At 37.6% G+C, this 72089-nt stretch overlaps 1 protein-coding gene across 3 annotated transcripts; it reads left to right on the forward strand.

Annotated features, from left to right (window-relative positions):
- Positions 1–9172: 9172 nt before the first annotated feature.
- Positions 9173–39346, forward strand: ZBTB10 (zinc finger and BTB domain containing 10). 3 transcript variants are annotated; one of them, XM_065895519.1, is made up of 6 exons: positions 9173–9268; positions 21468–22356; positions 33325–33423; positions 38222–38398; positions 38594–38766; positions 39041–39346. In XM_065895519.1, the coding sequence occupies exons 1-6, from the start codon at positions 9173–9175 to the stop codon at positions 39344–39346; spliced, it is 1740 nt and encodes a 579-aa protein (XP_065751591.1). The 3 variants fall into 3 exon arrangements, with proteins under 3 accessions (XP_065751591.1, XP_065751589.1, XP_065751590.1); XM_065895517.1 differs by lacking the exon at positions 9173–9268 and adding an exon at positions 10220–11203; XM_065895518.1 differs by lacking the exon at positions 9173–9268 and adding an exon at positions 10220–11203 and having other exon boundaries at positions 38294–38398.
- Positions 39347–72089: the final 32743 nt, after the last annotated feature.

Below are 72089 nucleotides of genomic sequence, written 5' to 3' on the forward strand. Positions count from 1 at the left end.
TGACATTTACTTCCTCTATTTGTCTCTGGTGCTCTTTTTCCATCCTTGGGCAATGTAAAACAGGAAGATCAGTGATGGGCGGACCTCTTGCCTCTTTTGGTGAAGTGGAAGAAAGGTGATTGTGAAAAGGGAGGTGGGAAAGGAAAACCAGCTTGAGAGGAACATTCTCCAGCAGTTCAGTTTTGGAAAACGAATGCGTATGGAAGTTGAAAGCCTGACAGCTTATTATCTTAAAAAACCATCTATGTGCTCACATATCCCTTGGAAATTCTGTGTATACCTCCAGGGCTAAGCACACCCCAGTTTGAAGGGCACTGGACTAGACCTGAAAGTATTAAGTGTTTTCTTTGAAGCAGTTACATTCCAATCCTGGGATGTACCCTCAATCTTGAACACATGGAAGATACCCTAATCACCGCTTTGGGATGGTATGTTTCTTCTGTAAAGACCGATCTCATGATTGATATTGATTCTCTCAGCTTTAGTTTCAAAGTGTGGTATTTTCTGACCTTGACATGACCTTCAAATTCTGGGAGAAAGGAGTTACGTTATCTAGAATGTAAGCCTCCTATGAAGTTATTGCCTGAAGTTATGTAGAAAGTCCTGCTTTAGGGTATTTCTTCATGACATTGTACCTTTACAGCCTGGCCATCTTTCTGTCTTCCGTGTTTTCTCACCTGGTCCTTCTGAAGGTAATTGGTTTGCATTTGCAAATTTATGAAAAAGGTGGTTTAGTGTGTAATCTATGGCTACTGAATAGAGCCTAGTTAATCAGTCTAGCAGGAACATGAATCTGTGAATCAAACAGTATCTGTAAACCAAATATTTGGGTTGGAACGCCTACAAAAATCAGTATTCTATATGTGGTTTTAATAATTCAGTTTTCAATAAAAATAAATATCGACCTCCTCCCCTACTCCATAGTTCTCATCCTTTGAAGCCTATATAAAAATTCATATTGTAAAAAGAATCTATTTTTGTGCAACTCATATATACAAAGGAGGCATTTTACTTTTTACTTCCTCTCTCTGAGAATAGAGTGAACTAACTCGTTTTTGTGATTAATTAGAGTATAGACACTGCAATCACAAAAGGGTTACCTATCATTAAATTTAGAATTTAAAAGCATAACTTCAGGGGCTTCCCTGGTGGCACAGTGATTAAGAATCCACCGGCAAACGCAGGGGACACAGGTTCAAGCCCTGGTCTGCAAAGATCCCACACGCCGCGGAGCAACTAAGCCTGTGCGCCACAACCACTGAGCCTGCGCTCTAGAGCCCGTGAGCCACAACTACCGAGCCTGCGCTCTACAGCCCGTGCTCCGCAACAAGAGAAGCCCGCGCACCGCAACGAAGAGTAGCCGCCGCTCTCTGCAACTAGAGAAAGCCCATGCACAGCAACGAAGACTCCATGCAGCCAAAAAAAAAAAAAAAAAAAAAAAAAAAGCATAGCTTCACAGATAAAGCGGTTTTGTGTGAATTTTTAATGACATAGTAGTTGAAATTGGAATTTTTATGCACTAGCTTTAATTTAAAAATATTTCAAAACAACCTTTCTACAACTACATATTTTATGGAAATGCCTTACATTGTATAACATGCAAATATTATCAACACTTAAAACCTACCATAACATATTTCTGTTCTACTAGTTTATTCAGTAAAAATCTGTTTTAGTCTTTTGTTGAAAGTTCAAGGTTGTGTGTACCTAGTGCCTGCCAATCTGCACATTCATATATTGATTCATTTAACAAATCCTTCCTGATTGTATGCTATGTCGTAGTCACTGTTTCTAGATGCTGAAAATACAATATTGAGCAAACCCAGAAATGGTCCTTGCTTGCATGGAGCTATCAGTCTGTTGGCAGAGTATGCAATAATCAAATAATTATACACATTTAAAAACTGCAATTTTGGACTTCCCTGGCAGTCCAGTGGTTAAGACTCTGCACTCCCAATGCAGAGGGCACGGGTTTGATCTCTGGCTGGGGAACTAAGACCCCGCAAGCCGCAGGGTGTGGCAAAAAAAAAAAAAAAATATATATATATATATATAAACTGCAATTTTGACATGTTTAAAAACGGCTGTTGCCACAAGTGCTGGAAGGAGAGGAAAAAGTGCTGGGAGAATCTGCAACAGGATATTTGAATGTTGGGAAGTGTGGGTGGTCAGAGAAAGCTGCCCTGAGGAAGTGATGTAAGAATGAATGTGGGGGGACTTCCCTGGCGGCACAGTGGTTTAAGAATCCACCTGCCAATGCAGGGGATACGGGTTCCAGCCCTGGTCTGGGAAAATCCCACATGCCACGGAGCAACTAAGTGCGTGCGCCACAACTACTGAGCCTGTGTTCTAGAGCCCGCGAGCCACAACTACTGAGCCCGCGTGCTGCAACTACTGAAGCCCGCGCGCCTAGAGCCCGTGCTGCGCAACAAGAGAAGCCACAGCAATAAGAAGCCCATGCACTGCAATGAAGAGTAGCCCCTGCTCGCCACAACTAGAGTAAGCCCACATGCAGCAACAAAGACCCAATGCAGCCAGAAAAATCAATCAATCAATTTATAAAAAAAAAAAAGAATGAATGTGAGTTCATTAGAAGAAGGGAAGGAAGAGCGTTATAGACAGGGAACAGTTCAAAGGCCAGACAGGGCTCAAAGCAAACCTGAAGGACAGAAGGAGGCTAGCTTCTGGAGGAGAGGGTTAGAGGAAGAAGGAGAGGCTGGAGAGGTGGAAGGCAGCCAGACTTGCTGGGCTCTGCAGGGCTTTAAAGTGTTTTGATATGTAGACCAACAGAAAATAATTAAAACTTTTGTAGGGTTTTAATGTGGGTGGGGTGATAAAATCAGATTGGCATTTTAAAAAGATTACTGGCTTCACAGTAAGAATGGATTAGAGGGCAGGGCTAGAATGTATGGTTTAGTGAGATAGATGCTACCCTGAACATATGCATGTAAACACAAGCTTTTGAAATATAAATCATGTTTTAAAGGGATTTAGAATTTTCTAAGAAAAGAATCACTGGTTTTTATCTTTTAAATCTTTGTGTTTATTTTTGGGGGCCAGGGCAAAGTTGGTTCACGATACATGGAGAAAAAGAAGAAAGAACAGTATTTTCCAGAAGACCTGGGGAAAAACATATCATCAAAGTTAACTTTTTCCCCAAAACCAAAAACAGCTGTATTTTTTGGATTATATACTCAATATAAATTATAATATCAGTATAAGACAGTATGGAAAGTACATCCTTTTAAACTACTTTTTATGCTTGTAGTCACATACAAACTTATATATACGCTCTTGGGAGCATGGCTGTTTTGTTCAGTAACGAATATATGCCCAGTACTTAACAAAGTAGGTGCTCAGTAGCTATTAACTGCATTAATTATTGCTGTTATATCTGTTAATATACATATTGCTTTTTTCACTCAATAATAAGCCCTGGACTTACATAATACCACATCAACCTTTTTAATGGCTCAATAATTCATTATAGGCATGTGACATAAGGTATGTAAACAACCCCACACTGACGGAAGCTCAAGATTTTTAGGCTTATAAACACATCCTTGTGATTCAATGAGCATCCTTGCACAGACATTTTAATACTTGTCTAGGATAAATTCCTAGAACTGAAGTTGCTGGGTAAAAAGATATATACACATTTTATATTTTGATACCTATAGCCAAATAGCCTACCAGAAAAGTTGTTCCTATCCCCATTCTCAATTGTATTCATTTTCCTATACCTCTGATGGGTTAAAAAATTTCACCTCCTGGTGTTTTTAATGCACATTTCTCTGATTATTGGCCAGATCTGCACGTCTTTTCATAAGTTTACTAGCCACTTGTATTTTCTCTTCTGTGATTTTCTAATACATGTCCTTTGCACATTTCTTTTTCTTCTACTAGATATGTGTTTATCTTATTGATTTATGAGAGCCCTTTGGATATTAGTGATATTAAGCCTCTTTCTGTCATATATATCCTTATTTCTTTTTCCTAGTTCACTCTAAAAAATCTTTATTACATCTTTGGAAAACAAAAGTTTTATAATTTATATAGTCAGTTCTGACAATCTTTTCCTTTAAGGTTTCTGGCCATTGTATTCTGCTTCGAACTAGGTCTTTCACTCCCCAGTATTATAAAAATACCTCCCTAATAACATTTTCTTTTGGTACTTTTTACACCTTTGAGAACATTTCTGGAGGGCAATTAGGTGATACTAATAGGACTTTATAAAATGTTCATTCCCTTTGCCAGAAATTCCCCTTTTAGAATTTATCCTAAAGGAATAAGATACAAAGTTTTAGTTTCAAGGATACTCGCTAAAGAGTTATTTATAATGGCAAAAAACCCAAAACGGTAAACAATGAAATGTTCCCCGATGCAAGACTGGTTAAATCAATTACGGTATATCTATATCCATTAAAATACAAAAAATATTTAATCATATTAAAACATATTAAAAACTAAAAGCAGAAATATGCTAAGTCCAATTCACAAACACCAAAAAAAACTTTTTGGCTAGGCACAAAAAAAGAAGACTGTATTTGCACAATAGTGGTTAGTTCTGGGCACTGATGACCTTTTTTCTTTTTCTTTTCTTCTATGAGAGTATTTGAACAATAAAAATATTTAAAATTTAGTGTAGCTTACAATTATGCAGATAAAACATCATTAAGTGTATTAGTTGTTTTAGTAGCCAAGGGTGCCTTAGACTAGAGAGCATTATCCTTGTCTTCAACTTGCAAAGGCAAATTTTGCCTCATCCAATAACTTAAGCAATAACAATAAATTAAGCAAGTCAATTAACCTTTTCGTACTTGGGTATCCTCAACTGTTGAATGAAGATAATAATACCTACCCCGATTTAACTCACGAGGAAGTTGTGTAAATTGTAATTCACTGCAAGCAACATACAAAATGGTGCTAATATTATTTATATTCAACTCCATGATTATCATTGTTTTTGCTTAAGCCTCTTTATTGAGGTATGATTGACATATGAAAAGCAGTACATATTTAATGTACACAATTTGATGAGTTTGGAGATAAGTATACACTTATGAAACCGTTACCACTACCTATGCCATAAATGTATCCATCATCTCCCAAAGTTTCCTACAGCCCGGTCTGTTTACTGATTATTTTTGTGATAAGGACACTTAAGATCTATCCTCTTCCCAAAATTTGAAGTGTACAGTACAGTATGGTTAACTATAGGCACTATGCTATACGGTAGATCTCTAAGACTATTCATCTTGTATAAGTGAAACTGTACCCTTTGACCAATACCTCTTATTTCCCTCTCCTCCCAGCCCTGGCAACCACCATTCCATCTTCTGCTTCTATGAGTTTGACTAGATTCCTCACATAGGTGGCATCCCGTAGTATTTTTCCCTTTGTGTCTGGCTTATTTCACTTAGCATAATGTCCTCAAGGTCCATCCATGTTGCTGCAAATGGCAGGATTTCCTTCTTTTTAAGGAAAAAAAAGGTGGAACCCACCGTGTGTTATACGATTATTGCTGCTTTTAATGTAAATGCAATGGAAATGGTAGGTCAATATCTTTAAAAAGAGTATTTTTAATTATCTAAGGGAAAGAAGAAACAAAAGAAAAAAGTGGCCTACCAAAACAGACTGTAAGGGAAGACGATTATCCAGTAAACATTTATTAATTGTCTACTTTGTGCTGGGTTGGTGCAGAGGTAGGGGAGAATAAGAGTGAATAATACAGAGTCTCTATTCTCAGGTACTTTATTCCGGTGGATGACTCATGTCAGTGCCACAGACAGAATCACAGACCATTGTCCCTAGAACCTAAAGAGGCAAAGTGCTGACAGAGGCAAAGTGCCTCTACCAAGGCAATAAAGGACAGTCAAGTTCGACTGTCAGAAATCAGCTGAACCAGGTCTAGGAGCTCAGCCTCATCACAGAGTTACAGTGGAAGAGTTATCAAGGTAACCTGCAGCAGTTCCACACAGCCTAAAGTGAAATTAGGGGACAAATTGGTTGGGGGTGCCCCATTCTGAAGGGGTTCCCCTGGTAAGCATACGGGGGAATCCCCTTAAATATGGTAGAACCCCTACTGTAAATATAGGGGCTAGAGGGGAGAACAGATCCTGGCTTGCTGCTAGGAGGCTGGAAGGGGTGGGGGAATTCTTAAAAACTCCATTTACAGAACAGGAGATCCCCTTCTGTTACTCAAAGTTCCCTTGTACAGGGTATTCGTAGCCATTTGTGGATTACTATCCTCTTGAACTTTGTTTCTGATTCAATCTTCCTTCAGGGTTTAGAAGAAGACACCTGAGTATATATTTATACATATAAAATGATAAAAATATAAATACATACACACACATACACCACACACTCCCACTGTTTGGCTGTTAGGCGGTCAGTGGCCCTAGAATTTAAGTCATTTATTTGTACCACTTGAATCTAGTGTTGTTCATTCCTCATCGGTGCATGTTTAAACATAATTCCAGACAGAAGATGATGTGAATTTTACAAAATACAAGGTAAGATATATGTCTGAGAAAAATACAGTTCGGACACAATTAACAACTTTATGGATTCAAGCATTTCTGGTGATTCTGGTGCTATAGGAATCAGCAAAAATAATAATACTATCATAAACTTATATATTGCCTACTATGTACTAAGCATATACGATGAAAAGAAGCAAAGATATGAATTTAACAGTATGGGGATGAAAATAATCTTTAAAGTTGAAATTTTAAAATTCTTAAGTACATTTTACTTCCCATCACCTTAACCCTAGATAAGCAATTAACTTCAGTAATTGTTCCCTCCTTTTATGGAGGAGGAAGTGGTGGTTAAAATTGAATAAATATGTCTATATATTTATTTGCAAAGTGCCTGGAATTTAAAAAATGCATTAAGGACAAAGCACAGTATTATTATAACATTCTTCCACATATTACATGGAAGCACATAATACATACAGCCAAGCAGGCAGAATCCTCTCATTTCTCCAACGTACAAATTAGGTCATCATAGATTCCACTGTCCTAAACTTTCCAACTAAAACAAAGCTGGACAAAATTTTTTAAAAACCCACAAACTGGGGCGCCCCTGGTGGCGCAGTGGTTGAGAGTCGGCCTGCCGATGCAGGGGACACGGGTTCGTGAACAGGTCCGGGAAGATCCCACATGCCACGGAGCGGCTGGGCCCGTGAGCCATGTCCGCTGAGCCTGCGCGTCCGGAGCCTGTGCTCGGCAACGGGAGAGGCCACAACAGTGAGAGGCCCGCGTACGGTAAAAAAACAACAACAACAAAAACCCCACAAACTGTACCAACCTGAGGACCTATATTGGAATTTCAAGCTGTTGATCACTGGTGGCCAGGTGACAATATGGACAGGTGGCAATATGATCATTACTGAAAAAAAAAAAACTCAAAGCCAAAATCTTTTTGTGGCAAGTTAGTATCATCATTCCTTACATTAAAATTACATTTCATCTATAAGGCAGAAGTCATATTTTTTGTTTGATATACAACACTGTTCATTTTCACAGATACCAAAATTACAGTGAATCAAGTGAAAGTTGTTTTGACTAAATCTATATAATCAATAACATATGAGTCTGGTTGTGCATGCATGTGTTTAGTCCATTTAAAAATATTAAGACAGGGCTTCCCTGGTGGCGCAGTGGTTGAGAGTCCGCCTTCCGATAGAGGGGACACTGGTTCGTACCCCGGTCCGGGAAGATCCCACATGCCGCGGAGCGGCTGCGCCCGTGAGCCATGGCCGCTGAGCCTGCGCGTCCGGAGCCTGTGCTCCGCAATGGGAGAGGCCACAACAGTGAGAGGCCCGTGTACCACAAAAAAAAAAAAATATATATATATATATATATATATATAAAGACAAATGGTATTTTATAATATGTCTGGGAAAATCTGGCTTTTTTATTAAAGTTAATCTTGAAAAACACCATATTCCATATTCCACATGGTATATTCAAAGCTTTAAATATTATTTTAAAAGAAGAAATTTCTGAATCACAAGACTAGAGAACCTAAAAATTGTAACACATGCCCTTTATTAAACATACACAATTTTCATTAATATATAATGTAGAAGATTAAAATCTCTAACACAGGATAATCTAAAACTGTAGAGTTTGTATTTTTTTTCCCCATGCACGTCCTGACATATATTAATGTAAGAAGTAACATATCATTTTTTCCCACTCAATAATTATCTTGAACATATTTTACATTAGTTTGTGATTAAACTTTTAATATATTTTTTTAATTTTTAATTTACTGAGTTATTTTTAAGGTTACATACACTGTTTCATTTAGTCCTCTTATTATATTTCTTAAAAGAGTAAAAAGCGCCTCCATAGCTTGAAAATCTTTTTTTAACCTGAAATAGGTTTGAATAAAAATAATTTAAGATTTCACACTTCTTGTTTTCTTTGCTTTTCCTTTTATTTTTTCTTCTTGTGTTTTTACAAGTTTGTTTCACATTTCAAAATAGTAAAATGAATCTAAGCACTTTAGATTTTGCTAAATTTAGCATATTAAAATTTTTTAAATAGGAGTATAAGGGCTCTAAGATGGAAAATCTTCTGAAAAACTTGACTACGATTATTATTGTAAGAGTTTCATTTCCAGCTCCATCTGTTCTTCTAATCATTCTAAATTCCAAATGCAGTGTAAACAGTTAAAAAAAACAAGTCTTACAAATCAATTCTTGCCTTTACACACACGATCTTCGGAGTCGCACGCAGCGTCTGTATAAGCAGACTCCTCCCCACTCTTGGGGAAAACCCTGCCTAATATTTATAACGTTATGACATACTGTAATACTCACAAGGTGGTTGTAGAAGTATAAACACGACTGGAGTTATCTGATTGGCTGCTGGTGATGTAACACCCATGTCAATACTTCCCACTGAACGCACGTGTTCGACCTTTTATTTAAATTTCCATTTCATCACAGCAATAAGACACTCGGGGCGGTGCATTTTCTGTGAAATGATTATTGCCTTGGGCCTGAGGTGCTGCCTCGCACACACAATACATCAGACGAGGAGGTGTCCGTGGTTGCAACCTCCTCGCGTGAAAGGCACAGCCTGGTCCAGTCTTTGTGAAGGAACAAAATAAGTTCACTTCCTTGGGCACCGCCACCCACCCCCAGCAAATGACAAGGCTGGAGCGCAGCTCCCACCGCACAGTTATTTCCAAAGTCCCAGGTGAACTCGTGGCGAGAGAAGGAAAATGTGCTTCCCGGGCGCGGGTAGGTGCGTGCGGGCAGCGGGGAGACGGCCAGACCCTGACACTCGCCAGCTGTTAGTCCTCCGCGGAGCCCGGCCCCGGCCGCACACGCCCGCCCCCTCCCCGAGACCCCCAGCCTGCCGCCCGGCCTTTTGTCCCCCGCTCCTCGGCCGACTTCCTTCCCCGCGGCCGCACCCCCGCCCCCAGGCCGGAGGCGCGGCCCGGCCCCTTTCCCGGTCCCCTGGCGCCCCCACCCCACCCCACCCCAGCCCAGCCCCAAGCCCAGCCCCCCTCCCCCAGCTCGGCCCCCACCCTTTCCCCCTCCAGCGGTTACTGCTACCCCGGTGCATTGTGGGCGCACGGTCCGTTGTTCATTTGCCATTCGACCTCCGCCGGGGCCTGGTCGGACGGAAACGCTCCGCCGGCTTTATTGTCGGTTCGTTATGTGGCGGAGCCCGGCAGTTTAACGTGCTTCTCGCTCTCAGCGCCTCGGAAGCCGGCAGCGGGTTGGGACTCCTCGGCGCGCCGGAGGAAGGATATCTGTTTGGAGGGTCGGTGTGTGCGCGCGGCTTTAAAGAGGGGGCAGCGGAGGGTCTCCCCGCACTCCGCCTCTCAACTTCGAAGGCCCCACGCGCCCCGGCTCGCTGCTCACCTCTCCGCCGCCCGCCCCCTTCTCCGCGCGGGACGCTGCCCGGAGCGCAGCGGGGCGGGGGTGGAGGATTAGGAGGCGGCCGGAGGCGGCGGCCCGGCGGGCGGCGGCGGCGGCGGCGGTGGCGGACGCGTGAGGCAGCCCCGGGGAGCGAGCGCGAGCCGGCCGGGAGGGCGAGGCCGAGCCCCGCGAGACCGGAACGCCCGGGGTGGGGGCGGGGGCGAAGCGGAGGGGGAGCGCGCGGGACGCGGCCCGAGGCCGGGCGCGAGCCGGGGCACGGCGGCGGCGGCGGCGGCGGCGGCGGCGGCGGCGGCGGCGCGCGCCATGTCGTTCAGTGAAATGAACCGCAGGACGCTGGCGTTCCGAGGAGGCGGGTTGGTCACCGCCGGCGGCGGCGGCGGCGGCGGCGGCTCCGCGAACAATAACGTTGGCGGGGAGGCCTCGGCTTGGCCCCAGCACCCCCAGCCAAGACAGCCCCAGCCGCCAGCGCCGCAGCAGCTCAATGGGCGGGGGGCCGACGAGGAAGTGGAATTGGAGGGCCTGGAGCCCCAAGACCTGGAGGCCTCTGCCGGGGTGGCCGCCGCCGCCGAGGAAACCAAGGAGTTGCTGCTCCCCCAAGACGCGGGCGGCCCCACCTCGCTGGGCGGCGGTGGCGCAGGGGGCCCCCTGCTAGCGGAAAGGAACCGTCGGACTCTGGCCTTCCGAGGCGGCGGCGGCGGCGGCGGCGGGGGGCTCGGCAACAATGGCAGTAGCCGCGGCCGCCCCGAGACCTCGGCGTGGCCCCTGAGGCATTTCAATGGGCGAGGGCCCGCGGCCGTGGAGTTGGAGCTGGACGCGCTGGAGGGGAAGGAGTTGATGCCAGACGGCGCGTCCCTGAGCGACAGCACCGAGGACGAAGAGGAGGGGGCGAGCCTGGGCGACGGCAGCGGGGCGGAAGGCGGCAGCTGCAGCAGCAGCAGGCGGTCGGGCGGCGATGGCGGGGACGAAGCGGAGGGCAGCGGAGTGGGAGCTGGCGAAGGAGAGACTGTCCAGCACTTCCCGCTCGCGCGGCCCAAGTCCCTAATGCAGAAGCTCCAGTGCTCCTTTCAGACCTCCTGGCTCAAAGATTTTCCCTGGCTGCGCTATTCCAAGGATACTGGCCTTATGTCTTGCGGCTGGTGCCAGAAGACCCCCGAGGACGGGGTAAGCGGTGACCTGCCTCCTGTGGGGCACGACGAGCTTTCGCGAGGGACCCGCAACTACAAGAAAACCCTCCTTCTGAGGCACCACGTCTCTACCGAGCACAAACTCCACGAAGCCAACGCCCAGGTACGGTGTATTCTGCTTCTGCTTCGGGGGAAAGGTTTATCAGCTGAAAACCCCGTTTTCCTGGGTGAAGACATCTTTCCTGTTGGGAGAGAGGTGTCGGGAGCTTACGCGTGGGGGGGTTAGAAAACCTGGGGACAAGTTTTCAGAAGTTACCGGGGGAGGGGGAGGGGGGAATAACAATTTTCTAATCGTAGCGCTGAATTTGTTTTAATTTTTTCATGACGCAGATTTCTTTGCCCATCAGGTTGAATCAAAAGGAAAGTTTAATTCGCGAGGTGGAAGGGTTTAACCCTGTAGGGTTAGCTTTGTGGGGTCAAAATGTTATTAGCTGTGGTTTTAGGAAAGCTGCTTTATGTTGGTAGTCTTTCAGCTTGCCGGTGGAAGTCAAATCTGGTAACTCTTTGAAGAATGAATTAAACAATTTCCTTAATCTTTAACGCAACCCCTTTTAGGAGAACAACCAACGGAGAAAAATATTTTTTATCATATCAGGATAATGTGAAATATGAGAGCAGTATGTAAATGTAGGGGAAGCTATGTGCATAACTCCTTTTTCGTGGATTATTTTACTAAATTCATCTCCATTAAACTTGTTGAACTTCTCTTTCCAAAGGCATACTTTTGGTAAATTGTGGTAGTTTTTGTTTCCTTCTACCCAGATTTTTGTGCTGAGATTTTCTGTAATCCCCCCTTTTCAAAAAGTTTCTTATAAATGCAGTTTACTTTAAACTTAGCATATTTGAAATGTTTAATGTAAAGTTACTTATACCAAGTAGTTGATTTGGACTGGTAGAGCATGTATTTACCGGATTCCTTAAAATCGTTAAGTTCTTAGTTATAAAACAAGCTATACTTTAGTTGTTCTTAGCTCTTGTTTTAATATTTCTAGTCTAAAGATAATAGTCTTGCCATTTTGATAATCCTTTTTCAAGCCAGACAGATGTTGATCAGTGCTTCGAAGACTTTTAGACAACCTGTGGTGGTGGATGGAATTTATTCTTTTGTATTGCTAGCCATTGATTTTAGAAAGTCACCTTTCGGATATTAGTCCCTTTGTGTTTTTATTGGAGTGATCTTGCTCTTCGGAACACTTATACTGGAGTTAGTTAGGCGCTATCCAATAACCCTGTAGCTCAGAAGTTTCTCAGAAGTTGAGGCTTTAACGTTAAAGCATAGGGTTGTTTTTCTCAGAGGGCGATGGCAACAGTTTTTGCACAAGTCTTAGTTGCCTAAGCCCTAGAAGGAAGGTCACTTAAAGATATAAGGCCCAGAAAGGTTAAGTAAATTGTCCCAAGTCTTACAGTTCTTCGTGATAAATGAGACTGAAGTCTATAAGGAATGTTGCAATGGAAAAAAAAAGTTTTGGAGTAAATCTAGGTTCAGATCTCAGCTTTCTGCAATTACTAGCTTTGTGAGCTCGGGCACAGGAGTGCCAAACTTGTCTTCTGTATGCCAAATACAGATGGCCCTTATTCTGCCAAGTAATTATTCTGTTCCCATTTTTCAGAAGAGGAGTCTAGAGGCTTTAAAGAGTTATATATTCCTGAAGTTATTTAGTAGTATGATGGAGAGGTGGAAGGCTTGTGAAAATGAAAGTGTGCTTTTTCTAAATGGTAAGTTGGTTATTTAGAAACATTTAAAAAGACAATCAATGAATTTTCCTAATCCAGTGGACCAGTTGCTCTTATCTTCTTCAGCGTAGTCTTCGTGTAGGCAGATCTGAATGGGAGTACAAATTATAATTAGCTGCTTAGTGAACCTGAAATCAGAGGAAGGGGAATTAGTTGGATAACTTTATGATAGACTTAGTGTGGTGTATCCTTCTCCCCTAGGCATATGTCTGGATTAGGGAATTCATTCCTTAGGTAAAACCTTTTCTAAACTTAATCCGTGAGTTATCCTTCCCTTACCCTTTGCCCCCTTAAACTCCCTTTTTACAGATACAATCTTTAGACCACCTTTTTTCTCTTAGGACATTATTTCATTAGACTGAGAGTAATAAAGTTTAGTAGTCATGTTTGTCTAACATGACTATTTATTGGTTCCCTGGTTTGGATTTTATTTGTTTTCATTCTGACTAACCTTAGTTTGGGGTGTTACCTTGTGATTGACCCCAGGTACCACCTATAGAATCCTTTTGTCTTGTTATTACATGAGTGTCAGGTTCAAGAACTGACTTATTTTTTCCTATGGGCAGAGTTAATCACTTTTTTCCATTCCATGTAGCCTTTGATTACCTGTAGGAGGCAGTATAACACAATCTGTAAGAGCATTCTTGAGCTTAAAGAAGGGGGACCTGAGTCCTAATCTTTCTTGGCAGGAAAATGAGTTAACTTCTAGTTTCTTCATGTAAGCAAAGTATATATGCCAGCATGTAATCACTCAGTAAATGATAACGGTTATTGTCATCATTACTTATTTTCATTGTAGGTAACTATAACAACACTTTTTGGGGGGACTTGGTACCTCATGTCTCAGTGTTACCAGTTTTCTCAGTTTGGGAGCCACTTTATCTCATGGAATCACTCTTGATTCTAGAGAGCAAACCAGTTCTCTTCTTCATACTTCTAGAGCCTCTGGCCATTCAGTTCTTTGAACATTGAGACTTTCTCATCATACATGCAGTTTTTCTTACCTTCGTAAGAAATATCTTGCATTAGCCTTGTCCTGTCTTAAAAATGCTGAAATAAGAGTTTTGGAGTTCCTCCAGCAAGAATTAAGTTTGAGGCTAGGGTGTAGTTCACTCCCTTTATCCTCCCCTCCCTTTTTTTTTTTTTAAACCTAGAGGACTAGCAAGATAGTTTTATTATTATGAAAATAATACATGCTCATTTTCAAAAATTGGAAAAGTATAGAAGGATAAATAATAGATGAGTCTCCCTCTTACCTAGTTCCCCCTCACCTCCCAATAACAATTTCTTCTATCTACTTCCACAGTCTTTGCACGTAGACGCATCTGTGTGTTTATCCTCTCTTATTTAAACGTAATCAGGAGCACATGGAGGCCTGTTTTTTTGAGAAGAGTTTGGCCAAATCTTAGTATGTGAATAAGGGTTACTTTACTTTTTGTTTCTTACGCCTTCTGTAAGAGAAAAGTTATTTTCCATTAATTCCATGGTGGTGGCCAAAAAACTGTGGCACATTCTTTTTTTTTTTTGGCTGTACCTTATGCCTGTGGGATCCCTAACCAGGGATCGAACCTGTGCCCCCTACATTGGAAGTGTGGAGTCCTAACCATTGAACCGCCAGGGAATTCCCTGTGGTACATTCTTAAAGCCTTTGATATTCTTCTGTTATTTGGATGTTGGTTAAGGATTGCTCATGGGAGAGTCCATAAATATGCTTTCAGAATCTGTTCTGGAGCCTTCTATTTCAGAAATACCCTTGTATTTATAAGGATGTAAGGGACAACATGTAGTTTCTGTTTTGAGTAACAACTGCCTATATCTTTAAGAGTCAGGTTCAGTGATTAGCTCATGTAGGAGTTGACCATTCGGCCCAGAGGACTTTAAAATTGCTTTAATAACAGTGATTACCACTGTATCTTGGTTCAGATCACTTTCTACCCAGTTGTGAAATTTTCGTAGCCTAAATCACACATTCTGTCAACTCTTTCCAGTTTAGTAAGCTTAAAACATGCACTCAAATGTGTTATTGTTATAAATTTAGTTAACCTTCCCAGAAAGTAAATATTTAATTCAGATCAGTGATCTGCTTAAAATTACTAATTAGAATATGTTGGTGAGCAACAAAAGCAAAGGTAAGACAGATCTACCAGCCTTCTTTGCATTTGGCAAAAATAAGTTGTTTGTTTGTTTTAAAGATTTTGGAAGAAAGACTGAAAAAACCTTTCACTAGGAAGGAGAAATAGGTATTAGGACTACGGAGCCTATGGCCCATTAAGTAATCAGTTTGTATAATACTTACATAGGTTCTAACAGTCATTCATTGTGTTTGATTTGGTAAAAGCTGGTTCCTTTCCCTTGTGGTTTTTACTATATGTTACAGTGTATCTAGAATTGGCTTGTTTCTCCCTCTTAAACTTACGTACACGTATTAGGTAGATGCAAGGGACTGAAGATAAACCTATATAAATAAGACATTTTTCTGCCCTCAAGAAACTTGTACTCTAGTAAGGAGAGACAGACATAAAATGATAGCTACCATGTTAGAAGTATATTCAAGTTACAGTTAAGACACTAAGGAAGGTCATCAATTCTATTTGTGAAGGTTGGGAGAAGCTTGTAGAATTGGCTCCTAACTTAATTGTGTTAAGTGAATAAGTGTTGAAGAGGGGAGGGCATTCCAGGCACTGCAGTTGGAAGCAGCTTGAGCATAGTGGAAATTGATGTCTTGATGTGTCTGAGAAGTTAGATGATTTGGTTGTTGAGCAGGATGAAAAATCAAGGTTGAATGGGTAGACAGACTCCAGGTTATGGATGATCTTTTTATGTTGAAATGATTATATTGATATTTTATTCTGCTAACAATGGGCAAACTATTTAGCAGTTTTAAACAGGGGAGAACCACGATGAAATATGTGTAAGTTGCTGTTTAGAAGCACCTGTGTAGTGTGTATGTGTGGGTTTTGAGGAGAGCTCGTAATAAAGCATATTTTTGGCATCTAAAATTGGTTGGAAGTTGTAATCACCTGAAGGCTAATACCCCAGCCCTATAGATTTAGAATTTCTAGGGATAGTACTTAAATTGCAAGGAAAGATGCCATCTCTCAAGGAGATCAGAGAAGTGATAGAAGATTGCAAAGGAGATCTTCCTTTCTTTCTCTACTGACTTACATAATTTGTCAGTACTACTAGCAGGCATCTATTTGGCATCATGTTCGCTGTGGCCTTGTTTGTCCTTATTACTAGAAATTGAATTTGGGTTTGTAAGTGGACATTGATGTTTGAAATCTTTCAGTATACTGTTCCAGTGGGTTGCTGCAGCAAAAGTAGTAAAGATTTTTGGTTTTAATGCTTTTAGCTTACACTTTGATGTTTGTGTTGGAAATTGTGTTTTCTACTAATCCATTTATCAAAAGAGGACTATAATTCTGGGTATGGAGGTAAATACTAATTACTTGATTTTTTAAGCCAAATAGCATTTTTTAATTTATGGATTGAGTACAGATGAGCTCACTGCAACTGAAGTTCCTTCTCCCATTGTACCCCTCAGAAGGGTGGGGAGACTGGGTAGTGTGGTCTTGGATTCTCTACAGGTTGGTGGCATTATCTAGCGCCCCCAGCTAGAATGCTGTGAAGACCCTTTGATCTCCCTCCCCACCCCTACCTTGAAATCTAGTTAATCACTCAAGTACGGATTTTACTTTCCAAACTTTTTTCCAGGCTCTGCCTCTCTACCTCTCCACCTCTCCCCCCATTATTATCTCTCTTACCTAATTAAGGTCCTTGTTTCTTGGCAAGTGCAGTGTGTTGCACTATTAACAATAGATTCCCCTGGTCACAGTATCTCTAGTCTTCATCCCTGATAATTATCCTCCACTTTGCTGCCACAGTCATCTCTATCTGTGAATTCAGTCAGATCGCTACTTCTAAAGCTCTGTAGGCACCTATAGCAGTGGTTAATCTTGTGCAGGATTCAAATCTCTTGATAATCTGATGCACCTTATAGACGCTTAGCTCCAAAAACATTCATAAGAGCATATTTGCATTTCTTGGGCTTTTTTGGGATCACCGTGAAGGTCTTTCATAAATCTAGAATTGTGAGGATCTGTAGACCATCTTGGTTCTTTTTCTCATGCCATCTCATTTGCTTAGAGTGCTCATCCTGCCATTCCACTCTTGCATCCTTTAAGGTTCAGCTCAGATCTTTCTTTCAAAAAGCATCTCCTCCCCCACCTCCAAAAAAACTGGATTAGATGCACTTCCTCTCTGCTCTCATAACATGCTTGTTATACTCTTCAGTACCTTAAGAATCTTGCTCAGTAGTGATAACTGCAGGTTGGGAACTAATTCATTTTGGGTCTGCAGTGTACAACCTGTCTAAAGAAGGCATTCACTTCATGCTTATTAAATAAGTGAGTAAAGTCAGGATTTTTCAAGATTTTAGCAGCTTTTTCTCTGAGTAAAATATTTACTATTTTTTGGCCTCTCTGGAAATAAATTTGAAGATAATAAGCTGTGAGGATTTTAACCAAATGTATATTTTTCTATATTTTCTTAATTTTGGAAAAGTTAATTAAGGTGTCTTCCAGATCTAAAATTATAATTTTACGTATGAGCAGCTTCACAAATAAAATAACGGAAGACTTTTCATATTTATAGATTCTCTGGTATAGCAAATTATCTGATTTTTGAAGTCTGAGTGTCCATTTCCTTAAAATCTCCTTGTTTATCTAGTTTAGACTAATGTCTGGGCTAAGTCGTGTTTTCCTTTTTGGGAAAGGGAATAGAAAATGTTAAAAAGACTAGTTTTGGAAATATTTAAACCTTTTTATCAGTATATTTTTACTTATCAGTGATATCTCATGTTTATCAATATACTGAGAATGGACATAGAATGTTAAAGAACTAGAGAGATAGATGACTTCTTAGGGATCTATTATGATTTTTGTCTTTAGTACTAGGAATTTATTTGGTTCAGCAAATAATATTGGCAGTTTATTTTAGTGCATATTTTGCTCTGTTTTACCCATATCCCATACCCATAATACTCCCGCTTGTTGAATACATATACTCTTGACTTGTAAACCCTTCATTGTGAAGAGCATGTTTAATAGGTGCTACAGAAACATGGCATAGTGCTCTGATCGATACTGAAGGAGAAACAGCTAGTGTTGCTTGTAAAAACAGGTAACATTACTGTTCTTGCACAATAGTAATGAGAAAAAATAGTGGTTGAATAGCGTGTTCGGTTTTGTATAGTTTGTGTCAAAAATGGAATGGGCAAATATTTTGATGGATAGGCTTTTGTCTAAGTTATTTTTAAAAATTAGGACATTTGGTCTGATAGTGGCAGAGAATTACAGAAATTAGGACTGGCCCAGAAAATTCAGAACAGTCACCGTGGCCTAAAATAACTGCTATGACGTAGCCACCTCCTTTTTAAAGTGTTTTGAACTGCTTAGTGTATAAACTTCAGGTACTTCTTGACTTGTAAATGCTAATTCACTGCTTCCACAGACTCTTCATGATGTGCTGCTAAATTTTGGTTAGTGCTTAAAATTTTTGCTTCTTCCAAGTATTCATACTGTTACTACAATACCTGTTAGAACTTCGAACCGAATGAGCTTTGCTGGACAGGTATGGCATGCATAGCAAAGCTTAGTTTTAGGTTTGCATCAAAGAAAGATGCAGTTTGGAAATTTGCTGTAGTGAATAGAGAGCATAAGCAAATTAGTAAAAAGTCTTTTAGTAAAAATAAACAGTATGATGCTTCTGTAGAAAATTATACTACAGCAGTAACTATTTTAGATATTTTTAGTATTGGTTTAGTTCTTTGTATATTCATACAAGTCCTAAACATTTCCCATCCCCTTTGCTAAATAGTTTGAAACTTCACAACATACTGGTTTATGTACAAGATCTAAAAGTTAAAATGTTACCTCACTTCCTTTCCTCCAGCCCCTCAAAGCAAACATTTGGGACTTAATCATGGATAACTTGATTACTTTACTCCAACTGTGGCTGTTAGCAGGTTTTGCTTAGGATTGGGTGTTCCAGTAGGAGAGTATAGCCAATTTAGAATATTTTGGTCTGACAGAGCAAGAATGTGGGGGTGGGGTTAGAGTATAAGTATGCAGTATAAGTGCAGTGTGAAAGTGTGAAGTATAAGTATGCAGTATAAGTATGCAGTGTAGGTATGAGGTATAAGTATGAAGTATGAGTATGAAGTATAAGTATGCAGTAAGTATAAGTATGAAGTATAAATATGCAGTATAAGTATGCAGTATGAGTATGCAGTATAAGTATGCAGTATAAGTATGCAGTATAAGTATGAAGTATGAATATGAAGTATGAGTATGCAGTATAAGTATGCAGTAAGTATAAGTATGCAGTATGAGTATGCAGTAAGTATAAGTATGAAGTATAAATATGCAGTATAAGTATGCAGTAAGTATAAGTATGAAGTATAAATATGCAGTATAAGTATGCAGTATAAAAGTATGCAGTATAAGTATGCAGTATGAGTATGCAGTATAAGTATGCAGTAAGTATAAGTATGAAGTATAAATATGCAGTATAAGTATGTAGTATAAAAGTATGCAGTATAAGTATGCAGTATGAGTATGCAGTAAGTATAAGTATGAAGTATAAATATGCAGTATAAGTATGCAATATGAGTATGCAGTATGAGTATGCAGTGTAAGTATGCAGTAAGTATAAGTATGAAGTATAAGTATGCAGTTGAGGCTCTGGGAAGTGATAGGGATGCTGCCAAGGGTCAGTTGGAAATGCAATGGAAATTCTCCACTTTCTGTGCTTCATTCTGTAGTGATCTTGTACTCCAGATTTGCAGTTATCTGTAATGTTTCACTATTGGTGAAATACTGAAGTGTCCCGGAATTCTAGTGTTTTGGTTCTTTCAGTTGACTTCTCATACCTGGAAGCAGCACGAAAATTCTTAGATAGATTATGTGATCTGGTTTAGTTTCAGAGAATTGGGATTGTTATATGCATGACCCCATGTGTTCAGGACTCAGAATGAAACCTGTTATTTTTGTAATTTAGCCCTACCCATTGTGGGGTTAAATGGAGATGTAGGATTGCTTCAGGAATCTCACCACCATTTAAAATATTCAATGAGAAATATTTTGCATTCCTAACAGCTTTGTTCCCTACACCCTTTTTCCCCCTAATTCCTCCTTCTCTCTTTTCCTCTCCAAGTATATCAGTCCTCCCAGCATGTATCTTTTCCATGTTTTTCCCAGGCTCATATATTCATGGATCTGTATATATGTATCTCATTATTTTATAGTAATGACTTGTATTTAATATTTTGTGCCAAAGAAAGTAATGAATCTTTAACACTTAAATAAGGTCAGCATTGTCAGTTATCTTTTCTACTAGAAATGTCTAAGCACGTTTTTTTGCTGGAAAACAATTGTTACTTCAGTTATCTACGAAAGTTACTGAGCAAGGTGCTGAGAGAATAGACACCTAGTCACTCTGTGAGTAAAGTCCTGAAGTTCTTAATTAGAAACATTCGTAGTACTTACTGCTTTCTGGTTTAAGAAGGCATGGTGACTTGCCCAAGGACACACGCTTAATAACTAGCATAGGCAGCATTCCAAATCTAGATCACACTCCTTTATTTTTTCTGTTGATATCCCATGTTATTTTATAGGAAATTACCATAGCTTTAGTGATGCTAAAATGAACTGTAATGAGTACTTATAAGATTGCTAAGAGGGAAGATTATAAACATTTAAGAATTTTGAGTTCAGGAATTTTACCTGATGGATAGTATTTATGATCCTAAAGAGATAAGTCATTTTGAAAATTGATTGGGAAATTATATACTTGGTTATTCCTGTAGTTTGAAGCACATTTTTTATTAGGGTCCTAACTTTATCATTAGTTAGATTTAATTAACTTTGTTGACCTAAACTATTTGACTCAATGTTTGCCAAGAGTTTTACATATTTATTATTTTATTTATTTTTATTTTTGACTGCGTTGGGTCTTCGTTTCTGTGTGTGGGCTTTCTCTAGTTGCGTCGAGCAGGGGCTTCTCTTCTTTGTGGTGCGCTGGCTTCTCATTGCAGTGGCTTCTCGTGGTGGGAGCACAGGCTTTAGGTGCGCTGGCTTCAGTAGTTGTGGCACGTGGGCTTCAGTAGTTGTGTCTCATGAGTTCAGTAGTTGCGCACATGCTTTGTTGCTCCGTGGCATGTGGGATCTTCCCAGACCAGGGCTCAAACCTGCACTGGCAGGCGAATTCTTAACCACTGAGCCACCAGGGGAGTCTCTTAAATAATTCTTAATCCATGTCTTCAGCTATATTTGAAAAAAGATAACATGATATGTGATACATATTCTTTAAATGAAATTCTTCTGATCCTCAGGATGTTTCTTCCTTTTTTTGTGTGATAACAGTGGCTTGCAGCAAGCTAAGCTGTTCACTCACTCCTTTCCTCTCAATATTTGGGATTGTGAACACTTCAGTCTCAATATGTAATAATTACTAACAAATTAGTGTATTTGATAGTGCTTTTTAAAAAGTTACTGATAATGATTTGTTGTCTTTGGTCTGATGACTTTAAAAAGTAAATAGAATTTAATATTAATGTTTTCCATCTATTACAGGAGTCAGAAATACCATCAGAGGAGGGATACTGTGACTTTAATAGTAGGCCAAATGAGAACTCTTATTGCTATCAACTTCTTCGACAACTAAATGAACAGAGGAAGAAGGGTATTCTTTGTGATGTCAGCATTGTGGTGAGCGGAAAAATCTTTAAAGCTCATAAGAACATCCTGGTTGCAGGCAGCCGTTTCTTTAAGACTTTATATTGCTTTTCAAACAAAGAAAGCCCTAACCAAAACAATACTACCCATTTAGATATTGCTGCAGTTCAAGGTTTTTCAGTCATCTTGGACTTCTTGTATTCTGGTAACCTGGTGCTCACAAGCCAAAATGCCATTGAAGTAATGACAGTGGCCAGCTATCTTCAAATGAGTGAAGTTGTTCAAACTTGCCGAAATTTCATTAAAGATGCCTTAAATATAAGCATTAAATCAGAAGCTCCAGAGTCTGTAGTTGTGGACTATAATAATAGAAAACCAGTTAACAGAGATGGCCTGTCTTCATCACGGGATCAAAAAGTTGCCAGTTTTTGGGCAACACGGAATCTTACCAATTTGGCAAGTAATGTAAAAATTGAAAATGATGGTTGTAACGTCGACGAGGGCCAAATAGAAAACTACCAAATGAATGACAGTAGTTGGGTCCAGGATGGTTCACCTGAATTAACAGAAAATGAGTCTCAAGGTCAAACAAAAGTGTTTATTTGGAATAATATGGGCTCCCAGGGAATTCAAGAGACTGGCAAAACAAGGAGGAAAACCCAAGCTACGAAGAGATTTATTTATAATATACCACCTAATAATGAAACAAATTTAGAAGATTGCTCAGTGATGCAGCCACCTGTTGCCTATCCAGAAGAAGATTTGTCATTCATCAAGGAAGAACCAGGTAAATATTGTATATACAGAGGTATTTCAGTTTTCATTCTTATTCTGGTTGGATATAATCTTGTGTGTATTCTTAAAGTATTTTTTTCATTATAAAAAGAATACACATAAGTAATACTAAAATTTGAGTCTTTATAATAGAAGGGAGAAAATCACTCAAACAAGCACATATTATATCTTACATCATCTTATACTAAATGTAAGATTTGGCATGTCTTAGTTTTTTCTCTAAGCATGTAGATGTGAGTTTCTCAAAGGTTGTGTTAAATACAGGAATTTGCCCATATTTTATGGAATGTGGACTCCATGTATAGTTCTTTGACTTTCCTGATCTTTAGCCTCTGATCACTTTTTGTACCCAGTACTGGAAAAGGTAAAATCTTCTGGTTGTAATGTGTGATCCGTTTGTCATTTCAGGACATTTTTGAGATCTAGTTAACATTCTTTACTCTCAGTTTTGTTCGTAAACATATAATTGTTTTATAGAAGTTTGCAAATGTTAATGGGATTATTCTACTTTGTTTAGAGCTGCTGTTCTGTGCTCCGCATAAATCTTTCAGAAGCTGGAATGTTTTAAGTTTGTCCCACTATTACCTCATTTTCATTCTCATTTACATTAGTTAAGTAAGAGAGAGGCCTCTGAGACCTTTCTCTTCAATATATTCCCAAAGGAATATATATATATATAAGAACCTCAGCATATCACATTTGTAGTGTGGGTTTTTAAAAAAATGGAGTGAATGGGGGACCATTGTTGAAGAGTGAAAATAGATTTGAAACTTTTCTTTACGTTTAATTTGATTGTCTGTGTTTAACTTATTTGAAGAAGTAGCCCAGTGGGTTTGAGATTTTCCTGTGTGGACCCCAGACTTGTCTACCACTGTCGTATTTAGTGCTTGTGTTGCTTCAGAGCTCTATAACTGTTCAGTGTCTGAGTTACATGATGGTGATCATCTGGGGATGGAGTACTTTCTGTTAAAGAGAATCATTGTTGTTAGTTCCCAAAGGGCAAAATGCCATAATCCTGTGAAATGGTTCCTCTGGCTGTTTAGGTTTGGGTTTAATTTTCATTGGTAGAAATTTTTAATCATGTGAAAATCAGTATGCATGTGTAACGAATACTATTTGCTGATCTTTCCCCTCCTACTTATCAAGTCTTTAGCAATAAAACCCCAGAGGTAGTTTCTTTAAAGTATTAATGGTAAGTAGACTTTCTTAGCAGCACTTTATGTTTTGTCTTAATTTTTAATGTAGAAGACCTTGAAGCAGTTCTCAGAATTAGAGCTACGTTGTCTTTTTCTGCATGAATTAATCATTTAGTAGTATGGTGGGAAACCTGTAGTGTTTTTTTTTTAGTTTATGTAGATAACACGCAATATAAGGAGTTAGCAGATTTTTTTGTATAGTAGTTGATTGACAAAACTAATTAGCGCTAACCCCATTCTTAAAATTAATGCCACACATAATTGGAGTGATTCAAAGAGAAGAAAAGCAGTAATTTGAACCACAGTGCATACTTTCAAAAATAACATTGCTAGTGATTATCTTAGCAAGCACCCCTAGCTGTATCAATGGACTAGGTCTATCATAAATTAATTTTTGGTAGTCTAGTATGCTTTTAACTTACCTCTAATATCTTATAAATGAAAATTCTGTTATGTCATTGATATCACATTAGTATCTGATGAGCCTTGCTTAACTCACAAGTTTGGTTGTATCAGTGATGTGCTACATTCCAGCTGCTAAAACTTTTCACAACTTTTTAGTGCCTCTGAATCCACCTTCATTCAGTGGCAGAAAATGGGTCCTGTAAGAGCTAGAACATAATATGATACAGAGCCAGAGGCTGGCAAATTTTTACTGTAAAGGGCCAAGCAGTAAATATTTTTGGGTTCGTTGGTCATAAAGTCAGTTACTTTAGTCTGTCATTGTAGCATGAAAGCAGTCACAGACAGTATGTAAACAAATGAACATGGGTGTGTTCTAGTGTTGCCAACTTTTGGTATAGAGCGGTGGGTCTTAATCATGGCTGCATGTTGGCATTAATTGGGAACTTTACAGGCCACCATGATTCTTGGATCTCTCTGCTAGGGATATAGATTTAATTGGTCTGGGATGTGGCCTGGTTGTTGAAACTTTTATAAATTCTGCAGGTGATTCTGTTGTGAACCAAGGTTGAAATCTGCTGATGGTAGAGGAAAGCCCAAATTGAATCAGGATTGGGAAGTGAGCTCTGCCACTTATATGTTACCATAATCAAATTAAGCTAAACTCTGTGCCCTCAGTTTCCTCTTCTTTAGAATATGCTATTTATTTTAGAGGGTTATTATGAAAAATGACAAATATAAAAACATAGCTCGCGTGGTCATCTTAGTCCCCCTTACAGACTATTGAGATTATTTAAAATCAGTTTTCCAGTGCAGTGTACTTTCTACCCAATTCTAGATAGGTGGTCTTATTATAGCCTCAGCCTGACCTTTTGTTTTAATACTTAGAATACTTTTTGAAGCAGCCTGTTCCAGGGTTAAAATGAATATCATTATTAGGAAGTTACTTTATATTGAGCTAAAATTTGCTTCTCTTTAACTTCCTAATTCTGCCATTTTTAGTAGTATAATCTGAGCCTAACCTCTAATCTCTCTAATCAACCTGATAACCCTTCAGATATTAACATTTGAAAAATTCCCCTGAAGTCCCCTTCTTCTAGGCTAAGTGCTGTGCCTCCCACCTTGTGAATGCCAAACCCTTTTACACCCTTCTTAACAGCCATAGACAGTTTGTTTCACCCTGAAATTTTGATGCACAGAATTGACTAGAACTCTCCAGGCAAATTCTGACCAGTAAAGAACACAGTGGGTCTGTATTTACCAAGGTTAAGGCCTTTCTCAAGGTCATTCAGTTAGTAAAAATAGAGGCAGGTTCCATGTTTAGGACTGTCTGGCATTAAAAGCTTGGCAGTTAATAAACTAGTGACCCAGTCTTAAAAAATGAGGCCCATTTTAAAACTTGTAACATTTTAATGAATTCCACATTAATGGTTATACTTTTTTCATTTTCACTTACTGAAAAAATAGTGAAATTTTTTCAGTGAAATAAATGCTTTTAAACGTACTTAAAATTCTATACCTAAACATGTGGTGAATTATCCATTTATAAGCAGTGCTTATCTTATCTATAAGCAGTGCTTGGCATATTTGGATTTGTGGGTCTCTTGTAGGAACTGTGACTTACCAGATTCTTAAGCCTACTATTTGTAAATCACAGCCCTAAATACTGTTTTCTTCTTGTCATATAATGTTGAAGGTGGTGTTTGGATGCCTCATAAAGAAATAATTGAGATACTGAGATAGGAAGGTTTATCAGGGATTGTATTCAGATGGTATTTTTTTTTAATCTTAAAGAAGCTAGTATACCTATTATTTGACTCACTGCTGGGATTCCCTTCAAATCATTTTTGATAATATGAAGATATTTGGAAGTGGAACTCTGGAAAAGTTAGAAACTTCTGTCTTTTTTACTGTCTTATTGGGGTTTATTGGATAATTAAAACTGTTAGGAAAAACAGTACTGGGTAATAAAATAGGAAAAAAAGGAGTCATTTAGTGAGTTCCTTTGATAATGTAAAAATTTCAAAACCTCATCTTCCTGATTTACAGCCAGAAAACAAGTTTCAGCCAAATAAATAAAGTACATGTAAATCTAAGATTAGAAATTAAATCGTAGGGGCAAAAATAATGCCTACATTATTTTACACAGTGTGTTCATCTGTACTGTTGGAACAAGTCAGGTATGTTAATCCCATCTTTGATCTACTCTGGACTCATGGAACATTGGGTTTTCTGAATCTGTATTTTTGTATTATTTGTGCCAGTCACACTGGCAAGTCGCCCCATTGTAAATAACTGTACTCTGTATGTAATACATTTTATATCTGCATGCAATACATACCTCATTTTGAACAAAGATTTTGAATGACTGACAAGAAACAAATTATCAAAATACAAATAAAATATAGCAATAAAGACGTGTGCTAGCCAAGAGTGTTAATATGGTTAGCCTAATTAAAATTGCTTTTTGTTGGTTCTAAGATGATAAGAAACCCTTCAAAGTGAGGAAATGTACCAGTTCTGTGGGATGACAAACTTTTCTGGTACTGAATTCTGAAAGGAATTTCTCCAGTGGGGGTTTGGATAGTTGACACCACGTAGTATAATTGGCAATTTCCTCAAAAGCATTTTCTAGTAAATGCAACAGTAGATTATACAATTAATTTTTATCTAATAAAAGCTGGTAAAATTTCATTTAGATAATTGAATTTTTCATGATGCCATACAAATACTCAGACGCAAGGTGGTTTTAGTTGATCAAAGGATATAATTTAGGGTTCTTTTAAAACAATCTAAAAGTTCCTTTCTCTCATCTGTACTTTGGATAGGAAAACAGCTTTGTGGCATTTGTGAATTTTTATTAATTCCTATGAGTTGAATTCAGGTTTAAGCTTTAACATCTTTAATTTGTGTAATTGTCTATTGGTTAAAAAGCATTTAATTCGAGTATTTAGAAAACAACTTTAAGAAAACAATGCTCAAATTATATATCTTTAAGATATCCTAATGAGTTATACTTGAAGTAGTGAATTACCAGCACTTATGCCCTTCTATATTTGGGGTGATAATTTATACGTGGCATCACTTTCAGATGTTGCAGAATCTTGAAATGCTTTCTTAAATGATCTTTTTTTTTAAAATTTAAACATTTTTACAACTTTGAAAATTGGCCATCTGATTTGAGATTTTCCAATATTTTGGCCATGCCATATAAAGTTACTGTATGAACTACTTAAAATGTTTCCACTTAACTTGGCTTGAGTTTATCACACATAATGTCTCTAATTAGAAGGAAAGAAAATTGCATAATTATGAAATCTTGGAGGCTATAAATCAAAGCTTTTAAAAATCATTTTGGCAGCAAAACCTGATAATCAGTTGACAGCAAAATCACCTATTTATATTTTTTACTTATTTCCTAAAATGTGAATATCCATATGTTTTGTTGCAGAAATACCGTTTTGATTACAGGTTGCTACCCTACATCCACTGGGGGTGTTGTAGTTATTACTTGCCTAAAATCTGAAAATTTATGCATTGTACATCTTAACCCAAGTGTTTCACATAACAGGTTTATGGACCTGGATTAGTTCTTTCTTCTTAAGGGATTCCAGATGTACTGCTGTACGTTACAGGCATCCTTTTGGTTGAGTATGTTACAAAGGATGAACTACAAGTGATTTAAAGTCATTTTTCTCTACAAACTGTTACATTTGGGTATTAAATGGTAGTTTGAAGGCCTGAGGCTCATTTTAAAAAATGAATGTCCACCACTAGCTAATGGACTGCAAAATATACTAATATATGACTCCTCAATATTTAATCTTAAAAGGATGATAATAGGTAACTATATGGTAATAGGAGTATTCTGCCATCTTTTTTTTCCTTCTCCTTTACTTTCCTCTGCCTAGTGTTCCTTTCCCTTCCCTGTCTGCTGTATCTGATCCAAGAGATGGCTACACTAATGATCAGTCTCTTCAAGTTATAAGCCTTAAAGAAATAGAATTTGTGTGGCCAGACTAAAGCTGTGTGTTGAAGAAGCCGTGTGTGGATCAGTTATAAAAGCATTTTTGTGACTTCTATCTGTTGATGGTATTAAGTTGTCTAAACCCTGTAAGTGTCAACCCCTGAAAATTTTTGTAAGACTAAATTTTTTATTTCTGATAATATTTTGGGGTGACCAAAATATTATATTCTGGGGTTTAATATTCTGGGGTGACCAGAAATTTTATCTTATAACCACATATTATTACTTTTCTGGGACTCCAAAATAGCTTTCCACATCATAAGAGGAAATTTGGTAATAAAATTTTTATTTAAATCCACAAGAAACTGAGCAACAGGTCAGGTCATATTGCTGTCAAGATTGAGAACTTGTTCACAGTAGGATGGCTGTGGGGTAGAAACATACCAGTGCAGTGTGATAAATGTTAAAATCAGAAATATGGGAGAGGGTGCAATGGGGGAGGTTCCTGACTGCTCATAAGAGTTGGAGAAAGCTTCATAGAGTTGGATCTTGTATAGGAGTTTGCCAGGAGAGGGTGCAAGGTGGCAAGAAATTGGAGTAAGTGGGTGAAAGACTAGAAAGAGGAGTGTCGTAGGGGTAGATGAGGTTGGGTCAAACGTTAGGGCCAGATTGTAATTCTCTGTTTGACATGGTAATAAATTGTGAATTTTATTTTACAGACTCTGAGGCAGTGAGAGGTTTTAAATTAGAGATCCGAGCTGTATATATTTGCCTTTAACACAAAGGCATTTGGAGGGTGTTGTTCATGAATTGGAGTGGGGAGTGTCCCAGGGAGACCTGTTAAGGCCCAGTCATGGGAGAAATAACAGCCTTGTTTGAATAGAAGCAAAGAAGAAACAGTAGAGCCTAGTCTGTCATTTGAATCATCGAGTTTGGGGGTAAAGGGAAACTGCTATTTGTTGAGTCTCTAGGCTGCTATAGAACTGTCAAGGGTGCTTTGTATAATTCATTTGCAACTGAATTTACTCTCCACTGAAAGGGAAAAAAAACTCGAACACAGTGAATGAAGAGAAAAAAATCTATAACTTTATGGAAAAAAATCAAATTTAGTTCTCTGAAACCGTCTTCAGAGAAGAGAAATTTGTTGCTAGTATATATTTACATGAAAACAAAAGTTGAATAGACCTTACTGAGTTTTTGTAGGATGGAGTTGTAGTTATTTCTAGAACCTTGATTTCTGATGTCCTCTCTCATATTTCATTCTTTTAAAGAATATTTGTGTTTTAAGAAAATCTGGATTAGTCTGCACCTGCCTTATGTTTGGAATTGTGAGAACCAAAAGCAAACGGTTAGGGAGACCTCCTTCCCAACCTAGCTTTGTTTAGCACTTACAGGCAGGTGCTGTACTAAGCACCAGATGCTTTGGAAGTGATGCTAGCCCAGTGTGGTCCAAGAGAAACCTATACCCACATGCACCAAGATTAAACTCATTTAAGGACATCATGATTTATGTTGCACTTTATAATTTATGCAGTATTTTTGTTTACTAATGTTATTTTTCATAGCAACTTTGTGAAGTGGGTAAATATTGCTACTCTTGTGAAGAAAATCAAGTTAACGATTGTTATAAATTTGGGAGAAGGTAGAGACTGAGATTTACACCATTCTTTTTTCATCTCATTCTCTTTGCATTGCTTGGTAATCAGGTTTTTAAAAAACCCATGAATAAGATGTCATTTTTTTAAAGAATGCAATACATGGTTAATCAGAGAAGTATAAAAAAGTGCATTCTAAGGAGGAAGTTGCTTTGAAGATAGACAAAATGTATTAAAGAACAATGACAGCTAATAACTAGGGACAATTAAAAGTTTGGAGGTGCTTTTATTAAAGAGGTTAATAAAGTGAAGGCTGGTTTGGCACAGAGCGTAGGTAGGTTTGTTTTTGCGCATTTAGCAGTAGATATCAAGTATCACTAGGAAAGTAAGTTTAGGATGTTTATACTTCTGCACTCTCATTTCCAGCATTGCAGATTGTACTTTTTTTTTTTTAATTGCCTGGTTAGTGCCAGGTTTGGTGCTCCTGTTGTCAGGAGGTAGTGTAATACGGTTAACAAACAGTGCAGCACTCTGCACTAGCTTTAGTTTCCTCTTAAAGGTTGAGCATAAGAATATTCGTAACTATATAAATATGTAGTGAAATTTAAATGAGATTGCATGTACAAAAGGACTTTATGTATAAAACCTGGTGTTTTTTTTCTCTTAGGGAAGGGGTCAGCTATTATCTCTGTTCACTGAAGAAAATACGTTTGTAAAAATAGAAGAAATTGCACGTGGCTTAGCATTTAGCTCTGATTATTTGAATGGTATTTACATAGTGTACATTTATTTCCTGTTATCTTATAAAACTAATGTTTTAATAGCTCTTCAAAAAAGGTCTTTTGTTGTTTGCAAAGAGGTCTCAGCCCTTTTTGCTAAGTTTACATTAAGAGAAAGATTTCCATAGGAAGGTTATGAATGTCACAAAAGCAAAGTATGTTAGAGTTTATTTTTTAATCCTATATTTTTTTGAGAAAAAGATGATGACCAAGAGTTCCTGGTGAAGCAGAATATATATTTTTTAAAATTTATTTATTTATGGCTGCATTGGGTCTTCATTGCAGCATGTGAGTTTCTCATTGCGGTGGCTTCTCTTGTTGCAGAGCACAGGCTCTAGGCCCGCGGGCTTCAGTAGTTGTGGCTCACGGGCTCTAGAGCACAGGCTCGGTAGTTGTGGTGCATGGGCTTAGTTGCTCCACGACATGTGGGATCTTCCCGGACCAGGGCTCGAACCCGTGTCCCCTGCATTGGCAGGTGGAGTCTTAACCACTGCGCCATCAGGGAAGTCCCAGAATATATTCTTGTATCAAGTGATTGGTTGGTTTCCTGGCTTCTATCTTACTCACATCAACTCAGCTGATTAAAAATAAGTTGCTAGGTGGGTTGGCTGATTTCAAATAAGGTACAGCAGTGATATGATGTACTGATTCCTAAGTTAAGCGTGGTTTTTGAAAGCTGTTGTCAACCTGGACAAGCTCATCTATTTTAAGATTTATTTTTGGTATCAAGAACCAAGTAGTTGGTACCTTTCAAATGGGTTTTAACATGTGTAGTATGGATATGATTTTGTTATTGTTCACAGAAAGAATACATTTGCCATCTATTAAGGTTTTAGGTTGACGTATTCTCTATTAGTGTCCATGTAGCATTAAAGATCACAAATTAAATCCTAATACTTGAAAGTCTTGAACAAATCACTATAGAATATTACATAAATAGAAACACCCTGTATTTACAAATCTGCTTGGCAGAATTTAAGAAGTGCCCTCAGAACACTTTAGAATAATGACTTTTTTCAAAAGATGCTGGGAAAAGGAACATTTTTTAAATAATGATTTAAATTTTACTTTTTGATTATTGAAATACATTTAACTTTTCTTAGGAAAGCAAAGCCACTAAATTTCAATTAATTAATTTTCAGTTATTCAATGTTTTAGTGTTATTATATACCAGAAAACTGAGAATTTTTTTTTTTTTTTTTGCTGTGCCACGTGGCTTTCAGGATCTTAGTTCACTGACCAGAGATTAAACCCAAGCCATGGCAGTGAAATTGCTGGATCCTAACTATTGGACTGCCAGGGAACTCCGGAGAAATTATTCTTCATAAGTCTAAATTAGTAACACAGGTTGCAGAGGGCAGACTACTCAAGCCAACATTTAACAACATTTGTTGAAAAGCCTTTTATTTGTCATGCATTATGATAAATACTGGGAAAATAAAATCTAGATAGTATCCCTGCTCTCAAGGAACAGGAAAGGAGTTTGTGTCTATTTACTGTTCCTTCTGACTTCCAACCCATTTACTGTAGGCAGTAACCTCACGTTCTACTATTCTAAGTTACAGAGAAAATAAAAGCCAGTAGACATTTAGTCTTTAAGTGCCTGTCTTCAAACTTCTCTCTGTATATACTGATTGTCTTAATGCTTCTGGATCCCAGGCTCCTTAGGAATCTTAGAAAATTGATAATTCCTTCTTTTTGCAGTATTTCTTCAGTGTCTTCTCCCTTTCTTGGTGACTTATTCCTTTTAGTATTTAAACATGTTTGTTTATTCCATCTTAAAAAAAAACCCGAACTCTTACCCTATATCTCACTCTTGCCCTTTAACAGCCACATTTCTCAGATTGTCTGTACTGTATCTCTAATTCGTCTTCCATTCACTCTCACTCTTTCTACTTGCCAGCTGATCCACCAGTACCACTCTAAGATCACCAGGTGACCTCCAAGGTACTCAGTATTTATTGAATGAAGTGAAAGTAACGCATACTTCAGTCTCCATCTTGAATTCTTGGTAGTATAGGATGGTGACACCAAAGATGAGTCTTGAATGGGAGGTAGAGGAGAGATTGCCTATTAAAAGTGGCATTTGAAAAATGTCTTCTGAGACTTCAATTTGAGGAGTAGATAGTACCAGTGGGATGATGCTAGATTCATAAATAGAAACCTGAATATTAGGACCTTGTATTCTAAATTAAAGAGTTTGAAGATTATCCTAAAAACTGGTGAATTGATTTTACGTAAAGGAGCAACATGTTTTATGTTGTCAAAAGATCTTTCTGGCAATGTTGTGGGAAATGAAGAGTGAGCACTGACTGTATTTTTGCAGCAAGGAGACCAAGAAACTGTTGAAGTAATTCTCTAACTAATCCAGGAGAATAATGATGAGTGCCTGGATTAAGGCAGCGGTAGAGAAAAAGAAGAGATGGAACAGATTCAAGGGAAATAACAGATTGGAACCAAAAGTACTCTCATTAGTATGCCCTTTATGCTGCTTTTCCATATTTCAAGATTAACTCTTAGGAATTACCTCTTCTCTGAAGTCTTCCTTTACTAATCTAGTATTAATTGGTCTTTTCCACTTCTGAACCAGTACAGAAACAATGTCTTATACATCTAGTGCTTAATACTAGCAGTAGCAGCTATCTTTTGGGTATCAGACACCATAATTGTAACACTTGGCTTGCATTAACTAATTAAATTTCTTTATCAAATCTATGATACAGGTAGATGCATATGAGGAAACTGAGGCACATGCTTGTACAAATGGAGCCAGGCTCTAAAGCTCATTCTTAATCCAGTGTGCTGGTGTTCCTGTGGAGTGTGCACTTGTTCCTGTGGTTGAAAAGCATGTCTTATGTATGCTTTTGTGCCTTGTAGCGTTAAGCACATAGTAGCTATTCAGTACTTGAAGATATCCTCTGTTTAGTCTGCGTAGGAAACAATTCCAAGAAGAGAGTGGTGTTCTGGGTGATGGCTATTGTGTGGTTGTAAATAACGGATTATTCTGTATCTCCTTTTCAGATCTGGATGGTGCTCTACTCTCAGGGCCAGATTGTGATAGGAATGTGAATACAAATTTATTGGCTGAAGCCGGCTCCAGTCAAGATGGAGGTGATGCTGGTAGGTACAATAGAATTTTAGCAGGAGTACCTTTAAGAGGATTTGAAGATTGGGAGGTATTCGTGTATGTGTTTATTAAGGACCTACTGCAGTTTCTTTTCCTTAAAGGAAAGTATTAGGTATAAACACTTTCAGTCTTCTGCAGCTATGTTGATTGTAGAATTTAGAAGCCTGGTAAATACAAATGGATACATATTTCTTGTTTGTTTGAGGGAGTCATTTATTTAGAGTTGTTAAAACTTGTGGCTTGTGGCTTTCTGTTAGTGTATAGATGGAATAAGAATGGTAACTATCAGAATGGTTGACTAATGTATTTTAATTAGCTTTGATGTAAAATAATAGTGTGGTTGTTGATGACTATAGAAAATGTTAATTCTAAATAGTGATATTTATAACAACTACTTTGGGGGAAGTGCACATGAATACAAAGAATCCATGAATATTCCAAAGAATAATATAGGTAAATTAAAAAGGGAGAAAGCTTTCTTAACAGAAGAATTCCAAGCTAATAAACATAGAAGAATGACAGAATTGGAAAAACACCTATTTTTCAATGTCCATGGGAAATAATTCAACGTCATCATTGGATAGTAAGCCACCATTGATGGGCTTATCCCATGATGACTGGGATAAGTTTGTTGTAATAGCATTTTGTTGTACGTTTGTTGTAATAGCATTTTACAGTTTTGTTGTAATAGCATTTTGCTGTAATAGCATTTTCGTGTGGTCTCACTATCATACCACAGGTTACTTTTATTCCCAAAGGAGAAAAGATACCTCTACAATAAAGAGATCTGATGAACATGATCATAGTCAAGTGATTAAATTTAGTATGCCTCCTGGTATGATGCACTAGCTGGCACCATCACCTATGTCTTATAGTATACTTGCCAGAATGTTTTACTCGACTTTAATCATGAGGAGAAAAAAAGACAAATCTCTCCAAATCCAGCACGTCCAGATTCTAAAATGTTAATGCCAAGAAAGACAAGCAGAGGAACTGCTAGGTCGAAGGAGACCAGTGAGACCAACTTAAATGCATTTAGCATTATGTCAATCTTTTATTATATCATTGATCCAAAAAAGAAAACAATGAAGAGGCATTTGGGGGATAGTTGGAAAGGTGAATATGTAGTCTGGGTTAAATGATAGTCTTAACAATTTTTAAAATTCTTGGATGTGATAAAGGCACTATGGTTTATATAGGAGGAAGTTCTAAAAGATGCATGCTGTGTTTAGGGGTGAAGTGATGAAGCATACAAGTTGTTTTCAAATAGTACACAAAGGTATGTATATGTATACATAGAGCGAAAGCACATGTGACAAAACTAACATTTGTTGAAGATACATAAAGGGATATGGGATATTCAGTGATTCAGTTTCTGTAGCTTTGGAAATCTTTATAAACAATTGATGGGGACCGGGACAACTGTGCTTTTACAGAAAACTCTCCGGGGCTTTCGAATATACAGTGTGCACGGACCAAAATGAAGCCATAATTCTGAAGAAACTGCCTTAAGGTGGTTTTCTCCTAACTGTTGAAAAGAATTTACAAAGATTTTGAAGTTAGCAGTTTACAGATTAGATGCATTGAATTTTGAACACTTGTCTCTTGTACAGAAAATCACTAATAGTGCCAAGAGTACTCTATTGCACTTGCTTTCTTGTTTTAGAAGTCTGGTTCAAGCATGGGTTTATTTAGTTTGGCATGTGAATGCAGATGTAAAATTTAAAGTTGTGCACATAAACATATTCAGTGGAGGATGGTCCATATAATTCATTTCATTCTCAAAAAGCAAATCCTTGATTTAGAGTCCTTTCTCTTTAGGGGACATTCTAATCCATTAATGAGTATTTTGGGGAATTCCCTGGCGGTCCAGTGGTTAGGATTCTGTGCTTCTGCTGCAGGGGGCATGGGTTTAATCCCTGGTCGGGGAACTAAGATATCCTGCAAGTTGCACGGTGCAGCCAAAAAAAAAAAAAAGTATTTTTGCAACTGAGATCCCTTGTGTTACGTTTTTGTTTTTGTTTTTTTTTGTTTTGTTTTGTTTTTTTTGCGGTACGCGGGCCTCTCACCGCTGTGGCCTCTCCCGCTGCAGAACACAGGCTCCGAACGCGCAGGCCCAGCCGCTCCGCGGCATGCGGGATCCTCCCAGACCAGGGCATGAACCCATGTCCCCTGCATCGCCAGGTGGACTCCCAACCACTGCGCCACCAGGGAAGCCCCTGTGTTACGGTTTTGACATCAAAAAAAAAGTGCTTTCTTCTTACTTTGCCATTATGGAATAATGTACCCAGAAGATTATTAAACAGTAAGCACAATTATAGAACTGAATAACCTTAATGATCCTTCAGTTTTATGAATTGCAAAGGAAATACCTTTTTCAGTTTTCAAATGGGTGTTTTATCAGATTGTTTGAACATTAAATGTGTCCTTTGCAATCCAAAACAGTTAGCTGAAGTTTGCTGTTTGTGTGTTTACTTTTACTGTATATTTGTTTTCTAAATGCTTTGGCACAATTTTCTTGGGTGGGTGGGTACTGCCGTGATACTAGTCAGTTGGTACTGCCAATTCTGGGTATTTAAATTTTGGTTTGTGGCTTTCTTTTGTTTTTGAAGTCTCCTGTTCTTTATTTGTAACAATTGTATCTTAATTTTCTGCATCCCCTAACTCCAAAGTATCCCTTTTCTCCCTCCCACTCAAAGGCGCAATACCTTGGTTCAAGTTGCTCTTATACTTCCTAAAAGTAATTTGTACTGGTTATAAGAATCTGGAGAGATGAAAGAAGTTTGAGATGAGGCTTTCTTAATTTGAATTACCATTTTGTATTCCAGATATGGTTTTCTTGCCTGGACCATGGATGCTTTTTATTGTATCTTACTGTAGGTCTAGAGAAACATTTCAAGTGTTAAAAATCTTCAATTCTGAATCTTGAGTTATCAATTCATCACTTGTTTTAGGGCTGCTCTCTTTATTCTTATGCAGTGAATAATATTTTGTTGGATATTAGCATATCTAACATGATTTATGAGGTTAGTTTTCCAAGTTTTTTGAGCAAGTAAAAAATAGTACATGTTAGCACTTTGCTAGATACATTTATTCAACAAATAATTGAATGGTGTATGTTTTGGACATTAGAAATACTGAGGTGAGTAACAGGCACAGTCCTTGCTCTTAGAGCTTATTTTGTTTTGTACTGATTTGGACAAGAGCTATGAATCATAAAACTCAAACTTTATGTAGAAATGTGAAACTGAAAATTGATGGACTTTCACAGGCTACTACTCCCAACCTTATCTCTGTCACACACACATAGATATGGTGTCTCACTTTAGGATTCTGAAACTTTACCCCAAGCAGTATTACAGTTAAATTATATAATTATGGATTCAGAGGGCTTTCCTAAATTAAGAAAAAAGTGGGTGAAGGCATTCCAAGTACAAAACAATTTACAATAGTAGTAATGAATTGCAATTTTTAAATATCTTAAGACCTTTTTGTATTGTTGGGTATTGATACTTTCAATTTTTCCTTAAGAGGGAAATCTTAAGTTCTTTTAATTTTTAAAAGAGGCAGTGTATCTGGCAAGTAGATACAGGAAATTGAATTCTTAGAAAACTCATTTGGCAAGCATTGTTTTATAAAATCGTGTATATGGGAGGAAAATTATTAAATTGCTGCACGAGTGTGCTGTGCATATATCCTAGAAAGTAGTGTTCTAGGCAGGGGAAGGAGTAAGTGCACAGGCCTTAAAGTGGGAGCCAATTTATCATGGTGGAACAGCACAGAGGCCAGTATGATTGGAATAGAGTAACCAAGGGGGTGGTTTGGAAACAAGGGCTAGATCAGGTAAGGCTTTGTAGTATATTGGAAGTCTTTGGCTTGTACTATGAGTAAGATGGTTAGTACTTGCTCTGATTTAAAGTTTTGAAAGAATCTCTGATTGCTGTGTTTAGAATAAGCTCTAGGAAGGCAGCAGTGTGAGCTGGGAGACAAGCAGATGGCTATTGAAGATAATCCAGAGGCGGCAGTTGATGGTCGATTGGAATAGGATGGCAGTAGTTATGGGGGATTCTGGATATCTTCACATTGCCAGAGGATTCCTGGATCCGAGGAATTACATACGTATTCAAGATGGAATTAAATGCAGAGGAGATGATTCCTACTTTAGCTTATCTGAAGATCCCCAGGCACAAATTCCCTAAGGCTCATTGAGTCTACTTTCCAGACTTTTATTTATTTAAGGATGACATTAGAGAGGTGTTGATGAACCCCCAGATTCCCCGTTACCTTGCACCAGTGCATCTGAAACAACAAACAAGGGTCTAATAATACGAGAACTTTACATTTGTAATTACCCTATATTTATATTCTTCATCCTTAGCCCATTTCTTCTCTACTGATAGGAGACGATCCCATTCCACAGCTGGGTTTCCCATTCCACAGCTGCTACTGGTCTTAAGTGATAGTATAGTTAGAAACAGCAGCTATTAAAAGGGTAGTTTCATGTGGGCTCCACATACCATTAAATAGTATTTTTATTTTACTGAATTTTTTTTTCTGTGGTTGAATTGTATTTTAAACTTTAGTTTGTTTTCTATTCTAATAGCCTGCCAACCAGGATATTATAAATTGGGATAATAAGGTATGAGGCCATCTCAGTTTTAGACTAAAATATAGTTTTTAATTCAGCTATTTTATATTACGCTGTTCTATCATAAAATATAGATTTTTAAAATTCTCATAAGAGATCTTAATTACCATCATTACATCAGGATCACTTTTCAATTGTTTTAGGTCCTTCACATGATTTCAAGTACGGTCTGATGCCTGGCCCTTCAAGCGATTTCAAGTATGGATTGCTACCAGGTGCTTCTAACGATTTCAAGTATGGATTGTTACCAGGTGCTTCTAACGATTTCAAGTATGGATTATTGCCTGAATCTTGGCCAAAACAAGAAACTTGGGAAAATGGCAAGTATTAGTCAAACATCTATAGAATTCTTAATACTTCTTATCAATTAAAAGCTTCCACATTCTGGGTTCTAAAAAACTCAGATAGTAGTAGCCCTATAATGATCCCTGTTCTCAGGAATAGACAAGCTTTTGATAGCAAATTTTCTGTTTAATATATAATAAGTGCTTTTTTTTGTTTTTTAATTCTCAAAGGTGAATCATCTCTAATCATGAACAAGTTAAAATGCCCTCATTGTAGCTATGTAGCCAAATACAGACGAACACTAAAAAGGCATTTGCTCATTCATACGGGAGTCAGATCATTTAGCTGTGATATTTGTGGGAAACTGTTTACTCGCAGAGAACATGTAAAAAGACATTCCCTGGTAAGTAACTTTAAATGTAAATGATCTTTGAGATAAACTGTATTTGTGTCAGTGAAGCTTAAGATATTTTAACACTATTACCTGCAAATTTAAGGAAGGTAGATTATTAAATAAATTGCTTTAAACAGTGAATGTGATTTATGAACCAGTACTGAACTTCATACAGAAAGATGATGTATTTACTCATTGTTAAATGAGAGGTTTAATTTGAATGGTTCAAATGTATTATATTGTCTGTACTATCCTTACATTGGATTTTTCCCCCTTCAATTAGGTGCATAAAAAGGATAAAAAATACAAATGTATGGTGTGTAAGAAGATCTTCATGTTAGCAGCCAGTGTTGGAATAAGACATGGATCTCGACGCTATGGTGTTTGTGTAGACTGTGCAGATAAATCACAACCAGGAGGGCAAGAAGGTGTAGATCAGGGACAGGATACAGATTTCCCTCGGGATGAAGAATATGAGGGGAATGGAGGTGGAGAAGCTGATGAAGAGCTGGCTGATGATGGAGAAGATCAGAATGATGCATCTCGATGGGATGAGTCCGGAGATGTTTGTATGTCTCTAGATGACTAACTGACCTACTATACTCCTCAAGGATGCTGCATTTGGACATAATATGAATCAACAATTTGAACTGTTGAACTTGAAGGCTTGCAAAATATGGTACATGCTGGATGGTAGTTATGTTGCTGTGAAAACTGTAGGGTCAAAGCCTTATAGCAAAAAAATTTTTTTTTTATATTTGCACAGGACTGTACAGCAGACAACCTTGTGGTTGGATTACATGGAGTCCACACATCTTCAGTCAGTTATCAAAGTAAAAATATTTTTTATTTATAGGATATACAGTAACTATTTGGGTCCTATGGAAATATAGTACCTGTTCTTAAAAAAGCTTCCATTCATGTGCCACTTTGACATGAATTAAGAAAACCCATTATTAAGAGTACAGTGACAGCTGACCTAATTACTCTGTCCATCAAACCACTCAGGCTAGTTTGTACTAGTAGAGTTTTGTTTCTAGTTTTATTTTTATTAATTTTATTTTTTTTAATACAGATGTTCAGTGAGGGGCCTTTTCAACCCCATTGGTTCTACTTTTCTGTATTTTCCATTTTAATTTGCTTCATAACTTAAACCAAGTCTCTTCTAGTCTTAGCTGTTATTCCTCAATTTTGTGCTGATGGGCATGTTTGTAAGAACTGGAGAGGTAATTTATTGGAATGAACTAACTGACTTCCTCCATTCCCCTTTTCCTTTTTGACATGAATTATACTACTTTACGAATGAAGAATGATGTTGCGAAGTACCATGGTGAAGTTGACAAACACCACTAAAATGATTATGATTTAGAAGTAACTTGCTCCTGCTGCTCTAATCTGATAAATGGTTACTGTATGACGTTTTCTGACAAGGCATTCGGTTTTGGGTATCTGTTACTTTGGCACTACTCTTGTTTGCTTCTTTTTATTTTTGCCAGTGTACTATACCTCAGTCCTATTTGAAAAGACAAATCTAATCGAAAGAAAAGTCACAGATAAAATGATTTGTTTTATAATTTATCCTTCATGTCCAGTTTTGGTTAGCTTGTTATGCAATATAAGTGAAATATCAGGTTTTTACTCCTGTGCCCTTTTTATCATTAAAATTAACACAAAAAGTGCATTCTCTTTTGTTTCATACTTACTGGGGTATTCAGTGTTTGAAATTATGATAGATAATTTAATTTATTTTTCATTTCCTCGAAGTCACTACATCTTGATATATATATATATAGTCTTTCTAGTAGTCACCATGATTCAACAATCTGCAAAAATCTTACAAATAAAGCATTGAGAGGCTTTACAATTTTTATTCTGTTAACTAAATTCTTCAGGGTACAAGGGGGTGATGTGTTAAGTTGAAATTGCCAGACTTGTTTAGCCTGATGACAGATGAATTAGCTGATTGACTCACAGCAGCATTTCACCTAATTGATATTAACATGCACAGCATTTATCAGGAACATATTGTATATTATATAAGATTGAGGGATATCATATTTTCAGCTTTCTTTTAAATAGAAATTGAGTATATTTTCCTATTTTATATCAGGTAACTAAATTATGCTAGTCTTGTGGAGAAAATTGCAAAGTACACTTTGGCAGACATAATCCTTTTGGTGCTCCATCCCATCAAAGTTGAAAAGATGATAGGTTTTTTTAAGAGACAGGCTTTCTTACTGTCTCTGATTTCAGTAGAAAAATGGTTTAATGTTAGACACTGATGCTTCTGCTTGGATAAATCAAAGAAAGATACAGTACAGTTACGTAGTCAGATGCATCATTTGTCACCTAAACTTTATCATAGTTTCTACAAAACTGAAAAACCGACATGAATAGTTTTGGTTTGACTTTTGTTTAAGACTGAAGAGTACATCTTTTTCTCAATGTTCTAGACAAATGAGTAAAATGTAATTCTGGTTGGGTCCAAAGTAGACGTTAGTTGGGCAAAGATACTATGAATGGAAAAGTATTTTAAACGTAAAATGTTCTGCTTTGTGAATATGTAAGTATAGTATAAAGATTTCTTTCATCCCATTTATCCCTCTCCTTTAAAATAAACCATAGTTTACAATTGGTAGATCTGTCTATATATAAATATATATTAAAGAGAAAAGATATATATCTAAAAATCACCTAAGTCTGCTTTATTAGATTCACTTAAGTGAACTACAGTTCACTTATTGCATAGAAACTGGACTTGGCTTTACATTCTTAATGTACTTTTACTTTTCCTTAAGATATGAACTTACTCTCTTTAAACTGAATTTTCTTTTACTACTTAAATCATTTATGTATATCTGGTAAATTATGACCAAATTTTTGTTAGATTGCATACAGTAAATTGAAATACACTCTTGGTACACTACGGGATTGTTGTGCTTTTGTTTTGGTTTTAGTTGGAAACAAGGTTTGATGTAGATGGCTTGTTACTGTTAATTTAAAATATTCTATAATTATTGTCCATTACTTTTTATGTTGTGTTGTGACAGATTTGGCTATATTTTTAGTCAACTGAAATATACTTTAAGAGTTTGTTTTTAGAAAGGTAATCCAAAGGAAAAATGTTTATACTCTTGAATATATTAGCCTCAGCCTATATAAAAATTTCGTCTTTAAAGTAAACATTTTACCAGAAACAGAATTGACAGATTTTTCTACTTGCTGACTGCCTAACTTATTTTGTTTCATGATCTCGAGGGGACTGCCTTTTCCCTTCCAGATCTTTTTTAAAAAAATAGTTTAGTACTAAGGTATACTACTGGATGTTTCTATTTTTTTAAGTATATTCTTTTTCTGACTTACAGTACAATTTCAGGAAGTTGATAGATACTAAGAACTTACGATTGGTCTCAGAGAGGTAACAATGGAACACTCAAAATTTTGTCTGTGGAGCCCTGGCGGAATTATGTGTTACGCATTTGCTGAATTTTTCTCTTGTAACTTATATTTTAAATGAAAAATGTTTTAGAGCTTTTATTTAATGAAGAGGAAGAGTATGAACTGTTCATTTCCTATTCATTTTGTAGTAACAGACCCTCATAGATCAAGATCATGTATTCTTTCTTACGAGTCTCAGAGACAGTTACTTCATACGGTCCCTGATTTTTCATTGTTATTGGCCCTCATTATTCATATTCACTAGATATTTTGCTAAATTTTAACACCATAGCAATTAAGTGCTAAAAAAAAACATTATAGGAAGGGGAAACTGAACAGTAATGCGTAGCTTTGAAATTTGAGGGGAAAACATGAGCTGGTTTTGGTAGAGCCATTCTGATGAAGGAAGAGTGAGATGAAGGAGTTAATTCATGTAAAGCGCTTAGAACACTGCCTGGTGCATAATAGGGGCATGACACATCTTAGTTGTTTAATAATACATGGAAAACCAAGACGAAAAGAAGTGGGGAAAGGGGTGGAGAATAGGGAGAAAATAGGGAATGAAAAGATTGGGGCTTAGAAATTTGTAGTAATACAATGTGCTGTAAAAGGCCTGAAGATGACTGGAGTAGTATAATAGGGGAAAGTGTGATGGAAGATGGGTCTTAAAAATCATAAAATTTAAAACCAATAAGTTTTATTTATGTTTTTAGGATGTTAACATAGGATGAAAAAGTTATTTTTCTGAATAATTCCAAAAGCTAGCATTTTTTTTAGTGCCTGCACATGCCATGCGCTTTACATTATCTTATCAAATTCCCTGTAAGTAGGTGCTATTGTCTCCATTTTATAGAAGAGGAAAGGCTCCATTGAAATTTGCTTAATTTAATTTGACCCATGTAACACAGTTACTAAGTGGTAGAGCTGGATTTGGACCAGGTCTGATTCTGAAGCCCATGCTCTTTTTAGGGGGCTCTATTGCCCCAACTTTCGTAGGATTTTAGCTCTTGTAAAGGGGTCTGTCTGTGGAGACATCTTTTCCCTGTGAAACAGCTATGTTAGCAATTTGAATGTCTAATCCTTCCTCCCCCAAATATCCTTAATACTTTTTCCTCGTAGTACAGCAGTTGTTGTATCACATGATTATAAACAAGATACCCAACCTCAGTGTAGCACATGCTGTTAATTGGCTATAGCATTTTCATTTTTAAAAGGATGATTTTTAACTGAAGAACTAGATGTGAACCCCAGTTTTTGTGCCGTTCAGTCACCCGGATCCTTAAACTTAACTATGGTACATAATATACATGCTTAGAACTAACAGGTGTTTTTTCTTAGTCACTTTAGGATTTTAAATGGAAAGGTTTTTTTTTTTTTCTTGCTGTATCCCTACTTTTCAAGTGAAGTTGAACCGTTCAAGGTAGTTTAAAACGTATTAGGGATAAGCACACTTTAAAAGATGTTTTCTAGCTCTGAATTTTATGACATTGGGTACTTAAAATTTGGAATATGCTGGCTATTGAGAACAAAATTTTGGGTTCAGGAGAGGGATGGTTGAGGCCATTATGAAATGGGAGAATCAGCATTTTAAACACTGTAAACATAAAAGAACACTTTCTTCTGCCTGCTGTTTGTAAAAGCTCTTTGGGAAGATCTTTTACGAAGACCAATTTTTTAATGTAATTTACCTACCCAGTATAAGTGTCCTAAGACATGTATGTAAACTTCCACAACTGTTTTGTCTGTGTATTTAGAAAATACACAAGAATCTTTATCAAACCTAAAAATATAAACTTGTGAGCACTGAACTGCTTCTGGCTTTGTGAATTTTGTTGACTCTGACATTTAATTCAGATTTCTTTGCTTTTAACATATACTAATTTAGACTAATTGGGGTCGGGGAACACCTTTGTAAAATTTGACTTATGTATAACTCAGATAACTCTGGGACTTAAGGTTTACAAGTTTGAATTGCAGAATATTAAGGGTTTTTTGGTTTGTCTCTTTTTATGTGAAGTGCATAAAAGACCCAAACTACCTCCTAGTAATGCTTGGAGAGCTGCTTTAATTAATAGCAGTGATTTGTAATCCACATATTGTCCTTCATCTTTATTACTTTTTTGGAATTCTCTACAGGTTGTAGAAAACATTGAAATATTCCTCCTGAAATGTACATACTTTTGGAAATGGGTTGAAAAGCAAAGGTGAACTACTTCATCTCATATTTGCTGCATACTAGTGGATTAATGGATTATAAGTAAATATATAAATTTCAAGTCTTTGAAACTTTTTAATACAGAAAAAACATACTTTTAAAAGGTTTTTGTGGTGGTGGTATTAGTAATAGCCCAAAGGAAATCATAGAATAACTAGATATCCAGACTTTTAATTATTAAAGAAATGAGTTTTGATTTAGTTTGGAAAACAGTGAATTACTGGATGGGATGACTGTATTGCATATAATTCTTAGTATCTTTAAACTTTTAAAAGAACTATCATGTGGCAGAATTAGATATATTCTAATGGTTTATATAGATAGACTCTCTACGGTTCCAAGGGATTAGGATTGGAACTGCTCAGAGTGCTCAAGGTTAAAAAGCAGTTTTTAATAAATAAAGATGCAGTGGGGGCTTCCCTGGTGGCGCAGTGGTTGAGAGTCCGCCTGCCGATGCAGGGGACACGGGTTCGTGCCCCGGTCCGGGAAGATCCCACGTGCAGCGGAGTGGCTGGGCCCGTGAGCCATGGCCGCTGAGCCTGCGCGTCCGGAGCCTGTGCTCCGCAACGGGAGAGGCCACAACAGTGAGAGGCCCGCGTACCGCAAAAAAAAAAAAAAAAAAAAAAAAAGAAGTGGGATTACTCCAGGAAAAAACCAACCCCCACCCCCTCACCACTGGAGATGTCCTAAATAAAATGAAAGATTACCTGAGAAGCATTTTGGCTAAGGCAGTATTGACCAAAAAATTCTATTTCAAGGTGGATTTTTTTGTTGTAATTTGTTTTGACCATTGTAGTTATCAACTTTTTGTTTTGCTTAGAATGTTGATAAAATTTTGTGTAAATATCTCATGAAGGATATCTTGACACCAAAATGAGCACAGTTGAAACTTAGAAAATCATGTTTATCTTTATGGAAAAAATTGTTACTTGAGCTTTTTTCTTTTTCACTACAAGTCATCACAGACCAACGTTTGGAAGCTGCTGTAGGAGATTCAGTTATTGGATCTAACTATATAGTTAGATAAGAAAATTAGAGGTCCTTCAGATCTTAGTCTATGTCCTAAGTGAATTTTGAACTAAGGGAAATTTAAAAATGGACTACAGGAAATCTATTCAGTTAATTAAAGTGAATAAAAAATAGGCTCCATAGTTGCATGGTGCCTTACGTGCTATTAATACTACCTTCTGAATGTTTTTTCTTTTTTCCAGTAGAATCAGTTTGGCAATAAGAAAATACTAATTTTCCACGCATAATTAGTTCTGTTTTAGAGTCTTAGTGAAAGACATGCAAAAGACAGCCTTCTTGACACATGTCCCAACAGCTGTTGAGAGGACAATATATAAAGATTTAGGAGATAATTAATACAGAATTGATTCCCAGAGAGGGAACTATAAGGACTTTGCAGTCAAGTTTAGACCAGGGCTCCTCAGCTTTCATTTCAGTATCTTCCCCATAACAAACTCATTCAATAAGTATTTAACATTTGGGAAAACTTCCACATTAGAGACTACAAATTATATTCAGATAAAATTCCTGGCACATAGTCTGAGCTCGGAATTATTTCTAAGTGAATGATTATTTAAAGACCTCAACATTTTTAAGGCTTCTGCCTGCTAGTATCTCGTGGCTTGTAGCTCTCAAGCTAATTTTGTTTAGAAGTAGTTTGTGTTGTGCCATGCATAGGGATCACACTGAGCCCTCGGGGCCCTTTATCCCAACACCACCATAGGTGTCCATACCCACAGGCACAATGACCAAACCCAACCTTTGGCTAATACTACCATAGACATCTCGATGCAAGTAGTCTTCTGTGATTCTTTTTTAACCTACACCATCTCCATAACAAGTGGCAAGATTAAGTATCAGCCGCTTGCTGCAAAATTTTAATGACTGGCATAGCTACCACTAACATCTAAATGTCTAATATTCAGTGTATATAAGGAAGATGTGAAAAAACGAAGAAAACCCTACCGGAGTTTATTCCTTCATGTAGTGTAGACTGCAACAGTGCATCAATAAAGATACTTGGATCTGATGTTTTAGTTTACTGATACGAATTTTTGGTATTTGTGAAGAGGAACGTTGGGTGTTGCATTTATATTTTGCCATATGAAAGACAAATGTGTGTTTATCTGTACCATGTTCTTATGTCATCCACTTGGATTTTGGTAGCACCTAGATTCCTAAACTGAGATGGTGGTATTTACATAAGAGACATGAGTGATTCTCCAAAGCAAGTTTTGCCACACTAAATTTTCAAGTAATTGCCACTTAAAACAATTAGCTTATTCCAAAGAATGGCAATTATAAGAATTGGATCAGTGTCCAAGAGTTACTAACCCAGGGTCTTATACTTCTCATCTATGGCAAAGGAAATGAGAAGAAATTATTTTAAGAATTACTTTAGTTCTAGGTAAACAACTAGAGTTTTATATATGTAGGTATAGTTTTTCTTTGATTTGCTTCCTTAAAAGATCTTATCATTGGGCTTCCCTGGTGGCGCAGTGGTTGAGAGTCCGCCTGTCAACGCAGGGGACACGGGTTCGTGCCCCGGTCCGGGAGGATCCCGCGTGCCGCGGAGCGGCTAGGCCCGTGAGCCATGGCCGCTGAGATTTTATTATTTCATAGGCTTAAGGGTGTTTATTAGAATCCTACCGTAGACTTCAGGCAGTTATTTTTGAGCCATTAATCATCCTAAACTTCTGCCCTATTTGTGCCTTCTGAAGGTCGCTGACTCTTTAGCGCCCTAGTCTGTTTGCTGGCCCTTCTTTGTTACTACTTGGTGACTTAACGCGACACTCAAAATGTAAGTTCCCATTTCAGTCAAGGGACTCTTTTCCTCTTTGGTCATACATGTATTTGGCAGATGTACTGAACACCAATTTGTGAGAAAAGTTACCTGTGATGGATAATGGGATCACAGTGTATATTCAGTTCTCTATTCTACAAGACATTTGGGATGGGAAAAGATGCAAAGTTAGACAATCAGGGAACTTTATCAAAGAGGCCTCTCATTTCAGCAATTTAAGAAAGTTAGTGGTTGAGAGGTGTGGAGTGAAGATATAAAACAGTGCAGATTAAGTCAGTAATGCATACACAGCATTTGCTTTGTCCCTCTTCAGTGTAATAAAGAGGAGAAAGAATACTTTCACCTTGAAAATTTATTACTTTCTAGGTGCCTCCCAATTCTCTCAGCTATACTGGACAAGTCTGTAGGATTAGACAAGCTCTTGTTTTCTCGGAAGACCCATCTGTGTACTCAGGGAAACGGACACCTTAGTAGAGTCTACCTACTGTTTGGGGGACCTAGATGATGAAGACTTTGACCTAGAGGTTTCGTATCCAGCAAAGCAGTTCAGTAAAATTGTAGGAACTTGGGGCTAATGTTCATTCCACATATTTTCTGAATAGGGAAAGAATATCACCTCTTCTCAAAGGATGAAATCACAGGCTTCCGTAGTCCCCAGCCCCACCTCAAGTTATTCTTAATGAAAGTTATAAGATCTTTACTCAATATTTTTTGAATTTTATTTTTTTTTTTATACAGCAGGTTCTTATTATCGATTTTATATGTATTAGTGTATATATGTCAATCCAAATCTCCCAATTCATCCTACCACCCCCCCACCCCACTTCCCCACCCTTGTTTGCTCAATTTTCATGTGCTTTTCTTTTTAGCATAGCATATTTAACGCCTCACTGAAATTAATCTCTTAATATCAAAAACCTAGTCAATGTTCAAAATTCCAGTCATTCACGTTCCGTGTGTGTGTGGTGTATTTTACAGTTTGCTTTTCGGTCAGGATTCTAATAATCTGTAATAGGAGTCAGCAAACCTTTTCTGTATAGGGCCAAACAGTAAATACTTCAACATATTCATTGAAGAATGATGTGCCTTCTTAACATCGGTGAATTATTTCCTTTCCAGAATTACAAATCTGGGGTAGCAACAAGATTTAGCACTCCGATGGCACCATTTTAGATACTATCTTGTCTGTGATTATGCAATAAGACCTTAACAGGAATTCATTTAAATACCATACCTCAGTCCACAGAGTGTTCCCTCCCCCGATACCCCAGTTGCTAAATGAGAAAGGATATGTCCAATTCAGAAATACATTCAGAGCTTGAAAGAGGAGACTTTAACTTGCTGATAAAGATATGTACCTTTCTAAACTAGACCCTCTTATTGCCACTTAATCCTAACTTTATCCTCTGTTAAAAGATTCTTTTATATCAGACCTCAACCTTAGTTGAGTACTATGACTTTGACTTTACATAGCCTTTAGAATGTAAACTATTTGGGGAGATTTTCATTAATATCTGCACTTACAAAAGGTGTCAGTAAATTGGACTTGTCAGTCTTCTTGGACACTGTTTGAAAATGCTAAGCTTGTGAGTAACTGAGCCAAAGTATCTGCCCTGAAAAACACTTTCTATCACACTGAAGAAAATTCCCCCAACTAAAGACTATCAAACTGATTCAGAAGCCCATGTCATCGTTTCAGACACACATAATTCCCCATTGTAAGTCCCATTGAGGACGATCTTCGTTGTGTGGCTCAGACTATTGTAATAGTAGACCCGAGTACATGGCAAATGAACCAAATACTGAGCGCAATTCTGAGTCAAAATTTCTATTAAAACATAATTTCAACAGTGACCTAAAATAATTCCAACAGTTTTTCCTTATAATTAAGGTTAAAATTAATCAAAACAGATGGTCTGATTCTAAGAGATTTAGAAAAAGTTTTGTACCTCTTCTATCTTATGTGGTACTGTCCCATCAGAAGTGTCAAATATATCCAGAGAGGACATACGATGGAACTCTGAGGATACAGCAGGGTTCTTATCTGGGCATCCCATTCACTCCTCAACCCACTGCAACCTAGACTGTGACTTAAATATTTGAAACTACCCTCTTAAAGGCCACGATCCTCACCTCTGCAGCATTTGCTCCTGTGACTGAATGACTGATTTCCTTCACACAGCCCTCCCCTCGACCCTGTAAACGTTGGTGTTCTTTTAATTCTTTGCAGGGCACTCTCCCAGTGTTCTTTCCCTTCGTGTTCTTAGTCTCAGATGATCACAATGACTTGGTTGACCTCTCTTCAGTGTTCATAAAGATTTGTAGAAATGACACCATGCATTGTTGTTCGATGCACAGAGGATTTTCGATCACATCCTAATTTGGGTCACAGTTCTTTAATTTCTCGTGGATGACCTCGGGGGTCTTTAGATGTACGTTTTTGGTGTATGGAGTCTCATGAGCATAGCAAAGTCACCTTTAGAAAAATTATAACCTTGATTTTTCTGAAGCTATTTAATGCATGCCAGCCATGTAAACACTATTTTATGAGGTGATGTCTAGCAGACTTTATCATGTCATATCAACATGTATGTATCTCTGTTAACTATACAGACTAATAAAATCTTCGAATTGAAGGAACCTGAGAAAAACCACACCTGTTTATCTAGCCTCTGCTTGAACTCATCCCATCAGTTCATCAGTTCATTTCCAGCTCACGTAGCAGCCGTATTAGGTTGAGATCCATCTTGTTAGTTCTTCTCTAGACTGAGTTGAGTTGAAGTCTCCTTATTCCATCTCCCAGTGCCACATGGATTCACATCCTTTCACATAATGGTCTGTGTAACTGTGGGAACTTGAAAGGGGTGTACACTATATTTGAGGAGTACTTAGGGCCTTAAATTTTTTCCATTGCTAGAAAACTGTTTTCATTCCTGTAAGTATTAATATAATGTCAGAAATCCATAGTGTTCACTCTTTTCCAGTTTAATGTTTCTCTCTTCATTTTAAAGCTAAGAATCAAACATTTAATATGAATAACCAGTGCTCAAAACAAGATTTTAAAGAAAAGCACCCAGAAATATTTCTTGTAGAGTAGAATATTAATTTGTTGGCACTGGTATATAACACTTAAGATTAAACTTGCTTCTCCAAGATAAGATTAACTTTGCAGCTTGATATAAAAATTTAAACGTTGCTTAATCCTAGGCTTTCAAGAATTTCATAATTAATTGATTTCTTAATGCAGTACAGTTTTAACATGTATAAATTTAATGATTGAACTCCCTTTAGAAAATGTATTACGAGGAAGACGTGAGTTATTTTTTCCTTTATTTGCATTTCAGATCATATTCTAAAAGAAGTGATAAATATTTCATTTTTATTAAATTCTTATAAAACTTCACGTCCTTCAGCCCCAAGCCATCCCTCTCCTTAAGCAGCAGGATAGGTTTATAATTATGACTACTTTGTTATTTTTATACTTAGTTTGAAAAAGATTATGAGTACAATCCTGGTGCATTTATGTCACCAAGATGGAAGAATGAGAATATTGTCTTCATTAGGTAGCCAGTTTAAGTCCTAAACATTATTGAGTATTCATTGGCATAATATTTCTTCTCAATGTTTGAACTCTAAAAATATGAGTCAGGAAATTCCATAAAAATAGTTACCCAAAATGCATTTTTGTAAGGTTTACTGCATGCTGTTTGAAAGTTACCACCATATCCTTCATCTTTGTTTCAGCACAAAATCCAAGAACGTGAGCTGAGAATCCGAGGACATTTTGCCCGTGTAGGTTATGAATTTCATTGCAATTTTAGCCATTTATGAATATGAGAGGGAAAAAGGGGGATGTTTTTACTCTTTAAGCATTTATAACTCACTGACACCGTGCCAGTTTGTTATAACTTTTATGTTTAATGTGAGCAATTTCTTTATAGTATCATTGTGACTCTAACCTGCTAAACCTCAGAATGGCTATTTTTTGGGAAACTAAGCTTAAATGACGCAGATGTAATATTATTTGCAAGCAAAAAATGAATAAATTTGCATTAGCTGGTTTGCCACTGTAAAAGTCCATTTTCTGCATATATAATAGAAATGAAGTGACTTGAAAAATCAGATTTGAGAATGTTTTCAATATATCATCCTGTTATTTTAATAGAATCTTTTCTCTTATATTCCCACCTTTATTAACATAATTTGTCATTGGAGATGATTAATGAGGCAACTGCAAAGGCAAAATCTGACATTTTGTATATTCTAAGAAAGACTGTCAATTTATTTTTTAGCCATATGTACACACAGAAAGCAAAACTTAATCATGCCATTAAAGAAAAATTGTAAGCAATTGAAACTGTACTATATAATTGAGTCCCATCATAATAATTTAAGTATGTTCAAAGTATTTTCATTGTGGGATTAATAATTAGAGTGTGGCACATATTTGAGGCCTTTTATATTTGAGTTTCAGAGTTGAAAGCTTTCCAAAGTTTCTAAAAAGTAAAGTTATAACACATTTATGTGGCTTTCTCATTTATGGTCATTAGAGAAGGGACTTACATAAGTCTTACGAGGCAAAATATATTGAAAAGAGTATTCCTCAAGCAAAAGTCTTCATGATCTGTAGATGTGATATAGAAAGGTTTCAGAATAAACTATAGAATTTCATATGAACTTCACTTGTTTGAGCAAGTAAATTTGGTAAATAATTAAAGAATGTTTTCCTTTAATGTATCCTGTCCATTTGGTATATTAGGTAATTATTATCATTTAGATCATGTCTATTTCTTTAGCTCTATTAGAGACCCTTTGTTCTTTCTTTAGTAAACAGTGATCTAAATTACCATATATGCTGTTGTATTCCACAGTGACTAATTAGCATAAGCTATTCAAACACACCAAGACATTTCTATTTTAAAATACATCCTTGAAGAGACAGTATACTTTATAGGATAATTGCTAGTCACAGTATTCATTTTTTATAAATCTAATTAACTTATTTACAACGTGAGTTTTTAAAGTGAGCATTTTGTTTGCACATTTCTTTTCCCTGTTTGCATTGGTGCTTGACAGGTATTCCATACATTCTCCACTCACTCTTTTGAGTTCCTACTTTAGCCCCTTTGCTACCTTCATCTGATCTTTGGCTGACTCTTGGAAGTTACTGTTTTGTAGCTAAATTCTTTTAACCAAATCTAGCCATGTTTTACGATATAAATAGGAAACCGAGGATCCAGTTCATCCTTGAAATCACTCAAAGTGAATTTTAATCCTATTTTATTTGCCGAAAATAATCTCAATTAAATATTTCTTATTCTAATAGTAACCATGTAAATTTACTGCCTGATTCTTAATACCTCACCACCAGGAACTGTTTCTTTCTAGTGATTTTCTCTCTGCCTTAAATTTGGCCCTTCTGCCCCGACTATGACCTTTCTTATTTAAGCCTAACTGGCTAACAAATGCAGAGCAAACCTAAGAAGAGGAGCATTGTTTTCACTTCTAAATAACCTTCTTCAGGGATTTTCAAACTATGCTCTGGGATCCTAGGAGTTCTTTGAAGATGCCTCTGAGTGGGGTTAGCTGATGCAGAGTAGGTAGGGCCCTTGGGCCTTCAGCCAGAGCTCTACAACAGCTTCACTTTTATCTACTTGTTTATGCTTTCAGGGCCCAGTACTTAAAAAAAAAAAATGTTTAAACCACGGACTTGATTTCAAAACATTCATGGATGATAATATTAATAATAACAGTAGTAGCTTTAGTTTATAGGGCGCTTATCATGTGCCAGACCCTAAGTATTTTCTAACATTAATCTATTAATCCTTAAAACAACCCTGTAAGATTAAGCATTTTTATTATTCCTATTTACAAATGAGGACACTGAGACTTAAGGAGATCAAATAACTTGCCCAAGTGATCACAGCTACTAAGCGACAGACTCTGATTCAATTCTGGGTGCGCCAATTAATGTCTTAAGTCAGGAATGGCAAATACAAGGTAAGTGTGCCACCACCCTGGGCTCCCACGCTTAAGGCAGACAGAGCTAATGGCTGAAAACAGTGTTTCTCACTGATCACCAACACAGCCTTAGAATCCTTCTCCATAAGGTGCTATGGGCAGTCACTCCTAATCCATTGGTGTTGGCATGCAAGACGAGACCCATCTTCTTACCCTACTTTAAGATGAGATGAGATATCTGTGACCTCGCACTTCCGATCAGGAACTCTCCCCTAAGTCTAAAAGTGTTGCCAATTGCTTGTTTGGATATTGGTAGTAGAAAAACACCAAATTATCTTTGATCCTAGATGTAATTTTTCACGGTGAAGCTAATTTTGATAAACAAAAATCCCTAACTGTACCATCCTCATTCTTGCCAACTTCTAATAGAGGCTATTTGTTTTTCTATTTATATGCCTGTAATTTGTATAAATTTATAAGTTGATAACTATAAACACTATATACAACACTCAAAATCAGGATAGTTAAGGTTTTTTAAGCTTCTCTTTGAGTGCCTGCTGGAAGAAAGACCTAAAGTAATTTATATTCTTAACCTAATATTTTAGATGTGGGGTGGAGGTGGTGAGGAAGAGGGTGGAGGACTTATGTTTGAGGCAAAGTCCGCCAGTTTCCGTATTGTAGAGTGGAGAATTCAGTCGTTTGGATACCCATCAATATTTCCACTACCAGCATACCCTGCCCAGGAATGTCGTAGCTACAGGGCTGGGTGAATGCCCAAACATTTAAAAAAGAAACACACGTGCCCAACCTCCAGCTGATTTTTCAGTTGTTCTCTCCAGGAGGTAACCAGTAGTCGCTGTGCTCTGCCCAATCTTACCAGGGGAAGCTATGTGCAATTAAACTTTTTCCTTTTACGTTTTTAAAATGACTCATAGTACTTCCTGCTCAAGACACATCGAAGTGGTCCAAGACTATATTTAGGGACTTGCTATGAAATTACCTGTCAGTTCCAACCAATTTTTCCAATACAGTATATATATGGAGAGTTAGTAGCAAGTAATTTATAATTTTCAAGGCACAAAAAACTTGTCATTTTTTGTTGTTAACTGTTATTGAAATCTAGATTTCCTTAAATGGATAGACATCCCTTCTGTGAAATTATTACACATTAGTGTATTGGAATGGTCTTCATGTGACGATTATCGTGGAACACATTAAATCCTTGTTCATAAAAATATTTGAATATGTCTTAAAATATTCTCCACATAAATAAAAATTTCTCCCTAAAAGCTATTTCTGATACATTCTCTTTCCAATTATTTGTAAAACTAGAAATTGCTGGCGAGTGAATCACAGTGAGTGGGTTCAGTGACACTTGGGTAGTGCTACTATCTAGGAAGTTATTCTACGGTTGCAGTGTATGGTGAGCTCCACATGCCTTTTTTCTCCTGGTTTTTACTTTTGTCAGATGAGAGAATAGCCAGTTGTAAGTTGTCCTATTCCTAGGTGATCAGGGCTTGCTAAAAAAAAAGAAGACAACCAAAGCCGTTGATTCAATTACATGAAAGAGTTTTAGTTAGTAGCCCACATGAAGTAGAGATAGACAAGCTGACCCAAGAACTGTGTGATACTAAGATAAGATGTACAGAAATGTAGAAAGCATTATCGTGCTTTTCTATAATGTAGAAAGTATTATAAAAAACATTATAATTAAGACTGGAAATGATACCAGGGTTATATTCAATGGTGATTGATAGCAGTTAAGGTTTGGTGAGAAAGGTTAGTTATGTGTGTTTCTTTGCAAAACTTTTTCCCCTTGATATTTCTAACTCACTGTGTATGAAAGCATCTAAGCCTAAACATTAAAAGTTAAACTTTTTTTAAAAAGTAAACAAACATGCCACTGCAGTTACCTGATGCTACCACATACTAACTGCATGAACAATATTCCACAGAAATAAAAAAATCCTTTTGAATGTCAATTTACAAACATATGGATCAATGGCAAATACCATGAGCTATAAACTGAATATAGTTTTTTTTATCCTTAATGATTTAGTAGAAGAATGGTTATGATCTAGGCTTAATATGAATACTAAAAACTCTATACCACTTTACTAACTGAAATTAAAATACTGTAAGATCAGAATACTTTCATCTTGTAGACAAATAGAATGCCGCCACTTTTTTGGGAAAAAAAATTATACAGAAAAAGAGTCATAGATAAAGTTCTTCTTTAAAAAGCTATTGTTAAAAAAAACCTTTTTTAAAAACTTTCAATAAAATTTCTGGCCCATTATTTATTAGATAACTGTCATCAGTATAGTTCTATGAAAATAGCACTTGCCATCAAAACATCATTTATATGACAAACAAGCATACAAAAATAAATCAGGGTAACTAGTTTTCAAATAGAAATTAAAACATTCTAGAAAATGGATGGTTTATTTTTAAAAATTATAATACCTTAAATTGGCAGGTATGAAGTAAGTTGAGATGATTGGGACTATTGGAAGAGGCTCTCTGGAAAGCAACTAAGTAATATGTTTCTAGAGTCGTTTTAAAAACGTCCATGCCCCCAAAATGCACTCCCAGAAAACTAAGCCACAGCAGAGATGATTTTTAGACAAGTTTCTTTTTCAAAGTGTTATTTATAGGAGAGACGAAATTTTTTTTAAAACCCTATATTTCCAAGAATGTAGGAATAAATAAATTATGGTAGATGCTCACTATTAATTATTAGTTAATTATTATTAACTATTATTACCCATTAATAATGCTTTCAAAGAACATTGGTAATATAATAGTATATCACCTTATCTAAATATTAAGAAATAAAGACACAAACTACAAACAATGGACAATGTGTCCAATTTTGTGTAAAAAATAAATAGAACAATATCTTAATCTTTAGGAAGTTTTTTTTATGTTTTACTATATTTTCCAAATTTTCTTTGATAAGCACGTATTTTAGTCAGAAAATTATATAATAAAAATTAAGAATCAAAGCACTTCTTATTATTTTAGGAAACAAACATCATTTCTATTTTATAATTTATGGAAATGGTGCTATTTAGTTGATTAGTTGGTTGATTTCTTCTCCTTTGCTTTATTTCTCTTTCCAAATAAACATACAGTATTTTTTCCTGATTATAAGAGTAATAATGTTGTTAGTTTAAGAAATATAAAAATATAGAAAAGTGTGAGTAAATAAAAAAAGACATGAAAATTACCCACAGTGTTACCAAATAAATGTTAACATTTATTGTATATTCTTCCAAATAATGTTTATGCAGATATGTCTATGTCCTGGACTGATTTTCAGGGACATATGCTGATAAATAACCATATCAGTTATTTACAAATGGCAACAGTCTGGTGGTTCCGTGTTCATACCTACAGGTGGCAAAATCTGTAGACTATCAACCTTTTCCAATCTCCAATCCATCAATCAATTGGTTGATCTATTTCTATATTTTAAAAAATGTGGTCATATTATGTACTCTGTTTATAATCTGCCCCTTTCTCATTTAAAAATATAGTAACGTCTTTTTACGTTAATAAACATATGGGTCTACATCATTTTAACAACTGCACTGTATTTGATTGTGTGCTTAGAAAGAACTTCTCCACTTCAAAATCATTAAAATATCCATCTACATTGCCTTCCGGGTCAGCTTATCTCAGGTTCGGTGGTCAGCAAACTTTTTCTGCAAAGGGTCAGAGAGTAAATATTTTTGGTTTTGTGGGCCACGCAGAAGGTCTCTACCACAACTACTCAACTCTGCCATTGTAGTGGGAAAGCAGCCGTAGGCAATACTTAAACTAATGTGTGTAGCTACGTTCCACTAAAATTTTATTTATGCACACTGAAATTTGATTTCATATAATTTTAATATGTCATGAAAAAATATTTTTTCAGCCATTTAAAAATGTAAAAGCTGTCTCCCTCCTCTTAGCTTGCCAGTCCTACAGAAACGGGTGGCCGGTCAGATGTGGGCTGCAGTCTTCTGTCTCCTTCTCTAGCTGAATGCTTCCCTTCACAGCTTTCATCTCCTGCTATGAAATCTATCAGTGTCACACCTAAATTTCTTTCAATTAGATGCTAACCTTCTTGGAAAATGTTCTCTTGATGGAGAATCCCTAAGGAATAAAGCAAAAAATCATACCTCTGACTTAGCTTGCTGTTTCTGTCCAAAACCTAAAATCATAAAATTCAGAGGCCTTCATTTCTATTTTAGAATAACAACAATTACACTTTTCCTAGAAACTGAACGCGTTCACTGAATGCACTAGTATATTTAATAAATTCCATTTCTTCCTTTTCTTGTAAAAATTCCCCATTGCTTTTATAGTTTTACTGAGACGAAATTGACTTGGTACTGAAGACTTTACCTTAGTGTTGTCCTGTGGAAGCCATACTCCTAAGCTTCATTATATATGCTCCTTTTTTATAGCTTGTTCCTTAACTGACTGCCACAAGGAAATATTGCATTTTAGTAGTGACCGTGTATTTAGAAATGTTTTCTTTGCCACGTACTCTCTCAAGGGCCTAATATACCTTATCTTATTTAATCATCATATAAACCTTTGTGTGGCAGGTATTTATGTCCATTTCACAGACTAAAAACTATGGGTCAGGGCTTCCCTGGTGGCGCAGTGGTTGGGAGTCCGCCTGCCGATGCAGGGGACGCGGGTTCGTGCCCCGGTCCGGGAGGATCCCACGTGCCGCGGAGCGGCTGGGCCCGTGGGCCCGTGAGCCATGGTCGCTGGGCCTGCGCATCTGGAGCCTGTGCTCCGCAACGGGAGAGGCCGCAACAGTGAGAGGCCCGCGTACCGCAAAAAAAATAAATAAATAAAAATAAATAAAAACTATGGGTCATAAAGGTAAATAACCTGCCAGCCAGCAAGTGCAGGATCAGAATTTAAACCTACATTTGTGAGTCTTTCAAGCCATGAGTGCCCTTGAGCAGTGCTAGCCTGCATCCTTGTAATTTATTTGCCACCCTGATGAAGTATAATTTTTGGTATTCAGTAAAAACCTTGTTAGAGTTATCTGATGTAGTTGCAAAGGCCTACCTCTACGAGATCCATATCTCCCACCCAGAAACAAGTTGGTTGGCCAACATGGTCAGAGGCTCAGAATAAATTAACAAACTTAATTACATTACATTAATTACATTCAAAAAACCCCCTCAGTGAAAAGTGTTCCTTTGTGATACAATAAACATACAAAAACTTTTAAACATTGTTTCATTTATCTGCTATCTTACCTTTTTGCTTTGTAGATTTTTAAATGTAAATGTATAGACCATTTTTTTTAACATAGTCAAATAAATCATTTTTATTTTCTTTATGGTTTCTACCTTCTCCAATTCAAATTTATTAAAGTCATCTCCTATTTTCCTTCAATATTTCTCTTAAAGGAAACCAATCTCCAAGCTGTCTGTGAGATTGCATGGAGATTTATTTACAAGAAATCTATGTCAGAGGATTTAAGTTTAGTGTGCTTCTGCCTTCATTTCAGTCCCAACAGTTTAGATAACAATCTTACAGCCACATTCTCTTGCCTGTTACAAGTCTTGATACCTGAATTTATCACGTTCAAAATTAACTTCACTTCTGAACAGATTCAGTTACCTTTGAAACCATGCTTCATGTTTATCAATTGCAGAGAAACCCATGAACTGTGGAAGAGAGCCCCTTTTCCTAGAGATCAATCTCAGATTGCTATCTAAATTATTAGCTCATATCTTAAATGATTTCTTAAATGGTCTCATTAATTTCCCATAAGAGATTAAACTTAATTCAGAAGTTGTACAGCTTCTCTGTAGAGCTGTGACACACGATGGATGATCCATATGTTGCTTGTGGAGGAACTGGCTAAAATTTCAATCTCTGAAAGATCCACGGAGCTCTTTAGCTATTCTCCTAATTGAGATTTATAGTCACCAGATGAGCTCTATTGGTTTGCATCTAGGAATTGGCCGTTAGAACTTCATAGTGCCTTTTTGTTTTCTTTTTAATGATCTTTGATTCTGCAGAGTTCCTCTGATTCTATACCCTTTACCGTCTGCTCAAGGTGAAATACTACTGAGTAGCGGGTACGTTTAATTTCACTTACATTCCTCATTATGTGTTTTCTAATTAGAAGTGCAAAGCCGTTAAGATTTTGAAGTGAGAAAATAGCAGTATACATAACTGACAGAAGATATGAATTTTGTGAAACAGAAGAGAAGTATATATTCACAGAAAAAAAATCTGGAAAATCATAAAGTTTGAAGTGGTTATCCCTGTGTGGTGGGATTAATGATTTTCAATTTCTTTATACTTTCCTTTGTTATTTTCAAAATTTTAACATGAACATATATTACACAGAAAATAATTACAGGCATACCTCGTCTTATTGCACTTCACAGATACTACATATTTTACAAATTGAAGGTTCGTAGCAACCCGGCATCAAGCAAGTCTATCAGTGCCATTCTTCCAACAGAATTTGCTCACTTCAAGTTTCTCCATCACATTTTGATAATTCTTGAAGTAATTCAAACACTTTCATTATTACTATGTTCGTTACAGTGATCTGTGATGGTGATCTTTGATGTTACTACTATTTACTTGCTGAAGGCTCAGATGATGGTTATCATTTTTTAGCGATAAAGTAGCTTTAAATTAAGGTATGTACACTGTTTTTTAAGACATAATGCCATTACACACTTAACGGACTACAGAAAAGTGTAAATATAACTTTTATACAAACTGGGAAACCACAAAATTAACGCCACCCACTTTATTATGATATTCATATTTGTTTATTGTGACAGTCTGGAACAGAACCTGCAATATTTCCAAGGTATGACTATTTGGGAAAAAAAACCATAGAACTATTACCTTTTACTAAAACATACCGCAATAGATATTATTCGATATAATTCTAAAAATAGAACTATTACCTTTTACTAAAACATACCGCATTAGATATTATTCGATATAATTCTAAAAACTTTATTTCTGAGTAAAAACATAAAAGTAAAAATACAGCAAAATAATTATTAAGCCATTGGCATTATTCAATAGCACTGCAGAAAGTAAGGAGATGAAGAAAACGGCAAAACATGGGAACTGAAAGCAGGCAGGTGATTGATAAATGGTGGGAAGACATAAAGTTTCTGAGGGTCATTTCATATCCTTTTTTTTCTTTTTTTCTTTTTTTTTAAAGGGATATTTCTTAGAATGAGAGAAAAATCATGAAAATCAAAAGATTTCTGTATTTATTATTTAGAGGATTGAACTAATCCTTTGATTACAAGCACTGGTGATTATGATTTATCCATTTTGAGGAAACATTTATTGAGTTAGCATATATAGAAATCGGCCCTGAAAGGGACTCAGATGAAGCCAATCAAGACCTAAGTGAACTTACAAAATTCAAACCTTATGTTTCATTTCTTGATCTTGGTGATAGTTATATGGGTGTTTCCACTTTGTAAACATTCATCAAACTATACTGGGGTTAAAATTTGTGTGCTTTTCTGTATGTGTTACACTTCAATTAAAAATTTTTTACTTTAAAAAAAAAAAACAACACCTCGTCACAGCTCTGCTTCTGTCTTTCTGCGGTGCATTACGGTAACCCGTGAGCTTGGTTCCCCAGAACATTTCCTCCGTACCCCCAGCTCTGCACCTGGCCAATCACAGCAGCCCATCTCCTGGGCTCAGTGACTGGTGGGTATACATTTCAAGCAGAGCCATTGGTGTCCTTCCTTGGGCCACCCTCTGCAAGTTAGGGAGATTGTTTTTAAAATGAGATAGGGCTGGTATATTTTAATATTTCCCTAGATTTCCTTTTTATTTAGTTAGTTATTTTAGTATTGGTCTATGTACAAATTCAACAGTCCAGAGACCCAGGACATTATTCCTCACTTTCTCAGTCCCTCCTTTTCTCAGCCCCTCCTTTTCTCAGCCCTCTGTGGGGTGGGAAGGAAAACTGATAGCCTTTCATATCCTCAAGCTATCATGCTCCTTTTTCTTGGTTAAAACGTCAGGTTCTTTAACCTGAGAATAAGGAAAAATATTCTCCATGACCCCTTTTCCTTTATGGGATCCACGTGACAGATGAGTCTTGGACCTATACAATGAAAAAAGCGCAAGACTAAAAGAAAAATTTTATTTTCTACTGCTCCATTCTCAAGCACTCAAATAACAAATACTATTAGCTATATGTCATCTGTGTTTGTAGAATCATTTGCCTTAGGCGGAATGAAATTAAATAACAGGTCTGAGCCAGTTCTGAAGCCTTAGTCCCTTCACCCCAGCCTTCACCTTTTCTGAAGCTTTCCTTTCTAACCTTTTAATCCTCTTCTCAATGTGTTGACGGTCAACCTGGGAATGATTTATGCAAGGAGCCCACTGGTCAGGACTGCTGAGCTGTAGCACTACATTTAGGCCTGGAAATGGACTAATTCATCTATGCTGTTCTTTTGTGCTTTTCTGGATCCTCTTCATAGGATTCATATCACACTTAAAAAATATATCAAACAACACATTATTTACTCAGTTCTGATTGCTTGAGCCAGAGGGAAGAAAAAAGAGAATAAGGAAAAGAAAATAGTAGACACAGTGCTACATGTGTCTAATTTTAGTTATCTCATTTGTATTTAATATCATTCCCTCTACACGTAAGCATCCTATCTGGCATTGGAAAAAATTTTCATAAAATTCTTAGTCTTCATTCATATTTCCCTTGTTGCGGTAGCTTGAATAAATATAAGCATGTAATATTTGTCGATATATTGTGCATTTGCTATTCCAGGCAAAAGTACATTACATCATCTCTGTGAAGAAATGTTTTATTTAAATATTTAAACACCAAAATACCTGACACATACATATAAAAGCATATTCAAAATCTGAAATCACTAAAAAAATTAAGAATTCTGTTGATTTGTATATATGTCTCTACATTAAACATTAAATCCTATAACTCAATATATGAGTGACTTCATTTCTGGCTTTTCTATACTCCGTATACCTAATATCTGTACATCTAGCCCTCCATGGATAAGGGTCCAAAGTAATTATGTGTACATATAAATGCATTTTCCCCCCAAATCATTAGGAATACATGCTATAAATAATTTCAAAGAGCATCAGAAATTATTCCATTCACATAAACCTTAAAGCTTCTAAATATAAAAGGCCATCATAAAAAATAAAAAGGCAAAGATTGCAAACTTATGACAGATAAAAATGAACTCTTCTTTGTGTATAAAGAATTCTTATAAAACGATAAGGAAGGGCTTCCCTGGTGGCGCAGTGGTTGAGAGTCCGCCTGCCGATGCAGGGGACACGGGTTCGTGCCCCGGTCCGGGAAGATCCCACATGCCGCGGAGCGGCTGGGCCCGTGAGCCATGGCCGCTGAGCCTGCGTGTCCGGAGCCTGTGCTCCGCAACGGGAGAGGCCACAACAGTGAGAGGCCCGCGTACCGCAAAAAACAAAACAAAACAAAAAAAACCGATAAGGAAAATACAAACAGACTAATAGAAAAATGGGTATGGGCCATAAACTGGCAATTCACAAAAGAAGAAAAATATAAATGGCCAATAAACATGTGAAAAATACCCAGCTTCATTAATGATTACAGCATTGCCACATAACACAATAGGATGCATATTTTTATGTAAAATCAACGAAATCAAGATTTTTTTTTTTTTATTAACTACCCCACGATACCTAGGATGCTGGGAAACCAGGGCTCCCATATACTGTCAATATACGTAAAACGCTGAAAACTGTCAGGAAAGCAATTTAAACACATGCATCAAATTCATACTTTTGATGTGATGCAGCTTCTAGGAATCTCTTCTAAATGATCATAGATTAATCCAAGGATGTACAGATATTGATTGCAGTATTTTACACAATGGTGAAAAATAAAAACCACCTCAATGTCCAACAATCACAAATAAAGAAAACTCAGGCTGAGTATTTAAGCAAATTTTCCAAACTCCCAGGAAATAAAGAGCAGGGCTGAATTCAAGCCCAGGTTTGCCTGCCTCCAGCTCTTCTCCCTTAAGTCCCTCAAGCTTGTGGTTTTCCTGGTATCTTTCCTGGAACTTTCCTGAGGTGTCTCTCAGATTCTGGCATTTCTGTTTTTTTCTGAGCTCAATATTAGACAGTGGTTTCCAACCCCTCCTGTGGCCAAGCCTCATCGCTCTCCGGTCCAAGTAAGAGTTCTCGGGGTGGCTGCGGGGGGATATGGAGTGGAGTGATGCTGCTAAACAACAAAACATGACCTTTGACACTCTCCATCACACTGGACTGAGTCCCACTCTGCACCAGTATGAGATGGAGAGGGAGCCTCCGTCTCCTCAGACCACTCAGTGGCCGAGTCCTGGCGCCAGCAGACTGGCAGGAAAACACCATAACCCAGTACTGTGTCATCAGATGGCATAGCTCAGGACACTATCTGCTGTTAGATTCAGATTATCACCCTCTCCTCCAGGAACCAAGAGGCCCCACCAGCCTGCCCTGCCCCTCTTTTCTGTTTTATTGACAACGAATAGTATTTTCTCACTGCAGAAGTGGTACTTTTAAAAGCCTCTACTGTAGCTCCTTTTCCAAACACCGTCACAAGGAAAGATAATGGTTGGGGTGGTTCTCACGGTCAAGAAAGCACAGGAAGAACTGTGATCTCTAAGTTGGATGTCTGGGTTCCTTGATTCCTGAATCAGCTCTTGTAACTAAAAAAGCCAAACATCTTGTTTTCCCTGCCCTGGTTTAAATGCCAACTAAATTTAATTACCCTAAGCCAGTGATTTTCAGAGAAGGCATCATCACCTGAAACCTGTTAGATAATGCAAACTCTTGGGGCCCACTGAGAATCCACTGGGTCCTCTGGGGGCGGGGCGCAGGAGGGTCGCCCTGTAATGTGGGCTGTAACAGGCCCTCCAGGGGATTCTGATGCCCTCAGGTCAGGACCGTTGCCTAAGCTTCTACCCCTTCCATTCCTCACACCAGCTGACAACGTGAATCATACCCTTCTATGTGGCTCCCTTACGTTGTGTTATGTTACCACATTATGACATTTAGTTGTGTGTCTGCATTCCCCCCTCACTGTGAGCTCCTTAAATGACAAGATCTAGGTTTTATACGTGTTCATATCTCTAGGGCAAGCACAGCACCTGGCACTCATTAAATGTGTGTCAAATGAATATTGAATAAATTGAGGCACTAAGAGAAAAGGGAAAGTCTGAAACCTGCAGGCTTAAGTGTGAGAGTATTATCCATCAACATAGTGTATGACTACCTATTGTCGTGTTCTCAGGTTTCCAAAAGCTGCTTCTTCTCTATCATCACAGGTTTCACTGTCTTTCTTACTGCATCTGAATTTTTAGTAAGTTTCCTTCTGTACAATATCTTGAGCTGCAATTTGTTCCAGTTTTGTCAGCTTGGTCACATCTTCCACAGAGAGTGCTATTTTTCTTTCATGTTGGAAATCTAAGACATTGTTAGCTAACACTTACTAAGCCCTTACTATTCATTCATTCAACAAATAGGCGTTGAGTGTCTACTATATATGCCAAGCACTGTTCTAGGTACATTATAAAATAGAAGAGACAAAAATCTGTGCTCTGTGTCTGGCTCTGGGCGGGATGTTTTCTACATGTATCATCTCATTTAGTCACACGCTGTGAAAATTAACTTTCCAAGTGTCATGGTGAACTTCAACTTAATGGGGTAAAATTTCTAATTTACATTAATCTCTTTTTTTTTTTACATTAATCTCTTTTAACTCTATTTTGAGTGGCAAAAGGGGTCATCATATTATCACTAACTATGCCATATCCTTTTATATATTATAAATTTTACCAAGCTCCTTTTCTGGCTCACAGCTCTTCGTTATTTGGCACTAAGCACTCATGAAAATTGCACCCTAGCCCCTGGGCTACATCCAGCTCTGTCTGTTTATTGAGTGAGGTGACTAATAGTATTTTGCACCCAGGCAGCAGCTTGGATAATACCGTTAAAGGTCCTGGGTGCCTGGGTTCTCATAACTATTATTACTGTTAGGATGTCGACCATATGGCACAGAACTTCAAAACCCTTCGGTTTGATTTGTGATCCCTTGTTGATTCTAGGGACCGTTGAAGAGTAATGAAATTTTTAATCTAATTTTCCTGCTTAAATAGTACTTTTAAGAACACACACGGTAAGATATTGTTTTACTGTGGTAAAAAAAGACAACATAAAATTTACCGTCTTAGCCATTTTAAAGTAGTGTTACGCACTCAGTAGTGTTAAGTGAGAAAACATTGTGAAACAGATCTCTAGAACTTTATCACCTTGCAAATCTGAAACTCTGTACCCATTAAACAACTCCCCATTTTCCCCCCTCCCTGGAATATTTTTATGAGGCTTTCATACACAAAGCTTATAGAGTTCAATCTTATCTTTTTTGCTTGTACAGGTCTCTAAAAGCACAAGAAGAAAAACAGTAAAGGCAAAAAACCTGCTGTCTGTGTTTCCCTGAGAGTCACTTTAACCATCTGTAAAAATCAGTGGCTGTCAGAGGGCTCCCTGAATGCCTTCATGTCTTTAACAGATAACTCTGCCCTTAGTAGTGCCAGGGAGTTGAAAAGCCTTTTGCCTGTTTGTGTGTTTGGGGAGAACGTCTAGAAACAGATTCTAGGAAATAAAAGGGCCTCAGAGCTGTGGGTTCATCCTTCACCTCCCAGTGCTGGCGTTCTCTCCCTCACATCTCAAACAATAATCACGTGGCTTGCACTTAAATAGTTCTAAAGATAGACATCTCATCACACCTGAGGTCAGTGTTCATTCCTTGTTTTCTCTTTACAATTACTGTAGGCTTTGAGAAAACCTCACAAAACTGCTCTCCTACATGTCTGAAAGTGTTTCGAGTTAGCTGTCTGGTCTGATTCTCTGTCTTGACTGTTTCAAGACTTGCTATCTTTTCTCCTAGATGCAATCTGGATTTAGGAAATATTAAAAGAACGTATTTTCCATAAGCAGAATATTAATGTGTGATAACTGGACTTTCCCTATCAGTATAGTTCATTCATGAATTCAACAGATAGCAATACAGAGAACAGCTTGATGTGGGATGGAGCCTGGAAGCTGGGAGACCTACTAGCAGGTTATCTTTGTTTGGTTTGGTTTTTTTGTTTGTTTGTTTTTTTAATAAATTTATTTATTGGCTGCGTTGGGTCTTTGTTGCTACGCGCGGGCTTTCTCTAGTTGTGGAGAGCGGGGGCTACTCTTCGTTGCGGAGCGTGGGTCTCTCATTGCGTTGGCTTCTCTTGTTGCAGAGCACGGGCTCTAGGCGCGCAGGCTTCAGTAGTTGCGGCACACGGGCTCAGTAGTTGTGGCTCGCGGGCTCTAGAGCGCAGGCTCAGTAGTTGGGGCACACGGGCTGAGTTGCTCTGCGGCATGTGGGATCTTCCCAGACCAGGGCTCGAACCCGTGTCTCCTGCATTGGCAGACAGATTCTTAATCACTGCCCCTCCAGGAAAGTCCCTAACATAACTTCCAACTACGGGGTCATGGTCAAAGAGAATCAAAGTGAACAGGTTGCAGTGAAGGTCACTGGCTCAATCTGATTGGAAGTATAGCTAGGAAATTAGATTATATTAAATAATATAAAAATGAAATGAGATTTTACATAAGAAACTGCTAATGGATGAAGAAAATGTAAAGGCAGACCCAACCCTGAGAACATTTTTAGAGAATTGAGAATCAAGTAAGTGTCAGATATATGTATATCTGAAATGTATTAAACGTTATTTTTTCACTCAAAAAAGTAATGCACGTTATTTCCACATTGAGCCATGTGTAGTGTGTTTTTGCGACATTGGTACAGTTAATACATTCTATATGGATAGTTGATTTATCCATCCCCTATTTCAAAAAGTATTTGTGGACGTTTCAAAGTGAACTGTGGCTCTGAGTTGAAGATTAACTTGTTTAGAAGACTTTAATGCTGCCAAAAATACCAAATGATAACCAAAAATAATAAAGAAATAAGCAGCTCAAACTTTGCTGATCTTTACCATAACCCAATTTCTCTCACGACTGTCTACCTTTCGAAGTTCCATTAATGATATCCTGCACAGGCTACTAGGGAAGTAGTTTTCCAATTTTTTGACCCTGACACACATAAGAAATATTTTAAATGGAAGTTTAGAATAGGCATGTACATGTGTATATACAACTGAGAAGAAGTATTATGAAATATTGCTTTACTCTACTACTTGCAATTCACTAATATTTTCTTTTCTCTTCCTTTCCGTTCCATTCTATTCCATTCCATCCTATTCTATTCTATTCCCTCTATTTGTTCTATTCTATTTCATTTTAAAATGTCATTTGTGACTCATAAAGTTGATTTCACAACTTGCTGGTTGATCTTAACGAGCAGTTTGAAAAACATTGCTCTAGTCCAAGTACAGCAAAGGATGAAAACTAGAAACGTCTTCTCTCCGGACCAGCCCCAAGAACTTTGCCAATCTACTTCAGATTATTTCCATACTTCTTTTACATTCATTCATTTATTCCCTCATTTCATTTATTAGAGGAATAGCTATGAAGCCCCTACCACGAGTTGGGCACATGGTCAGTTATTGGGAAAACAGTGGTAGGCAGGCTAGATTCCAGAGATCACAGGACTAACCAATTCTAAGGAAACTTGAGTCAGAGGAGATCTAAACTCCAAGGGAGGGGCAGTGGTGGTGTGATGAAGGAGGTGAAATGTGCTCTTCTGTCATGGCATGCGGGGAATCACTTACTCAACAGTTTTCTGGTGGTAACCATGCTTGCAGTTTTCAGAAAGGAAGACTCTGTACTTGGTTCTGCTGATAGATGGTGAATAAACATGGTGTCTTCGCTGCTGCTGGTCTGATAGTGTTGGGTGGGTAACACATAAATGATTACAATACAATAGTGCAACAGACTCACATAACCGTTTTGAGTTGCACAGAGTTAATAGGTAGTTAAAAACAGAGGAAATGACAGATGATGAGGGTAATCACTGGCGAAGGAGCCTGGCTGTGGGCAGATATTTTCCAGAATAGGAAGAGATTTGAACATGTTTTACAGGTTGAGGGAAAGGAACCAGTGGAGACGCCAAGATAGGGCATGATTAATCGATGCAGTAAGGTGTTGGTGGATTTGGGGGTAGGGGTGAGGATCAAGTACAGAGGTGAAGGGCTTCACCTGGGAAAGAGTAACTAACATGGTGACCACTTTATGGATAAAACAAAGGAATAATAGTCAACATCTGCAATATTATTAAATTTATTGCAAAGAGTAAAAGAATATTATTTGATATGGTGGGCATTTTTTCATTAGCTACCTTTTCCCATTTTCTTGAATGACGTAGAGATAGCATTTTGTCCTGAAGTTACTCCTTAAGTTACAAGTCCTCTTGCCTCATCCCTTTATTTCATTGATTTTTTTTTTTCCTTTGGGCCTGCCAAAATGACATCATCTTTCATTCATGGTCCTGTATTTTTTAACTTGTACTTGAAGAGTAACAGAGATAGAGAAAAGTACAGGAAACAAAAGTGTACAGCTTGATGACTTTTCACAGAATGAGTACATCTGTGTGCAGCTTGTAGCCCTTTTAAGAAACAACGTTTCCAGCACTCCAGCAGTCTGCCATCCCCAGCCCGTACCAGTTATTCTCTCTCCATCCAAGGGTAACAACTATCCTGACTTTGAACAAAGGGCACACTTTTAAATAAGAAAATAATCTAAGCTCTCCAACAGATAAATAAATCCACATGCAAGAAGGTATTTCTGGGGCTTCCCTGGTGGTGCAGTGGTTAAGAATCTGCCTGCCAATGCAAGAGACGTGGGTTCATGCCCTGGCCCGGGAAGATCCCACATGCTGAGGAGCAGCTAAGCCCGTGCGCCACAACTACTGAGCCTAAGCTCTAGAGCCCACAAGCCACAACTACTGAGCCCATGTGCCACAACTACTGAAGCCTGCACGCCTAGAGCCGGTGCTCCGCAACAAGAGAAGCCACGACAATGAGAAGCCCGTGCACTGCAAGAAAGAGTAGCCCCCGCTCACCACAACTAGAGAGAGCCCACGCACAGCAGTGAAGACCCGACACAGCCAAAATAAAGACGTAAATAAATAAATAAATTTTAAAGAGAAGCTATTTCTTTGAAAGTTGTCCAAATAGGGACAGTATCTCCAGCCTGTTCTTAGCTGTTTACCCAAAATGTTTCCCTCACTCCTATATTGTTTGCCCAGTTGGAGTAAAAATGAAGAGCAGACCAATCAGAAAGCTTTTTGCTGGAAGACTCCCCTTAGAAACAAACATTTTGAAATGAAATGGGAGGCAGAATTAAAACCAAATGTGAACCACCTATTTATATAATAAGTAACCTGTCTCTGGCTATCGTATGCATCTGGTGCATTGGTATCTTTCTAAAACCCAAGACATATTTTCAGATTACTTCCAAAATTAAATTCTGAAAAATACAGAAAAGTCAAAACAATCCACAGTTATTACCCAGAAATACCATTGTAATAGTGAAATACTGGAAGCATCCTAATGTCCGTAAGTAATAACATTTTAATGTCCGTCAATTTGTAAGTGAAAAAGTCTCAGAACTATTTGCATAAAACCATCTCATTTATGTTAAAAATGCATAGATGAAAAAGAATTTGGATGTTTATTTCTTATCCAAAACCATTTTCTTTGGTCTCACGTAGACATGACTTAATTTTGTTTTAGGAGCAATTAAGGAACACTTTAATACTTTGAGAGACTATGCTATTTGAGAACAATGACAAATGGTTATTTATTTATTCACTTATTCAATGCATATTTATTGGTAAATAATGGTTTGGAAGCCAATACTCAAGTGTCTCGTGGAAATATCAGGTATTTAGATATTACATTTATAACATTTTGTATTATGTACTAATTCATGATTTTTAGCATGTCATTCTCTTTCGTAATTAAAGTGTCACTAAGCCAAGTATGACTTATTCAGATATATTGTATGAGAAGTTAAACTTGAGATGTAACTAAAGTGGTTACCAGTGAGAGGTGAGAGGGGAGGGGGGAGGGGCAAGCTAGGGGCAGGGGATTAAGAGGTACAAACTACTATGTATAAAATGAGCTACAAGAATATACTGTACAGCACAGGGAATATAGCCAATATTTTATAATAATTGTAAATGAAGTACAACCTTTAAAAGTTGTGAATCACTATGCTGTACATCTGAAACCTGTTTAACATTGTACATCAACTAGACCTCAATTTTAAAAAAGCTGCAACTAGAATAATCCAAGTACAAGATTATTTCCAACTGCCTTGAAGTTAGTCTCCTTATTAGAAATATAGCTGATGAGGTATCCCATACCTACCACTATAAATGATTCCCTCTCTCCTTTTTTATTACCACAGTTCTTAAGAGCCAACATAAAGGGTCCTCCTCTGTGAATGCATCTATGTTTCATTCAGGTAGAATGAGATGAAGTTTTCTTTTCACATGTATATCCACATGTACCTGCATTATTGCATATATCACATATAATTGTAATTATTCACTTCAGGTCTCTCTCAATAGATTAAACACTCCTTAAAGGTAAGGAAAATGCCATATTCCTCTTTAAAACCCTAGCCCCTAGCATACTGCTAGCACTATACCTGAGCCAATGTTTAGATAATGGTACCTAGATATTAATGGTAGTACCTAAATATTTTCAAAAGCAGGTCCTTTTTTAAAATGAATATTTCCATCTGAATGATTTATTTAGCAACTGTGGAAGATTTTATTTTCCAAAGATGACCACCACAATATACCCCCCATCCCCCATGCTCCTTGTACGGTGAGAAAGTGACACTCGTCCCATCAAGTAGTATGGCCAATGTCCCCTCCTCTTGAACCGGGGCTGACCTCTGTGATATCTTCGATCAATACAGTACAGTTGCAAGTGGTGCTATATGACTTCCAAAGGTAGATCATAAAAATGCCATGTAGGGCTTCCCTGGTGGCGCAGCGGTTAAGAACCCGCCTGCCAATGCAGGAGACGCGGGTTTGAGCCCTGGTCCGGGAGGATCCCACATGCCGTGGAGCTGCTACGCCCGTGCGCCACAACTACTGAGCCTGTGCTCTAGAGCCGGTGAGCCACTACTGCTGAGGCTCGTGTGTCTAGAGCCCGTGCTCCGCAATGGGAGAGGCCAGCGCAATGAGAAGCCTGCGCACCACAAGGAAGAGCAGCCCCCGCTCGCCGCAACTAGAGAAAAGCCCGCGCACAGCAACAAAGACCCAGTGCAGCCATAAATAAATAAATAAATTTGGGAAAAAAAAAAAAAAAAAAAGAATCCGCCTGCCATTGCAGGGGACACGAGTTCGAGCCCTGGTCTGGGAAGATCCCACATGCCGCGGAGCAACTAAGCCCGTGTGCCACAGCTACTGAGCCTGCGCTCTAGAGCCCACGAGCCACAACTACTGAGCCCATGTGCCACAACTACTGAAGCCCACGTGCCTAGAGCCTGTGCTCCACAGCAAGAGAACCCACAGCAATGAGAATGAAGCCTGTGCACCGCAACGAAGAGTAGCTCCCGCTCACCACAACTAGAGAAAGCCCATGGGAGGCAACGAAGACCCAACACAGCCAAATAAATAAATAAATAAATAAAATTATTTTTTTTAAAAAATGCCATGTACTTCTGCCTTGTCCTCTCGGGACACTCGCTCTTGGAACCAGCCACTATGCAAGGAAGGCAATCTGGCTCACAGAGAGGCCACATGCAGGTGTTCCAGCCAACAGCCCCAGCTGAAGTCCCAGTTTCAGCCAGCAGCAACTGCTACGTGTGTGAGTGAGTCTTTGGATGATGGTTCTGGCCCCTGGCTGTCGT

This window comes from Phocoena phocoena, chromosome 17 (assembly GCF_963924675.1).
Source record: "Phocoena phocoena chromosome 17, mPhoPho1.1, whole genome shotgun sequence".
Lineage (NCBI taxonomy): Eukaryota > Metazoa > Chordata > Mammalia > Artiodactyla > Phocoenidae > Phocoena > Phocoena phocoena.

What these genes read in the sequence shown, in the direction of transcription:
- ZBTB10 (XM_065895517.1), top strand. Translation starts at nt 10,220, where the DNA reads ATGTCGTTCAGTGAAATGAACCGCAGGACGCTGGCGTTCCGAGGAGGC. An exon ending in TCCACGAAGCCAACGCCCAG is followed by an intron (nt 11,204 to 21,467) that starts GTACGGTGTATT and finishes CATCTATTACAG; the next exon opens with GAGTCAGAAATACCATCAGA. An exon ending in ATTCATCAAGGAAGAACCAG is followed by an intron (nt 22,357 to 33,324) that starts GTAAATATTGTA and finishes TCTCCTTTTCAG; the next exon opens with ATCTGGATGGTGCTCTACTC.